Source organism: Theropithecus gelada, chromosome 6 (genome assembly GCF_003255815.1).
Source record: "Theropithecus gelada isolate Dixy chromosome 6, Tgel_1.0, whole genome shotgun sequence".
In the NCBI taxonomy this organism is placed as follows: domain Eukaryota; kingdom Metazoa; phylum Chordata; class Mammalia; order Primates; family Cercopithecidae; genus Theropithecus; species Theropithecus gelada.
The window spans coordinates 648,311-717,150 of record NC_037673.1 but is presented as its reverse complement, the minus strand read 5'-3'; the positions used below and the strand labels follow the sequence as shown (position 1 = coordinate 717,150).

The 68,840-nt window shown below is 58.6% G+C and overlaps 2 protein-coding genes across 3 annotated transcripts in view; one reads left to right on the top strand and one right to left on the bottom strand.

Moving 5' to 3' along the window:
- SLC12A7 (solute carrier family 12 member 7) overlaps window positions 1–18,701 on the top strand; it is a 57,147-nt gene extending 38,446 nt beyond the window's left edge. Inside the window, exons 18-24 of the mRNA XM_025388747.1 lie at window positions 4,128–4,323; window positions 5,135–5,304; window positions 5,425–5,556; window positions 8,452–8,559; window positions 11,359–11,537; window positions 15,583–15,716; window positions 16,614–18,701. Of these exons, the coding sequence (XP_025244532.1) occupies window positions 4,128–4,323; window positions 5,135–5,304; window positions 5,425–5,556; window positions 8,452–8,559; window positions 11,359–11,537; window positions 15,583–15,716; window positions 16,614–16,705 (1,011 nt within the window). The 3' untranslated portion in view covers window positions 16,706–18,701. The remainder of the gene's footprint in view (window positions 1–4,127; window positions 4,324–5,134; window positions 5,305–5,424; window positions 5,557–8,451; window positions 8,560–11,358; window positions 11,538–15,582; window positions 15,717–16,613) is intronic.
- A 5,213-nt stretch (window positions 18,702–23,914) lies between these two features.
- NKD2 (naked cuticle homolog 2) lies at window positions 23,915–49,282 on the bottom strand. 2 transcript variants are annotated; one of them, XM_025388595.1, is made up of 10 exons: window positions 49,077–49,282; window positions 48,947–48,982; window positions 48,597–48,676; window positions 30,067–30,127; window positions 28,779–28,903; window positions 27,940–28,035; window positions 27,331–27,478; window positions 26,638–26,722; window positions 25,778–25,905; window positions 23,915–24,553 (listed from the first exon to the last, which is right to left on the bottom strand). In XM_025388595.1, exons 1-10 carry the CDS (start codon window positions 49,099–49,101, stop codon window positions 23,976–23,978), a joined length of 1,362 nt encoding a protein of 453 aa, XP_025244380.1. In that variant the 5' UTR covers window positions 49,102–49,282; the 3' UTR covers window positions 23,915–23,975. The 2 variants fall into 2 exon arrangements, with proteins under 2 accessions (XP_025244380.1, XP_025244381.1); XM_025388596.1 differs by lacking the exon at window positions 23,915–24,553 and adding an exon at window positions 24,690–24,838.
- Between the last annotated feature and the right edge of the window lie 19,558 nt (window positions 49,283–68,840).

Sequence of the window (68,840 nt, the reverse complement as noted above, 5' to 3'; positions counted from 1 at the left end):
CCCATCTATTTCTCTGCACAACCACAGCCGCACTGAGGCCCGTCCAGATCCAGGCCGGTCAGCCTAGGGGTGGGAACGCAGCTCAACGGGGCTGTGGGCGTGTGGACGGTGGCAGCCTCAGGTGGCGTGACCTAGGGCCAGGATCCGTGGAAGTAAAACATGGCCCCCGCCCCTCCCGCCACCTTGGCCACGTGGACGGCCGCCCTTTCAGGCTGCTCCACAGGGTCGCTTTTCCAGGGAAGACAGGAGATGCTCTGGGCCTTCCCTTTCCCTGACAGTGGCATCATGGCTCACCACGGGTTCAGGCGTTAGCTGCTATTGACTGTGAACCCGTGGATTTAGGTATTGTGGTTTTCAGGGGCATGTTCACAGTCCTGGTCCCCATATGTCCCTTTCCGTGTTTCTTATCCCATGCTGGAATGCTCTTAGGAGGAATCTCGGAGTTGGAACTGCCCTGATGGTGTGGATTCTAAGAATCCTGGCACCACCTGACCTCCCTGGAGGTGTGTGAAGGCGCGTCTGTGCACACGAGGGACAGGGCCAGGATTGCAGTGACGGGGGGACAGGGCCGGGATTGCAGTGACGGGGGGACAGGGCCGGGATTGCAGTGACGGGGGGACAGGGCTGGGATTGCAGTGACTGGGGGGATGACAGGACGGCCTGCCACGCTCTGCCACAGTCATCACTGCCATGGGAAGAGCTGCCCTCACTTTCACTCTCACGTCTAATGCAGCTCACAGCCAGATCCTCTCCGGCCGACAGCCCTTCGGCTGGGGGCTCTGGGGCAGCCTCAGACAGGAGCCCGCTCTCGAGATGGGGACCGAGCCCACCCTGCCCCCACTGCTCTCAGCGAGCCTTTAGCTGTGACTTAGCTGCATTGGTGGTGAGGGCTGGAGCCAGCTGCAGGCCCTGCCTTCCCTTGGCTGCCTCTGGGGTGCACTGCTCTGGGGGGCTGTGTTCTCCTCCATTGTGGCTATGTTAGTGTGAAATTAGAGAAATATGGGCAAATCTTTTTTTTTTTTACTTTTTATTTATTTATTTATGTATTTTTTGAGGCAGAGTCTCGCCTGTTGCCCAGGCCGCAATCTGCAATGCAATGGTGCGATCTCAGCCCACTGCAACCTCCACATCCTGAGTTCAAGCAATTCTCCTGCCTCAGCCTTCCAAGTAGCTGGGATTACAGGTGCCCACCACCACGCCCAGCTCATTTTTGTACTTTTAGTAGAGACAGAGTTTCGCCATGGTGGCCAGGCTGGTCTCGAACTCCTGAGCTCAAGTGATTCGTCTGCTTCGGCCTCCCAAAGTGCTGGGATTACAGGTGTGAGCCACTGTGCCCGGCCTGAGCAAGTCTGTAAAGCATAGAGTTTTCTCTAAGAAGCATGCAGCTTCGTGACTCATGCAGTCGCCAGAGGCTCACGCACGCCCTTGTGCTTGGTTCTGTGTGGCACTGATTGGCACGAAAGGGGTCCTAAGGTGCTGGCGTTCTTGCTCCCCGCTTGTAAAGGGCCCGCTGCCCTCTGGGTTGAGGTCTGTCTGCACGGAGGCCTCTGTGGCTGCCGCGCCGGGCTGGTGCGGGGACTTGTAGTAACAGGGCCCCCTGACACAGTGCTGAGTTCCTGCCAGGCCAGGGCAGTGCCGCGTCCCTCTGAAATGCTGCAGTTCTGCAAGGTGGTTTTCCCAACGGTGAGGCCGGAGGAGAGGGGAGATCCCCAGCTCCGACTCCTCAGAGCCAGCACGTGGGGTGAACACAGCAGCCGGTCCTGTGGGAAGTGGCCCCCGTGACGTGGCTCCAGCACTTGGAGACTCTCAGGGCCCCTCCAGTGGCTGTGTCCAAACTTGGCTGATCCTGAACAGCGCTTTCCCTGGGCTCTGGTCTCCGGCCAGATGGGGGCCCAGGAACAGAGAGCCTGAATTGCCCTGCAGAGGGGTCTCGTGGGGATGAGAAGCAGCCGCATAAAGGGGCCGCTCTGCAGCCTTTGCTGAAATAGCCGTGCTTCCTGCCGTCTTCCCACGTGACCCCTGATGCGGGCGCTTCCCGGCGCCTTCCTGCCCAGGGGCCGCTGTGTCCACCCCACAGCCTCCGCCTCCGGCTGGTCTCTGCCTCGCTGGGGCCCCTGCCTCTGCTCGCTGGCTGGCGCCCCTTGGGGGTAACATGTTCAGGCCTTTCCTGACCTAAGCAAAAGTCTCAAAGAGGAGCATATCTGCTGGTCCTGCACCCTGTCCCGTCTTGCCCCAGGCAGCTGGGCAGAAGGTAGAGGTGTCTGGAGAGCAGGGTGTGGGCGAGGGGTGCCTGAGGAGGAGCGGGGCTGTGGGAGAACATTGGGTGTTGTTTTGTGTATGAAGGGCTGGTGGAGCTCTAGGTGTGAGCCAGGTTAGGGGGTGAGGACACCAGTCAGGCTGACATAGGGGCCACTGGAATCTCGGCAAAGGAGGCAGGTGGTGGCTCTGGTCCCTGAGTGGTCCGGGGCTGCAGTGATGGGACAGAGACCACACGGCTCACAGCAAAGGGCGTCTATTCTCTCCCAGTTCTGGAGCCCGGGAGTCTGAGATGAAGGAGACCACAGGCCACGCTGCCTCCAGAGTCTCCTGGGAGGATCCTCACGCCTCCTCCAGCTCCTGTGGCCCCAAGGCGACCCTGGGCGCCGGTCACTCTGCCTCTGTCCATGCCTGCATGAAGCCGCCTCCTCCCAGTCTGAGAGCTCTTCCTGCCTTCATCCTGTAAGGTCATTTGTCAGTGGCTTCAGGGCCCAACTCTGACCCAGGATGCTCTCTCAAGATCATCACTTAATTACAGGGTTCTTCAATACATCCACAGAGACAGTTTTTTCAAATAAGCTCACATTCTCAGGTTCCTGGGGCCGGGATGTGGGTATCCTCTTTTTGGGGGCCACCATTCAACCCACTGCAATTGTGCTCTGGGCCCTAAAATTCATATCTGATACACGTGTACAGTATGTTCACCCCATCCCAGCGTCTCCCGAAGTCTCAGCCCTGCACAGACCAGCTGAGTCCCAAGTCTCATGTAAATCTCATCGCTCAGAGCTCCCAAATCTCATCCTCTGAGCATCCAAACCAGAAGCCAGTGAAATGTGGGATCTGGTCCATCCTGGACAGAACTGCTCTGTCTGTAGATCTGTGCAGGCAAGGAAGTGGTTATCCCAGAACGCAGCAGGGGACATCCGGGAGAGGCATGTTTGCTCCAAAAGGGAGAATCAGGCGGGAAGGGGCCACAGGTACCACACAAGGCTGAGACCCAGCAGGGCAGGCTCTGGGGTTCCAGGGCTTGAGGTTGCCCGAAGATCAGAGGGCGGAAGGCCTGTGTCCAACACGTGTGGCTTTAGTGCGTGGCAGTCCCTCGGCCACGCTTGTGCAGCCCCCCATGGAGTCGAGCCACTCAGACACCCCCAGGAGGAGACTGCACACAGCAGTGACCCCCGACCCCCCCGGGAGGAGACTGCACACAGCAGTGACCCCCGACCCCAGGAGGAGACTGCACACAGCAGTGACCCCCACCCCCCCCGGGAGGAGACTGCACACAGCAGTGACCCCCGACCCCGGGAGGAGACTGCACACAGCAGTGACCCCTGACCCTGGGAGGAGACTGCACACAGCAGTGACCCCCGACCCTGGGAGGAGACTGCACACAGCAGTGACCCTCCCCCACTGCCATTGCTCTTAGGGTTGCTTCATCCTGGACCTCACGGCCTCTCTTTAAAGAGTTGCTAATTTGACCCTTTTTCGGGTGTTTCTGAGGCACCAGGTGTATGAACCTGGCCCAGAGAATCCAAGTGAAGTGGCGGGTGGGTCTAGGATGTTGTGGATCACCTCAGAGAACTGCCTGGCGTTGTGTGCCCAGAGCAGCCCTCCACATCACCTGCACATGCATCAGTCGCACCTGCTCTGTGTGTCTCTCCCCAGTGTGTGAGCGCGCGTGCACACACACGCACACGCACACGCACACAGCGGCCTGGAGCACCGCAGCACATCATTGAGCTTTTGGGCCTTCCCTCCTGCTGGGTCCACGGAGCTGGTGGGGGTGCTCTGGCCACCGTGGGTGGTGGGTGTGGGTCTGTGCGCCCCGCTCCTTCTTGGGGGGCCGTAGCACTAACTTGTCCTGTCTCCCACAGAACATACGGTCCCTGATGAGTGCAGAGAAGGCCAAGGGTTTCTGCCAGCTGGTGGTCTCGTCCAGCCTGCGGGACGGCATGTCCCACCTGATCCAGTCGGCTGGCCTGGGCGGCCTGAAGCACAACACAGTGCTCATGGCCTGGCCTGCGTCCTGGAAGCAGGAGGACAACCCCTTCTCCTGGAAGAACTTTGTGGGTAGGTGTCGCTGGTGGCCCCTTGGCATCCCCTCACTGTCCCCTCTGCATCCCTTCACCGTCCCCTTACTGTCCCCTCTTCCTCCCCTCAGTGTCCCCTCATTGTCCCCTGTGTCCCCTCACTGTCCCCTGTGCATCCCTTCACCGTCCCCTCACTGTCCCCTCTTCCTCCCCTCAGCGTCCCCTCACTGTCCCCTCTGTGTCCCCTCACTATCTCCTCAGCTTCCCTTCACTGTCCCCTCTGCATTCCCTCACCGTCCCCTCACTGTCCCCTCAGCTTCCCTTCACCATCCCCTCACTGTCCCCTCGCCATCCCCTCGATGTCCCCTTGCATCCCCTCACTGTCCCCTCGCTGTCCCCTCGCTGTCCGCTCGCTGTCCCCTCACCATCCGCTCACTGTCCCCTCGCAGTCTCCTCGCCGTCCCCTCGACGTCCCCAGGCCTGTGCGCTGTCAGGTCCCGATGGGCCTCGAGGCTGCCGGCCTGAGGGTGTGTGCTCCGAGGCTGTGGAGGGCTCTGGCCCGGGGAGCGGCCATCTGAAAGTGTCCAGGCACTCCCTCCCCTTCTCCCAGAGCCCGCGGGGGCTGGGGGAGTCCCTGGGCGCATGACCAGCAACTGAACTCTGCTGTGAGTCTCTGGCTGGGCCTTGGAGGAGCTGACGGAGTGAGGGTGGGGGCTTTGCAGGGACGCCACTCACCTCGCCGTGCCCGCCTCTGCGCCGGCTGTGAGTCCCGGGGGAGGCCAGATGCTTCCGCCGAGGCCCGTCCCGCACCCTGGCCTCAGGTGACCTGCGGACGGCCGCCTCTCTCACAGACACCGTCCGCGACACCACCACCGCGCACCAGGCGCTGCTGGTGGCCAAGAATGTCGACTCATTTCCGCAAAACCAGGAGCGCTTCAGCGGGGGCTGCATAGACGTGTGGTGGATCGTGCACGACGGCGGCATGCTCATGCTGCTGCCCTTCCTGCTGCGCCAGCACAAGGTGGGGTGCGCCGGGGACGGGTGGGGACGGGGACTCACCGGCCGGAGCACGGCTACCCCACACGCCGCGGGCCGGGCAGGCTCCTCCGAGGACCCGCAGCGACGCCCGCCCCGTCTCCAGGTGTGGAGGAAGTGCCGGATGCGCATCTTCACGGTGGCCCAGGTGGACGACAACAGCATCCAGATGAAGAAGGACCTGCAGATGTTCCTGTACCACCTGCGCATCAGCGCCGAGGTGGAGGTGGTGGAGATGGTGAGGCCTGCGGCTTGAGGGGAGGAGGTCGGAGGGGAAGTGGGGAGGAGGTGGGGGTGGAAGTGGGGGTGGAGGGGGAGGGCTGTGGGCCTCGTGAGGTGGAGAGGGGGATGGGGAGGGCTGTGGGCCTTGTGAGGTGGAGGTGGAGGTGGGGAGGAGAAGGTGGTGGCGATTGTGGTGGGGACTGCCAGGCCTTGTGGGGTAGTTGAGGAGGCTTGGTTTTGGAATCGTCAGGACACTGCAGAGAGCACAGAGCCCCGTGTGTCCCTGTTGACACCTCGTGTAACCTGGGCGTGGGTGTTGCCCTAGAGCCGGCGTCGGCGTCTCCGTGTCCCCCATGGTCTCATGTCCTCCTCGGCCCGGGGCCCTGTCCAGGACCTCACACCTCAGTGGTATTGCCATGGTGGGTGCACCTCTGAGCACCTCCCGTTTTGGGTGCTCTCCCCAGATGGGCTCAGTCCCATGGCTAGAAACCACACGTCAGCAGTTGGGACTGGGGGAGAAGGGCACTGGTCAGAGTGAGGCCAGGCCGCAGCCATCGTGTAGGACAGACAGCCCCTCAGTCAGCTGCAGGTGGGGCCTGGACAGAGACTCGTCCTGTCCTTCAAGCCTGGAGAGGACGGGGTTGGTAGGCGGAGGCCTGACGTGGGAGTGCTTGCTCCGGGCCCCCAAGCATGAAGCTCTGGACCCTGGGGGTCTGGTGGGCCCCTTGTGCTGGATAGAACCATGCTATTGCTCCCTACCAGCCCACCCGGATCCACGGCTGTGCCTTCCCCTGTGGTCCTGCTGGCGGTCCTGGGACTTTGTGGGTTCTGACCCCATGTGGATCACACCAACAACACTGGTCTTGAAGTCAGAACCCGCAAAGTCCTGATTTCTTCTGGCTCCCGTGACCCCAGCGCACGGTTTTGCAGGCCCTCGGTGGCCTGGACTCCTGGAGGTGGGTGCTGGGAAGACATAAAGCTGGATAGAGACTGTCATGCTGTCCCCCAGGAAGCCATCTGTGCCCCTGCTGCAGCCTGGGAGGTGCGGTCTCCCCAGCCCCCCAGCCCCTCAGCCCCCCAGCCCTGGGTATGGCAGAGGCCCCAAGCGTCTGCTCCTGGTTGGTGTCTGGCTGTGAGGCCAGGCATGGCTTCGTGCCCCGCCGACAACCTTCTGTGTTTCTGCGCCAGTTCCCGTGGAGCTCGCTTGTCCCGTGGGGCTGCTTTTCCTCTTGCCCTGTGGGACCTTTCCGAGGCCGAGGCCCGGTTTTCCGCCCAGTTTTGTACACTGGGCTTAGTTTGCACGTGGCTGTGTCTTCGGGGACGACGGCTGGAGTTTGTCTTGCTTGGACAAGGCTTTGCAGGTTCAAGGTTGTAGGGGTTATTATTGGTGCTAATAGTTGTATGAATAATGTTATTTCCAAGTCATAAAACCACTTAGTAAAATGGTAACAAAATGCTGCCTGGGAGAACCAGCCCTGCCAGGGGCCCAGGTGGGACGGCCATTGGGGCCCAGAGGAAACAGGCAAAGTGAGCCCATGCCCCCTGCCGCACCCCCAGCCGCACCCCAGCACCCCCGTGGTGCCAGAGGCAGCTCACCAGCTCCTGAGCAGGGGTTGTTAGCTCTGAAGTCCGGGAACCTGCAGCTCCCAGCACCCCCGATGCTCCCGGCCACATCTCTGGCAGGGCTGGTGCTGCCCACCCCCCCGTGGCCCTGGCCCCAGGTACAAGTGTCACCTGGCTGGAGAAGGGTGTGTGGGCCGCTGCCATTCAGTCTGGCATGCTGTTTTTTTTTTTTTTTAATTTTTGAGACAAAGTCTCACTCTGTCCCTGAGGCTGGAACCTCCATCTCCTGGGTTCAGGCAATTCTCCTGCCTCAGTCTCCCAAGTAGCTGGGACTACAGGTGCGCGTCACCACACTTGGCTAATTTTTTTTTTTTTTTTTTTTTTTTGTATTTTTAGTAGAGATAGGGTTTCACCATGATGGCCAGGCTGGTCTCAAACTTCTGACTTCAAGTGATCCACCCGCCTCAGCCTCCCAAAGTGTTGGGATGACTGGTGTGAGCCACTGGGCCCGATCTGGTGTGCTGTTTTAAACACTGGTGCTTAACAGGCACAGCTGCTCCCAATTCCCATGAGCCAGGTGCAGCGGGTGAGACCCAGGGGTCCCGCACGGTGGGTACAGCGGGTGAGACCCAGGGGTCCCGCACAGGTGGACGCAGGGGTCCCGCACGGCGGGTGCACCGGGTGGATGCAGGGGTCCCGCACGGCGGGTGCAGCAGGTGAGACCCAGGGGTCCCGCATGGCGGGTGCAGCAGATGGACGCAGGGGTCCCGCATGGCGGGTGCAGCAGGTGGACGCAGGGGTCCCGCATGGCGGGTGCAGCAGGTGGACGCAGGGGTCCCGCATGGCGGGTGCAGCAGGTGGACCCAGGGGTCCCGCATGGCGGGTGCACTGGGTGAGACCCAGGGTCCCACATGGTGGGCGCTGAGGTTGTGCTGTGGCTTCTCCATGTGTCCTGGGTGGGTTTCCCGTGGTGCCGAGCCCCCCTGAGCATAGACAGTGACACCTGTGGGCGTGGATTCTGCAGCCCCACGGGGCCGTGCCTTGCCCTGAGCTGCGTGCGCCGGGTTGGTTTGTGACTGTGGCCTTGTCCTCACAGCTGCCCTTGTGCCCGGTCGGAGGGTCCCGGGGAGGGACATGAGCAGAGTGTGTGTGCAGCGTGACTGCCCGTTGTCTCACACCTTCCTGGCCACTGGGCGGGGGGCCTGAGAGCCAGAGGGGGCCTGTGGGGCCCGGGACACATGGCCTCTCCCACCGCTCAGGGCAGCTCAGTCTCTGGGTGCCGGGGTGGTGGTGGAGGAGTCATGGTTCTGTGCACACCGGGCTCACTATGTGCTTGGGAACTTTCTAGGTTGAAAACGACATTTCTGCTTTCACCTACGAGAGGACACTCATGATGGAGCAGAGGTCACAGATGCTGAAGCAGATGCAGCTGTCCAAGAATGAGCGGCAGCGAGAGGTGCGTGGGGGCCGCGGCCACAGAGACAGGCTCTCCGAGAAGCACAGCCGGCTTCGCTGAGTCTTTCCTGGGACGCTCTTGCAGCCCAGGAGGGTCCTCCAGGGAGCATTCCTCAGGTGCTGCGTCGCAGTCTCAGCCCCCGGTCCGCGTGGAGGTGGCAGAGGCCCTGCGGGAGCACAGGAGTAGGGTCAGAGCCGGAGCGCGTCAGCCTGGGCGTGCGGGTGCCTGGTTAGAGGAGCGGCGGCCTGCCAGAGGCACGCTCACGTACAGGAGGGGACAGGGCCGGGATCTTTGAACTTAGCTTTTCTGCCTGAGCAGCGATGTAGGCAGGAGACGTGGGGACCCTCCCCAAGGGCAGTGCCCTCTGACAGGGTCAGCGGCTTCTGAGCCAGATGAGTGCCTGCATGAGTGCCCACATGAGTGCCTGCAGCTTCTTACGATGGCTGCTTCGTCTCACAGCCTGAAACCCCAGAGCCCCTCAGCGCCCTTCCCCACAGCGTGCACAGATTCTGTCCTGTCCAAGACCAAGTGGGAGGGGAGAGTGAGTGTGTGGGGAGGGAGGGAAGTGAGCTGGAGAGGAGGTGCCACCACACCCGGCCACCAATGCAGACCTGCTCAGCCTCCGCACATGGAAGCTGCTCGCCCAGCCGCAGAGGCTTGGGCTCCGTGGGTACCTGTAGGCTGCTGAGGATGTCCAGGTGTGTCCACCTGAGCTGGGCTGGGCCCCGTGGCCACTGTGAGACCCTGAGGGCAGGCGTTTCTGGGGTCACTTCACACCGGAGGATGGTGTGGGGGTCGCCTGGTAGGAGGACGCTCAGCTCTGTGAGGTCACGGCCCTGTGGGGTCTTCGTGGCTCCCACCAGGCTGGCATCACACGCGTGTCTGTGTCTGCAGACCAGGTGCAGGCGATGGTTTTCTGAGACTACAGTGACAGCAGCGGCAGGGACAGAGGCTTTGCCTGCCCTGGGGCCTCGGCCTCAGCAGGAACCTGCAGTACACGGGTCTGTGTATGGGGCCATATGCGCTGCCAGCCGGAACCACTAAGCAGTGACCACCCTCTCCCCAACAGAGAAGCGCGGCTCTGCCCGCTCCCAGACCCCGGGAAGGTCAGGGTGGGCACAGATGTGGGAACCAGGGGGGATGCCCAGCTTGTCTGTGGACAGAGACCCCTTCCACGGCGGCCCGGGCAGCCAGGAGTGCTGGGAGGACCCACATCCTCTGTTTCTGTCCAGGCCAGGTCCCTGATCTCCAGCAGGGTCGCCCTGGCGTCACAGGGGTTCAGCCCAGGTCCAGCCAGGAGCAAGAATCCACCCACGGCTTGACGGGAAGTTCAGTGTGGAGAGTCAGCAAATGCTGAGCGAGGAGGGACCGGGGGCGGAACGGCAAGCTTGAGCTCGAAGGGCGCCTGCTGGGCCAGGGCGGGGTTGGAGGTGTCGCTCCTCTGCAGAGGCCGGGGTTTGGCTGAGCCACTGTGCAGACACTGGCTGGGCACCCTCTGGTGCCCTACACGGTGGCCCTCAGGGCCAGGTGGGCGGCGCTGGCTCTGGCGAGAGCGGGCAGCCCTTGGGCTCTGGTTTCGCGTTCAAGGCCACGGGAAATTTAGGCCGGGCCGGGCTGTGAGGTGGCTGCAGGGCCAGCCACAGTGAGTAGAGGCCTGGGGCCTGCTGTCCATGTCCAGAGAGAGAGGCAGCCCCAGGCCCTCCCCAATCTGTGTCAACCTCTTCCCTTTCTGGAAGGACTGGCATTCAAATTAAGCTTTTTTATTTGGAGAGGAAGAACCTGGTCCAGTGAAATCACTCGGGGCCTTTGGCTTTTTAAATCATCCTGGGGCTCCGGACTCCTGATGCCTCTGGGAGGAGCGGCTCCCCCGGGCTGCGGCACAGACTCAGGCAGGGCTCCAGACTCCCGATGTCCCTGGGAGGAGCGGCTCCCCCGGGCTGCGGCACAGACTTAGGCAGGGCTCCAGCCACGATGGGAGAGGTGGCCATTCCGGCACATGTGTAAATATCACTTCCAAGGTGGCACCCGTGTCTGGGAGTTCCCACTGGCCTCCCCTTCAGACTGGCCACAACAGCAGGAGGGCGTGAAGGGTACAGGGAGGGAGGACCCCGTGGAGGGTGTTCAACCACCAGGGACTGTGCCGTTGGTGCGATCTCGCAGTGAGGGCACCACTTCCCCTTCGGCGCCTACAGCGAGGGGCGGACGGTGTTCTCATTTTCCTCGGATTGTCCGAAGTGACCCATGGGGCCGGCCCTGTCATTGGCCCCAGCGGTGCCCCACAGGGTGCCGTCAGCCTGGCTGGCCCCCAAACATCCCCTGGCTGGTCAGACACAGCCTGCTTCCCTGGGACAGGGCCTGGATGCTGGCACGGCCCCACCTGCCCCGAGCCTCCCTGAGACAAGGACGCCTGCGTGCCGGTTGTGTGGGCGAGCGGGTGGTCTGGGGCGAACACAGTGTGTGTGGAGCCCCGCCAGGTGGGGGGGAGACTCTCCCAGCACGTGTCCCCTCCTGTCAGCACGGGGTCGTGGGGCCTTTCTCTCCAGTTCAGGGCCAGGGCGGGACGGTGAGGGGGTGAAGATGGGAGGAGGAAGCGAGCGTTTGGTCGGGAAGCCTGGGAGGAGGGAGGCAGCCGCGGGGGCGGCACAGGGCCCGTGTGGGAAGCCAGGCTGGTCCCGGGTCAGGCACGCAGGGCCCTTCTGGTTTTGTGGGCTGGCCTCGCCTCTGGCCTGGCGTCCTGGGTCGTTCTCGCCCGGGGGAGTTTTGAGACTAGCTGGTCTCAACGAATCCCGGGCCCGCCAGGCCCAGCTGATCCACGACAGGAACACTGCGTCCCATACCGCAGCAGCAGCCAGGACCCAAGCGCCGCCTACGCCAGACAAGGTGCAGATGACCTGGACCAGGGAGAAGCTGATTGCCGAGAAGTACAGGAACAGAGACACCAGCTTGTCTGGGTTCAAAGACCTCTTCAGCATGAAGCCGTGAGTGTCCGTGCATGTGACAGATCCTGGCAGTGCTGACCTGACAGTGAGGACAGAGTCCCTTCCCTGACCACTGAGGAGCTTTGGGGCAGCCCCGCAGGGCAGCGGGCCCGTTAGAGAATAGGGAGCCGCCTGAGCGGGCACTGAGGGGTCCTGCTGCTGCCAAGGCCGGGCCCTGAGTTCGGCCCTGTGGCCAGGCACTGAGGGATCCTTCTAGTGCTGAGGCCAGGCGCTGAGGGATCCTTCTAGTGCTGAGGCCAGGCGCTGAGGGGTCTTTCTAGGACCTAGGCTGGGCCCCAGTGTTAACCACACAGCTGGGTGCCAAGTGGTCCTCCTGGTACCTAGGCCGGCCCTGAAGTCAGCCCTGCAGCCAGGCCTGCTCTGCTCTGCTGTGCAAGCCTCACTACAGCAGGCAGATGAGTAGTGGAGGCGAGGAGGCGTGTGCTGGCGGGCATGGAATTCCTGGCCTTCACCCTGTGGGTAGTTCAGGCTGCTGTCAGGCCCCAGGGCCTGCCCCACGCCAAGGCTCCCACTTGTGGCCTTGGGCTGCGAACACCAGGGCTGGACAAGGTCCTTGGGGGTGTGGGTCTGGTTCTGCAGACGCAGCCTCTGAGTCCCAGGGTGACAGCACCAGAGACACCTCTCACCTGGGGTTGGAGCCAGATCCTAAAGCTGGATTCTCAGGAAGGACTGGGGGCTCCCAGGCCCTGTGGGGTGGGACGAGGTGGCGTTCTCCGGGGCAGCCGTGATGTCTGGAACAGCCCCGGTGCTCACTCCTGAAGTCAGTAACGCACTCTTGTTTTTCTCTGCTGCATAGAGAATGGGGAAACCTGTAAGTCCACTCGCTGCTACCAGGTTGCCTCCCGGGCCCGGTTGCCCTGCATGCCTGTGTGTGCGTGGCCTGTGTGTGTCTGTGTGCGTGTTCCAGGCCTGTGCCTGCCCTGTGCACGCTGGCCTGTGTGCATCCGAGTGTGGCCAGAGCTTACCTAGCGCTGCCGCGGCTTCCACATCAGTTTCCTGTTGTCTTTGCTCCCCTCTGTTCACGGTGGTTCCAGCACACACCTGAAGCCTCTTCCTAAGTGAGGCCCAGGAACTGAGACCTGGGAGGTGGCCGAGCTGCTCCAGAGTGGAGGGGAGGCGTGTGCCTCGTAGGGCCCCGTCAGTCCTTCCACATCCTTCTAGGTCGGGTGCCAGCTGAGTTGCGCCCCACGTGGAATGCCTTCCCTGTTAAAGCCGTACACCCTGGGGATTGACGGTTCAGTCTCCAGGCGGAGAGGGTTGCGGATCAGTTCTCTGTGTGGTCGGACCCTGGAGTGGGAGCTGCCTGCGTCTGAGCTCTGGGGTGGGTGGGAGGGAGCACCCTGGACGGACCCCCAAGCTGCTCCCTGGGAGTCCTCGACGCTGTCTCTGTCCCCTGCCTGCCCCTGCCAGTAACCGCCTGGGCCGTGTTTTCCTTGTGGGCAGGCAGTGCCTGGGGCCTAAGTGAGGAACGCCTTGGCTGAGTGGCCACACTTCCCTTTTTATCTTTAACCCTGAAATCTGAATTAATCAGACTCGAGAAACTGCAGCTGTGTGGGAGGCGTGTAGGGAATCCCTGTACTTCCTGCTTCATTCTGTGAATCTGAAAGTGCCTTCAGAATAGCGTATTAATTAAAGCTGCAGAATGAGGACGCAGACCCAGGAGTAGGGTTTGACACACACGTGCACGCACACTCGGGGACCTGCAGTGGCACCTGTGCCTCCTCCCAGCACCAGGGCTTGCCTCTCCTGGGCCAGGGCAGGGGCAGGTCCCCACAGGCCTGTAGGGTCAGGAGAAGGTGGGCCAGAATGGACGACACGTGGGCTTTGTGTTCACGTGGGGCGTGCGTTTGGGACGGCGCTGACTCTCCTGGCCCAGCAGTTCCTTGGGGTTGGGCTAGGAGAAGTCCTCTGAAGATCTGGAGGTTGGGCCGACCTCTTCTGGGCAGTGCAGGTGTGAGATGTGCGCAGCTTACTGTGACGTCACTGGGAGCGCACTTAGGAATGTCTGTGCATTTGTGTGCATGCTCGCATGTACCTGTCAGCACACCTGCAGGTGGACATGTACCTGCCTGTGTGCACGTCTGCGTACATGTTAGTATGCATGTCTGCACATACTATGCATGTCTTACATGTTAGTGTGTCTGCACCTGTTTGTGTGCACATTATGACTGCACGCCTATTTGTGTGTGCATGATAGTGTGTGCATGTGTTTGTGTATTAGTGTGACTGCATGCCTGTGTGTACATGTCAGTGTGTCTGCATGTATGTGTGCGTGCGTATACACATTAGTGTGCTTATCTGTGCCTGTGTCTGCAGTGGTCCTCCTTGCTGTGGCAGCCGGCATGCTCCACCAGCAGCCAAGGGACAGGTCCCTGCTTCCCCCAGCACTCACTGCTGTAGACATGCTGCCTTCTCCGACCCCCCTTGCCCCTGGCCTGGTCTCACTTCCTGGCGTTGCTCTTTGTCCCCAAACACACTGGTAGTTGTGGTCTATCCAGAAGTCGAATTCAAAGTTCCAAGTTCCTGTAACGAAGGCCCCTTGACTGTGCTGTGGACAGAGACCCCATCTGTAATTAGACCAAGCTGGAGAGGAGATGAAAGGCCTCTCCGTGTTCCTCCTGGAAATTGGTGGTTGTGATCAGGTTTATTTGGCTTAAGGGTCAAGTGGATCAAAGGGCGTGAGCCTGGACAGCGTCCGCGGGGCCTCTCCGTGACCCTGCATGGGCGGCCTCTGTCTGTCCGCCGCCGCCCCTCTGCGTCCAGGGCACTGGTGACCTCCCCAGGGGGCCACGGTCACGACTGTGCTGACTGCAGCTGGCCTGAGACCCGCTCTGACTTGCAGGTCCACACACGGGCCGGGTTTTTCCAACACAGAAACGCGAGTGCTCCCCTAGGGCTGCCCTCTGCCGGCGTTTCCCGAGGTGGCTTCCTGGAACGCCAGTTCTGCTGCGGTTTCGGGGCCTGCCTAGGGAGGGGACCGTGGGGTAGAGGAGGGAGGTAAGCTCTGTCCCACAGGGGCCTGAGCACTGCACAGCATGATTCTGCAGTGTCCCCAAACCTGCTTGGCTGGGGAGTCTCCTGGGGGGCCGCGGCCGGGCCCAGGCTGCCAGGGACGCTTTGAGACATGGACTGGCCACGGCAGCTTCGGAGAGCAGACAGGGAGGGCCATGGAGCAGAGCTGCGTTGTCAGTGAGGACGGAAGGCCGGGGCTGGACGGTCACACAGTGGAAGTGCTTGTCCTTTAGCCCTTGGCCAGGCAGGGGCAGGGTGGGCTGTGGGAGGGGACCCCAATAGTGGCCACTGTGAGCGCCTGTGCCTCCAGCTGAGTTCTCGGCAGACCCTGCCCCCCCGAGAGCTTCAGCAGCGATGGCTGCACAGGCCGGGGGTACCTCGGGGCCTTTCCTTCCTGAGCTTCTGGGCCCTGGACCCAGTCGTATCAGGACCCTCGGAGAGGAGAGGAGAGGAGAGGACGGGAGGGGAGGGGAGGGGAGAAGAGAGGAGGGGAGAGGAGAGGACAGGAGGGGAGGGGAGAGGAGAGGAGGCGAGAGGAGGCCACGTGTGCTCAGCCTGACGGGTGGTGCTTGGCAGCGTCTGACACGGGGTTTAGGGGCAACGCCATGAATGTCAAGAGAAATGTGTCAGCCTTGAAGGCGTCAGGCACACGGGACACCCAGACGGTTTCCACTCTGTTCTGCCTGCTTCGCAGACGTAGATGTAGTTGAGAAAGCGCTTGTTGTTTGTGTTGTGTGACTAGCCCTTAGAAGCCTGGCAGCCTTAGTGTGCTGAGTTCTAGGTGCCTGGAGGCCAAAGCTTCCCACTGCTGAACAGCCGCCCCACTGCAGTCAGCGCCTCTCGCTCGGAGCGGCCGCCTCTGCATCCTTCAGGGTCAGAGGAACCGCCTGATCCTGACTCACACAGCCCTTTCCAGTGCGTGTAAATGTGGCTCATCAGGGCTCGGCTCAGCCTCATGTCCAGAGCGTGGGGCGCACCTGCCGCCCGCTGACCGTGCCCACCTCCCCCGCAGGGACCAGTCCAACGTCAGGCGGATGCACACGGCTGTGAAGCTCAATGGCGTCGTCCTCAACAAGTCCCAGGATGCACAACTGGTCCTGCTCAACATGCCAGGGCCCCCCAAAAACCGGCAGGGAGACGAGAACTGTATCCTTCCCCGCAGTGTGCCTGCTGGGCATGTGGGCATCCCCTGGCGGCTTCTCACTGAGACCTGGGATTGTGGGTCCTGTGAGCGAGACTGGCTTCCCACCTCTCCTTCAGCCCCAGGCCCTGGGAGCTGCGACTGGGATGCAGTGGGGCTCTGAGGCCAGTGGTGACGGGGCCAGAGTTGAGGCCAACCCTGCATTGGTGTGGGAGAGGGAGGATCCGACTACAGTACCAGCCCCACTGTCTCCGGGTGCTCAGGGCTGCCCTGGGGCTGGGCGGCTCCCTGTTGTGCACCCCCACAGCGGCTGTGCATCGTGGGACCTCTGCTGGGGCTCGGCCCCACCCTGCCCGGATGATGGTGGGAGGTGAAGAGCCCAGCTCGGCTTTAAGGCCCCAATTAGCCGCAGCTTTGGGAATTTGTGCTTTGTTGGGAAGGAGAACTCCGCAGTGCATCTGGGCGTATTGGCACAGACAGGGCGATGCCTGGCACATCCCTGCCAGGTCGGCACCAAGAGCTGGGGCCAGTGAGGGCATGTCCTCCACGGGTCCTGGTCAGGAGCTGTGGCCCAGGTCCCCTAGAGACTGGCAAGGACCCAGTCCTTTGGCTGGGGTTCCCTGTCGTGGGGTCAGCACCGTGGGCTCTGTCGCTGTCTCTGCTCATCCTTCCTGTGGCCACGGTGCTCCTTCTCTTTCCTGAGCACCGGCCTCTCTCTCCCCTGCCTTGCCTCTCTGTGCCCGGGGGTCTCTCTAATCCCCACCCCTCTTCTCACCTTGGCTCTGGCTTTCACAAATCAAATCTTAGCTAACTAGGAAGAGGATAAAACCTCGCTCCCAACACGATTTCAGCTACACACGCCCAGGTGAGATCAGCTCTGGCCTTAACTCTGTTGACCACAGACATGGAGTTTCTTGAGGTCCTGACCGAGGGGCTGAACAGAGTCCTCCTGGTCAGGGGTGGCGGCCGGGAGGTGATCACCATCTACTCCTAACGCCTAACAGCGTTGCGGCACGCTGGGACGGGCACGGAGGACGGCGTGGGTGGCCTGCACCTGGGCTTGGCCCAGGGAAACAGCAAACACACCTGTCCCCCAGTGATGCCACCCAACCTGCCCGTGGGGCTTCCTACGGAAGTTTCTAGGCCCGTCACCTGGGGCTCTCCTGTTCAGTAGCCTTAAATGACAGGCTCAACCAGCAAGGGCGCGGCTGGACGATTTCCTTGCGTCCGAGGGCAGACACTGCTGCAGGAGTGACCTGGATGTGGCCGGATCTTCTCGCAGGTCACAAGATGCCAGCGAGCCCTCGCCTTGGTTTCTGGAAGTTCTTTTCTTGGCTGGACTTACCCAGTGGTTAGGTTGCATTTCTACCCCATCCAGAACATTCTTGGAAGAGCACCCGGAGCTGAAGCTGTCCCTGGTGATGAAGGTGAAACGTCAGCCCTGGCCGTGGCTCCGCTCAGGGCCCCGGTCACCTCCGAGTCGCTGTGTTCCTTGACTGTCTTTGTGTTTCTGCACCTCAAGGCAGGGAGGCTGGAGGACTCTGTCCATGCCCGTGTCACCCTCGTGTGGGAGCATCTGGGCTCAGCAGGTCCGCGTTTCACGAGCTGAGGTGTGGGCTGGGGCCATCTGGAAAGGGAACTCAGCTTTTCTGGAATATGGTGGATCATCTGTTGTGTGTGTGGTGAACACGGTGTGGTCGTCAGGGCCTATGCTCCAGGAAGGAGCCCCCAGTTGTGGCTCTGCCATGCCGGGCTGTGTTTGTAGCCATCTGAGTCTCCATCCGCCTTCAGAAAACCAGCCACTTCTTTTCATAAGCACTGACAGGGCCCAGCCCACAGCCACTGCTGCCGTCAGTGCCTCGCACAGGTGAATGCACTGAAACCCAGGGGCACACGCACACGGAGTGAACACCGAGTTCCCTATACGGCCCATGACAGCCAGGACTCTCCATCCCACCCCACCCCAGGAGCACGGCACATGGTTCAGCCTCTGAGCCGGCTCACACGTGCCATCCCCACCCGGGCGCTCCAGGGAAGGTGGACACGGCCCCTGCGTGGGAGGTCCTCGGGCAGCAGTGGCGCCTGGCGCCGGATCTGTCTGGCTGAGTCCTGGGCGTCCCCTCCATGGCCTGTGCCTTGCGTGGAGGTGGCGGCGGCGGCACTGAAGAGATAAAAACTTTCAAGGGCCCAGCACACTTTGCACTTCCGCTGTGAGTTTGCTTTACAGGCTGTGGTCACATTTGCAGACTGCGAGCAGTGGCACCGACTTGGGCCTTCCTTTGTGTGTGGCGTATTTATTTATTTAAACACCCCAGGGAGTTACATGGTAAGGAGGTTGTCTATAAAGAGCTTGCTTCTATACTGGAGGCCCCAGATGGCCAGGCCTCGGGCTGCATCCGGTTTGCACGGTCTCCCGAGGGAATCAGCCCCATCAACGAAGTTCGAATCAGGGCAGAGGCTGCACTTGTGCCTCCAGACAGTGGTTTCCGCACCAGGCTGGCGTTGCTGTAGAGTGACGGCTGCCTAGAGCATGTCCCGGACATCACAGCGGGGCTCAGCAGTTCCCGCAGCCTCTGCCTGCCTTGGCTAAGTGTGAGTTAAGCAGCAAAACTCTCCTCCGTGTATGAATGGGGCCAGCAGGTCCTGTGTCCCCTGCACCTGGAGGAGAGCAGGCTAGAGGCACAGTGGCCGCTGGGTGCTGGCTCTGAATGTCGGTTGGTGGCTGGAAAACAGCCCTGTGTGCTGGATGCCTCTGAGGGCCGCTCAGTCCTCCACACCAAACGGCTCGTGAGGGCTCAGCTCTGCCTCCACCCTGGGCTGCAGCCTCTGCAAGCAAGCGACAGGCATCCTTTCTGTTATCAACTCCATGTAACCAGTAACTACGGCCATTTATAATTGACTCCGTTTCCTTTTGTAGGTTTCCTGTCTTTGTTCTTTGTATGATTTTGTTAGTAGAAAAATAAAGTCCGATGAAATCTGAGTATGCTGAAGAATCTCTCGAGTCTCATTCAGCATAAAAGTTAGGCGACTGGAGAAAATGTACTAGCCGCCCCTTCTCTAGCAGCAGCGTCAGGGCTGACCAGCCACAGCCAACGCAGGTGGCTGGACAGTGACCACATGAATCGGACGAGGGCTTCTACATCATGTCATCAGCTTGGAACTGACCTTACCCCAAACTTCCTAGTGCTGCATGTTAAAATGACCCAATCTATGTATTCATTTTTGAGACAGTCTCTGTTGCCCAGGCTGGAGTGCAGTGGCGCCATCTCAGCTCACTGTAACCTCTGCCTCCCGGGTTCAAGCTATTTTCCTGCCTCAGCCTCCCGAATAGCTGGGATCACAGACATGCACCACCACACCCAGCTAATTTTTGTATATTACTAGAGATGGGGTTTCACCATGTTGGCCAGGCTGGTCTCGAACTCCTGACCTCAAGTGATCTGCCCGCCTCAGCCTCCTAAAGTGCTGGGATTACAGGCATGAGCCACTGTGCCCAGCCATTTGATTTATAATTTATATAAGGATGGAGGCACCAGAGAGTTGACCTGAGTGGGGACAGCACGTTCTAACACGCGGTGAGATGCCACCTCACGCCTGTGATTGGCCACAGCCAAAACAGTGGAGAACCATGGTGAGGACGTGCGGAATCGGACCCCTCTTGCGGGGTTGCAGCCACATGGGAAGGGCCTGTGGTTCCTGAAAGTGCGAGACACAGAGCTGCCCCTTCCCCAGCAGGTCCACTCCTGGTGTGTGGCACGGCCTCAGGAACGGGTGCACGCAGGTTCACTGCAGCCAAACTGGACGCGGTCTGAGAACATGCTGAGTCCATGCAGGCTGTGCCTGCTGTGGGCCTCACCCAGCTAGAACCAGGAGCCAAGCTTGGAAGCCTCTCGCTCTGGAGGAAGCTGGACACAAGGGGTCTCACGCTGCGGGACTCCACTTAACGCGAAATGCCAGAGCGGGCCAGGCACAGAGGCAGGGTGTGCACTGACAGGTGCCGGGGGTGGGCCGAGGGAATGGGGGAGACAGGGGATGGGGGGAGGCTGCTCATGGGGTATGGATTTCTTTTTGGGGTGAAGCTTACGTGACTGAACATGCTGGAACACTGCCTCGTGTGTGTCGAAGGGTGAATTATGTGTGTGAAGCTGTTGGGCACCGTCTCCAGAGGGCCTGACACATGGTGGACAGGAAGGGACATGGCACAGGAGGGTGGCGGGTCCTGCTCTGGCTCTCAGGCCACAGGAGAGTGACCATGAGAGCAGCGTTGTCCTCAGACCCCTGACGGGTGAGTGCTGGCTGCACCCAGGAATCCACACCCGGGACTTGGAGCACAGGAGTGGCCAGCTGGGGTGGGCCTGCTGTCCTGAGGGCCACGTGCTCACAAATTCCAGCAGGGAGGCTTGAGGACCCACTGATACTCACACGTCTGGGACCAGGGCCCAGTCAGAGACCCCGAGATGTCCCCTTCCCTGGGACCCCGAAAACCAGGCTGCCTCCTTGCCTCAGTGGGTGCTTCCCAAGGAGCAAGAACTCGGCTAGAGCAGTCACCCACTCGTTCCCTCATTCACTCACCCACTCGTTCTCCCACTCATCTGCACACTAATTCACTTACCTGCTCATCCACCCGTGCCCCGCCTCACCCATTCATTCACCCACTCACCACTCACTGTCACCCACCCATTCATTCGCCTACTCGTACTCATTTACCCCTCAGCCCCTCACTCATCGCTGTCATTCACAAACTCAGTCACTGTTCCATTCATTTATTCACCCATTCATTCATTCATTCCCTAACTCACCCACTCATCCTTCACCCATTCACTCACTAATTTACACCAAGTCACTCCCACTCATTCAGATACAGGCTGGTTCAGCTATAAGATCATCTGGTAGTCAAAGTCTACACAAACGTAAGAAAGAACAAAGCTCTTGGTTTCTGTGACACAGGCCTCTGTCCTTGTGTCACCTCTGTCACCGGGTCTCCTGCAGCAAAGCCTTCCTGGCGCCAGCATGGTGGGAAGACCTAGCCGAACAGCAGGTAGAGCTGCCCCAGGAGCAGGCTGTGTGCCGGGAGTCCTCCGAGGAGCCTCCGCCTGTCTCGCCTGCAGTGATGCATGGCCTTCCTTCTAGTGGCACCCACGTCCCCCGATGGGTGTGACCCGGGAGCCAGAGCAGGACCTGATGCCATCCTGTGCTGTGTCCCTTCCCATCCACCACGCGCCAGGCCTGCTGGACATGGTACCCAACAGCTTCACACACACAATTTGCCCAGGCCCAGGCCAAGCTGCTGCAGCATAACTGACGAGACACACCAATCTTTACACGTGGGTGTTTAATGAATGACACCCATTCAGCACTGGCTCACTTTCTGTGCATGTGTGTTTTTTGCAGGGTTTTTTTTTGGAGGGGGTTGTGGTTCTTGTGTTAGTCTGTTTTGCATTGCTATAAAGGAATACTTGGCACTGGGGTATTTATAAAGAAAAGAGGTGTATTTGGCTCCCCGTTGTGCAGGATGTACAAGCACGGTGCCTGCATCTGCTCAGCTTCTGGGGAGACCTCAGGAAGCTTCCACTCAAGGCAGAAGGCAAAGGAGGGGCAGGGATGTCACATGGTCAGAGCAGAAGAGAGAGGGGGAGGTGCCAGTTCCTTTAACCCAGCAGTCCCCAACCTTTTTGGCACCAGGGACTGGTTTTGTGGAAGACAAGTTTTCCACAGACAGGGGCTGGGGGGATGGTTTCAGGATGAAACTTCCACTTCCAATCATCAGGCATTAGATTCTCATAAGGAGCACCCAACCTAGATCCCTCGTATGCGCAGTTCACAGCAGGGTTCGAGGGCCCATGAGGATCTAATCCCCTTACTGATCTAACAGGAGGCGGGGCTCAGGCAGTCGTGCTCCCTCACCACTGCTCACCTCCTGCTGTGCGGCCCGTTCCTAACAGGCCACAGACCGGTAGCAATCCACAGCCTGGGGGTTGGGGGCCCTTGCTCTAAAGAACCAGATCTCCCACGAACTCAGAATGAGAGCTCACTCATCACCATGGCGAGGGCGCCAAGCCATTTGCCAGGGATCTACCCCCGTGGCTCAAACCCCTCCCACAGGCCCCACCCAGCACCGCGGATCACATCTCAACATGAGACTTCGAGGGGACACACACCCAAGCCCTGTCCATTCCCCTTACCTCGTTCAGGCTCACGTGTGGCACCCTGAGGCACCAAGGGCCCTGCTGGGTGAGGCAGGCCCCAGCAGCTGGAGTTGGCAGTGGTGCCAGCGACTGTTTCCGGGGCTCTTTGGGCACCAGACCAGAACAACACTCTGCTCCTGTCTTGTGTTTGCTGGAGATTCGTCTGCACTGACAGTTTTCGTTTTTAACACCAAGGTTTAGAGGCAAAGCAGGCTGAAGCCCAGGCCCGGCAGAGCCTCCCTCCTCCCCAGTCGGTTGGCTGAGCCTGGCCCAAAGGGTGTGCAGGGATCTCCAGTCGGCGATGTCACTTGGGGTCTGATAGGTCCTCCGGGACAAAACAAACAAGGTCCCCTCAGCGTGAGACATCACTGAACCCCCAGATGAATCTTCCTCGTGTGTCATCCCCAAAGCAAGTGCCACATGAGTGAGAGGCAGTCATCGCCAAACCAGGGGCTGCCAGGCACCAGGCCAGGCAGTGCCTCCAGGGGCTCGGAAGTGCCTGGAAACGCTGTGAGCGCTCTGGCCTCAGGAACCCCGAAAATCCCTCCCTGTGCTCACAGGAGACACCACTGGGCAGTCCCGAGGGGTCTGTAAACACCCAGGAGCAGGGCACATTCTCCACAGAGAAGCAGCAAATAAGCTGGCAAAGGTCGTGGCTTCTCCACAGATTCCTGTTCACACAGAGCCCAGCTTCTCTCCACAAAGCTGGGTTCGCGCAGCCTCGTGTTCCTGTTACCGTGAACTGAACTTCGGGGTTTTCTTAGAGCAGTAAAATGGAAAAACAAAAAAGCCTGCCTATGATTACGGAGTCGTGTGTGTGCGTGTAGATTTACCGTCCTCTAAGCCGAGACGAACAGGCGCACTTCCTCCCAGAGCCCCGCGCAGGCAGCCTGCTCTCCACGCCTTCGGCCACAGGCTGGCGGAGGGGACCGACCGACCACAGCACCGACCATCTCTCTCTGGAAAGCTTGTTTTAATACAAGGTGTGGCATGGTACAAAATGCAGATGTATTTATTAGGCCTGAAAAACATCGGTCACCAGTTGGCATCAATTTGCTTTATCCTTAAAAACAGAACGAGGAATGTAAACGCAAAACGGCTGTGCAGGCTTGCCAGATCCCGGAAAGCGCCCGCACGTTCCTGTTCGGGGTAACCATGTGGACCCCCGCAGGCTGCAAGACTCAGAAATGTCACTGGGACGTCCTTCTGGCCTGCAACCCTCTCCTGACCCTTGCAGGAGGACACACTTTTCTCCAAAGCTGACACGTCACAGAAGCCGCCCCATGAGTGTTGGACAGTGAATGTTCAAGTCCCCGTGTTCTCGGCCGCACCAAGCGCGAGCCTCTGCCTCTCCCCAGCATCTGTCGCCCTGCCCCTCCCCGCCTTGACTGTGTCCTGCATCCACCTGAGCTGCTGTGGCTCCGGGACCAGGGGCTACCTCCACCGCCGCATGCTGCCCTGTGGCCCCTCCTCGCTCGTCGGGGCTCCCTGTGCCCTGTGGTCCCTCCTCGCTGGTCTGGGCTCCCTACTCTGGCACTTCTCTTTCTAGCGCTGCTGCCTTCTGCTACGTCTGCTGCGTGGCCTCCTGCAGGGAGCCGTGGATGCTCCCTGCTAAGCACGAGCTGCTTCCCCTCGGCCCTGTCCCCTCTGACTTCATGATGCACAAGCCAGGCAAAGCCTCAGCTTTTCCATTCGCTCCCAGCCTCGCACTGGGACAGTCTACGGAGGCCACTGCTTGAAGCCCGGGGAGGAACACCCACCCCCCCAAGCATCCAGGCGTTCCCTGCGCACTCTAGGACCTCATTTTGGAATTGTAAAGGAAAGCAGTTTTATGGGTGACACAGATGAGCCTTAGAGCCGGGAAACGCAGCGGCCCAGATGTGTTCACCGCCACGTGGCATCGAGGGCAGGAGAGCAGAGGGCCCCTGGGCCTTGTCCGCGTGTCCAAGCTGTGCCGCCTCCGTCACGCCAGCACCTGCAGTCAGTTGCTGTTTGCGGTCGGAGGTGGGGGGTGCTGGGCTCCCTGTCCCGAGGGTGCGGGCCGTGGTGTGCTGGGGCGAGGTGTGCTTGGCGGCGGCACTAGGACGGGTGGAAGTGGTGGTGGTGGTGGTGGTGGTGGTGCTCGTGGTGGTGGTGGTGTTCGTGCCGCTGGATCACCGGCACCGCGTAGCCCTCTCCCGCTGGCGTGGGCGGCAGGTCCCGCACCACCTCGTGCTCCACTGTGGCAGGCTGGGCGTGTGGGGCCTTGAGTGGCGAGTGGCCCTCCCTGCCCTTTTGGCGGTACCGCTTGTAGCCGTAGGGTGGCGGTGGGGGCTGCGGGGGAGGCTGCGGGAGGTGGTGGCCGTCCTGAGGGGCCTGGGGGGACAGGACGGCCGGCAGGTAGTAGCTGAAGGCTTTCCCGGACTTGCTGCTGGCTGGCACCCCAGGCGGCTTCCCGGAGCCCTTGGGGGACTTGAGGAACTGCTTCTCCGGCCCCTTCGGCCGGGGCTGTGGGTCCAGGGCCCGGGCAGCAGGTTCCAAGGATGGCACGTGTTCCACCAGCACCTGTGACCTGCGGTGGTGCACGGCGTGTGTGTCCGGCTCTTGGGAGCGGGACCGGGCCTGGAGGTGCGAGGCCCTGCCCTGGGGCTCCTGCTTGGCTTGTACAGGAGGGGACCCTGCGGACACAGGTCAGAGTGTGAGGCCCTGGGAGTGCAGGCCCAGGTTCCCATCTCCTCCGAAACGGCCCAAGGCCCACTGGAAGAGCTGCGCCAGGTGTCCCATCTGAGGCCAGCCTGTTAGCCAAGTCTGCAGTCAGACGGCCACCAGCCCTGAAGAGAAGGGGCCCAGCCACCGGGGATGACCTGCCTGGCTCCACAGCTCCCTGCAAAGGCCAACTCCTCTAGCCCCATCCCCACTGCGTGTCCTGGGAGCGGAGCTTCTCTCCTCGCACAGCTGAGACCCTGCCTGGGGCCCCATGGCAGAAAGCCAGGTTATGTCAGGGAGGGCACCCCCAGGATTCACGTCCCGTAAACCCTCATTACAAAACAGATTCCAGAAGGACCCAGGGCTTCCACCTTCACAAGGTGCAGTGCAAGCCCCATGCACAGAATGGCCCAGTTCAGCGTCAGCACACAGCACACCGAGCCCGTGACCCCGATCCAACTCCACCCCTCCTGCCCCTGGGGACTCCTGGAGCCGGGGTTAGGAGAGGGACTTGGCCCCAGTCCTTGGGGAGTGGCCTGGGCTTTAGTCCAATAATCTCCATGCAGGCCACACGGGGGTGCTGCTGGTCAGAAATAAATGGGTGCTGGGCAGGCTGCCAGCTGTCTACGCTGCTTGCCATCCACACTGCCTGCTGTCCACACTGCCTGCCATCCACACTGCCTGCCATCCACACTGCTTGCCTGCCATCCACACTGCCTGCCGTCCACACTGCCTGCCGTCCACACTGCCTGCCATCCACACTGCCTGCCTGCCATCCACAATGCCTGCCGTCCACACTGCCTGCCGTCCACACTGCCTGCCTGCCGTCCACACTGCCTGCCGTCCACACTACTGGACGACCCCTCTGCTGAGTGAGCCGGTGATTCGACCCTAAAATACTGACTTCTCACCCCAAGGCAGGGTTTTCCTGAATGCAGACCCAACGTCTTCCATCTCACTTTGAACCAGGTACTCCCCCTGCCATACACACACACCTGGACGGGGCGCCCGCCTTGCTTTTGGGCGGCACCAACAGGTAGCCAGGAGGCAGTCATGACCAACAGGTAGCTGTGGAAGGACCTGGGTGCCAGGCAGGGCGGGGCAGGGTCCCCCCGCACTCAGGGCTGCAGGAAGCAGGACCTTCAATGGGCACCCACAGCTGGGGCCTCGCGCCCAGGGTGGCCTCCAGGACATACCAGGGCCGAATCTGGACGTGTAGTTCTCAATCCCGGCGAGGTCCAGGTAGTGGTTTCTGCGCTCCGTGTTCTCGTCCACGCAGTAGGGTCCCCGCTCTGAGCAGGGCTGGGGGTCAGCGCTGGGCCTCCTGCATGGAGCACAGAGAAGGGCCTGACCGCCGCACAGACTGGGCGGCATGTCCCCGAGGATGGGGTACCTGCAGCAGGCGGCGGACGTCTGGGGTGTGTCCTGACCAGCACCCACCTCCTCGCAGAGCAGGAAGAGCGGACGACTGGGCGCAGACACAGCCAAGTGCCGTCCAGAGAAACAAGGTCATGGCCGCCCCCCAGAACCCTGTGATCTCTGTCCCAGGCACCAGAGCTGCAGGTGCTCTAGGGAGCGGCTCATGCTGTAGTGGCCCCTGGTCACCACTCTGGGACCACAGTAGCCACTGCACCAGCCACTGCCCAGCCACCCTCAGCCACTGCCTGAGCCATCCCCAGCCACCCTCAGCCACCCTTAGCCACTGCCCCAGCCACTGCCTAGCCACCCCCAACCACTGCCCCAGCCACCCCCAGCCCTGCTGCTGCCAAAGCTGCTGAGTGGAGCAACAGGGAGCCACGGCAAGTCCAAGCTGAGGGTGTCAAGGCTGCTGCAACTGCTGCCCCTCAAAGCCCTCTGCTCAGACAGACTCGGGGGCCCAACTCAGCCATGGTGCCGGATGCTGGAAGGGCCCGTGCCCCACAGAGCTGCTGGCCCAGGTGCCCCCAGCAGGTCTGACCTAGAGGACAATGCATGGCCTGTGGCCTGTGGGAAGCAGGGGTATGGCCAGGGTGCCTCTGCCTAAAGCACAGCCCCACCCTGGCACCCCAGCCCTCACCTGACGTGTGCAGACAATCTCCTGTCGGACACCCTTGGCTCCTCTGGCAGTTCACTCTCTGTTCTGCAACGGTTGGGCTCCCGGTCTGAAAGGGGGGTCCTGCTGTCACTCACTCACTCCCTTCTTCATTCAGCACTAACTCATTCACTCATTCATTAACTCACTCATTCACTCATTAATTAACTCACTCGTTCACGCATTCATTAACTCACTCACTCATTCACTCATTAACTCACTCATTCATTAACTCACTCGTTCACTCATTAACTCACTCGTTCACTCATTCATTAACTCATTCACTCATTCATTAACTCACTCATTCATTCACTCACTCATTCACTCATTTAACTTACTTGTTCACTCATTCATTAACTCACTCGTTCATTCACTCATTAACTCACTCGTTCATTCACTCATTAACTCACTCGTTCATTCACTCATTAACTCACTTGTTCACTCATTCATTAACTCATTCACTCATTAACTCACTCACTCATTCACTCATTAACTCACTTGTTCACTCATTCATTAGCTCACTTGTTCACTCATTCATTCATCTGCTTACTCACTCACCCATCCATTCACCCACTCACTCCTCCATCCACTCACTTGTCCCTCCCTGTCCCCAGCACACAATTTAGGCCCCTGCCAATGTGGGGTAGGGTCCTGTGTGTGTGCTCAGGCCTCGCTCACCCTGGCCGGCAGGAGGACCCTCCTTCCTCTTGCTGGAGGGCTCAGGGCTGACGGTTAGCTTCACACGGAGGGTCTTGCTGCTGCCCGAGGAGTGGTTGACCGAGGCATCCACGACCTCATAGATGGTATGCATGAGGCTGGACATGTCCTGGGGCCCAGCATCGGTGTCACTGACAGAGCAGACCCCAGGGGATGCCACCCGCCCTCCCTGCCAGAAAACACGCCCATCCCCTGCCCCTCCCCGCACCATCCTCGCAGCTGCCGACAGACCTCAGGGACCAACACAGGCATCTTCTCTGAGCAGCCTGGGTCTGCCTGGGAGGCCCTGTGAGTGCCTCCAGTGCCCTCAGGGCAGCCCTGCCGTGTGGGAAGCACAGCCGCAGAAATGGGCGGTGCAGGCTTGGCCCAGAAACACATGTGAATCAGGCCCTGGGGAGACGCAAGCCCAGCTGGCGTGAGGACCTCGCAGCAGACAGGTCCCCGCCCGCTCCTTGAGGTATGGCGAGGCCAGCACAGTCCATCTGTCCCTCCATCTGTCCCCCAGTCTGTCTACTACTGGGCCCTGTGCAGCCCTTCCTGTGGACCTGACACAAACACAAGCTCACCTACCTCCCTGGTGACCTTCCCACAGTTGTCAAAGTCGTAGAGAGTGAACGTCCACTCCTGGCGGTCGTCGTCCTCCACCGAGACATCGCACTGGAGTGCCTGCGGGGGACATGGGGGCTGGGACCTCGCCTCCTACCCACACCAACACGCCCCATTCCGTAGGGGGCAGGATCTTCTGGGGCCTTTCCCGGGGGTCCCTCATGCCAGCCAGGAAAGGGGGAGCCTAGAGGGCAGCGTGGCTGGAGCCCAGGCCCTGGAACCAGCGGGCCTTTCTTGTCCGTCTTCGGCCCTCCTTGGGGGGACACAGCTTTGTGCTCCGTGACTTGGTTTCCCCACAGTGACACCTGTCTCAGCTCATGCAAGCACTCCATGTCCCCCAGAAGGAGAAGAGGACACGCTGGCCGTCAAGTGTTGTCAATTCCAGAAATCTTGACTGGACACGGAGACCCCACCCCTCCCTCAGCCCTCCCGGGAAGCGGAAGCCCAGTGCCCTGTGCCTTGGGCCCGGTGCCCTGCCTCCAGTCGCGCTGTCCGTCAAGTCAGCTTTGGCATTACTCCTGTAGTGCTAAGGGTACCAAGGCTGGGAACACGGCTCAAGTTATTTAATGCCAGACCAGTCAGTTCTGGCCAAATTCACAGCAACATCCCGCACTCGCTGGCTCCTGCTGACTTTGGCTGCATATTCAAGTTCTGCTTCAGTGCTTTAAATGGGGTGAACTGTGGGGAAAACTGAGTGAACTACGCAGTGTCCACAGATGCCCATTTTAGGGCAACACACGCCTGTCCCTGTGCCCCCAGCCCCAGGGACGTGTTCCCGCAAGTGAGGCCGGAGAAAGACCTACGTCAATGTTGAGGCGCTGCCCGCCTGATCCTCGTGGGTCCTCGCGGTTGGCTGCCCTCTCTCCGTCATCTGTGCTGAGTTGTCCTGGGCGCTCGCGGCCCTCAGCTTTCTCAGCAGGGAGTGCCACTAGGGGGACAAGAGGTGGCGAAGGGGCTGGCAGAGGAGACATGGAGGATGTGGCCTGCCGTGGGGGGGGCCGTTGCTGCCCTCCCCTCACCGCACCATGATCCCATCCAGACGAGCCTGAGCCGAGAGCCCGATCTTGGGACCCCTGCGGAGGGGAGAGAGGCCCCATCCCAGCCAGCCTCAGCTGGGTGTGCCCTCCTCTCACCAGCCCACAGTGGCTCCCAACTGCAACCACCACCTCGGGGCTGGGGATGCAGCAGACTCCGAGGAGCACAGATAGGGGAAGACAGCCTGGGCCTCCAGGAGATGCTCCCTGTGTCATCATCAGGCCCCCCTCCCCGTAGACACAGTCCCTACTGCCCTCCACTCCAGCATCCTGGCACTGAGCCCACAGGCCATGCAGGCCACCTGTGCACTGAGTGTGTCAAAGGCGGCCCCCTCCCCCAGCCTCTGGGCAGGATGGATGAACAGCACTCAGGTTTCTGGGGCACAATTATTCCATTATTCTCTGGCACTCACAAGCCACGTCCCCAGGATAGGAGCATGGGCCTGTCCCAGCTTAGCACCTGCAGACAAGTGCACGTCGAGCCTGAGCTGGGACGACACTCTGGGCCTGCCTTCCCATTGAGGGGGGTCTGGGTGCCTCTCTTGGCTTCAGCAGCCATCTGAAGGTGACCCGGCTGGCTGACCTCCCAGCACCCTCCCACAGACCCACAGGTAAGCCAAGTGTCGACCTGCCACATGCCACAGGTAGGACTGGTGCCACGGAGACACACAAGTGGCAGGGACTTAGGCTGGGCCAGCATCTCACACATCCTCTGACCCAGGGCTGACGTGAAAATTCACAGGCCACCTTTATACAGAGCCACCCCCATCCACAAACACAGGCTCACAGAGACTCCAAACACATAAAGGTGATGCTTAGGGCTCTGGCCATGGGATGGGCCTTTTTCATCTCTGCTGCCAGATGCCAGCTGCCAGTCCAGCGAGGACCCTGTGAGTTGTGCTGCCAAGCGCTTTTCAAGAACAAGGTGTGTCTGGGTCTGGGAAGTGCCCCTTGCCTCACACACAGGGTTGTTTTAAGGGCGGTTTTCTGGCGTTGCCTTGGTACGGGATGAAGTCTGCGAGGTTTGGGGAGGGAGGGCTGCGGGAGCTGCACTTACCCTCTAGGGGACACTGGTCCTCCCGGAAAGGCCCTTCCTTGGGGTTCCCATTGGGCAGCTCCTGCAGGAAGAACGGGGCAGTCAGTGGCCACACAGCTCAGTGGGCAGGCGGACAGGAGCTCTGGGCGGCTGGACTGGAGCCTGACACTCGCCTCAAGCCTCCTGGGGCATCTCAATCTCTGGGTCCAGAAACACCAACCCTCTGTGCCCCACTCAGCGTCGGATTTTAGGAGGCAAAACACACAGACATGCCCGTGTTGTCAGGTTCCCCAGAGCATTTCCAGGTGGAAGATGCGGCTGCCTGGAACGACCTCTTCGGTCAGTCCTGCTCTGAGGATGCCCCTGGCCAGGGCCCCCACGCTGGATCACCCTAAATACAAGAGGAGACGCGCCTGCCCCTTTGCTCTGGGGCCTGGTCCCAGCACTGCCCCCCGGAGCCTGACACGAGGACTCCAGCCGCTGCCCCCACGGCTGCCCAGCACCCCAGCGTGCCTCTTCTAGGGCTGCCGGCAGAGACCAGTTACGGAAAATGGGGAAAAACTTCAAACACATCCCAGCGGTGTTTCTGCTGAGCCAAAGCTCACAGGGTCCTCATGAATTAGCTACAGCCTTGAGGACACGGAGAAGGAGACAGACCGTGGTCAGGGCAGGGGCCTTGCGTGGCGGTGGAGGTGCGGCGTCCCTCAGCCCAGCACTCACCGCCCTGGAGCATTTCCTGAGAGCAGGCAGCTCTCACGCAGGCGGGCTGGAGGGATGGGCAGCTGTGTTTTTGCTTCTGATTCCAGGTCCCTGGAAAGCCGTGGAGAGCCCACAGGAGACAGAGCACAGAGCTGAGTCCCGTCTACCCGGACGGCCAGAGCCTGACCCTGGCGATGACTTTGGTGCTAGTTGGTGTCTCCGTGGGTGGACACGGGACCCCAGGGCTGCCCTCATGGTCCCCACACTTCATCCTTTCCTCCTGACCAGGGTCACGTGCCCTTCATCCCTTCTGACCTCCTGGGGGGCTACCGGCCCCGCTGGGGTCCCTGGGGTTCCTGGAGTCTGGCCCGGGCAGGAGGCCGAGAGAGGTCGCCCTCGAGGGCACCTGGACCCCCCCAAGCGCCTCCTGCCACCGTGGTCATTGGCCAGGGGCCAAGCAGGGTATGCTGGAAGGTTCCAGGCTGGCCGGCTGCCACCCCAGACCTTGGGCAGGGAGAAGGACTGGACCCCCATCCAAACATGGGCACTAAGGTGACGCTGCCGAGGCTGAGTATGGTTGAGTCAGACCCAGGCCCCCAGCCCTCCTTGTGGCTGAGCCAAGGGCCCCCTGGAGCTGAGGTCTCCTGCCGGTCACCCAGAGAAGTGCCAAGGCAGGGTAGGCAGCTCCCAGTGGGAGGCAGGAGAGCTTGCCCTCATTTTAATAAGAAACAAAACAGCTGATTATTAAAAAGTAGGCCTCCCTCCTGGGGGCTGCAGTCCCGACATTCCAGGACTGGCTGCTGCGGAACTGAGGGGCCCTATGAGCCCAGCCTGGCGAGGCCCTCGTACATCCACACAGCAGGGAGGCACCGCTGTGAGGTAAAACTCTGTCCACGTGGACACCGGCATAAAACCAAATCATCTCTAAAACCCGGGCTGTGGTTATTTATTTTTTTTCAAAATCAGAATAATGGATGAGGCTGCAGTCGCAGGCTTCTGTGGAGTGCAGAGCAGTGCCCAGAGCCCCAGAGGTGCAGCCCCCATGGGCACAGCATCCTCGTGGGAAGGACCAGGTGCCAGGAGCTCCAGAGCCCCTCAGGTGGACTCGTCCAGGTGCTTGGCGGCGGCTGCCAACAGAAATGGTGTCATGAGGGCAGCCAAGGCCCCCAAAGCCCAGGCTGAGGGATGCAGGCACTGTCACTGTGGAGGGCTGGTAGGGAGGGGAAAGTGACCCTAAATGCTGAGGTGGGCGCCCCGAGGCATCCCTGTCCACCCCTGGGAGCTCCAGCCCAGACCTTCTCTGGGACGTGGGGAGGGTGCTGGGGGGCTGCACCACACAGGGTTCTCAGTCCCCCCACCCTACTGTACCACAATCCCCCACCAAGTGCCCAGTTCACCTCCCATCAGACCAGCAGGCAGAGCTCAGGCCTCCTGCATGGTGCTGGGTGCCCCAAGCCTCTTTACAGATGGCAGTGAGGTGCCCTGGGGCCTGAGGGCCGGCACGCACAGCCCTCCTTGCTAAAGAGCCCTAACTGAAGTCACTCATGGAGGCCACATTGCTGTCCAGATGGGGGGCAGCAGCAGCGGCTTCCTGGAAAGTGCCAGAACTCATAGGAGCAGCCGGGCAGCGAGTTGGGCGGGGTGGAGTAATTTTTAAGGGATTTTTAAGTGTTTCCCACGATTTGCTGAAAATGACAAGTGAGAAATGGCGCATCACGCACTCCACGCATGACGTCAATACAGCGAACATGCAAACGCCGTCCGTGTCATGTGTCTAAAAATTCTGAGTGCACTTGTGGGGGATTTCTATTTTTTTTTTTTTTTTTTTTTTTTGAGACAGAGTCTCGCTCTGTCGCCCAGGCTGGAGTGCAGTGGCGCAATCTCGGTTCACTGCAAGCTCCGCCTCCCGAGTTCACGCCATTCTCCTGCCTCAGCATCCCATGTAGCTGGGACTACAGGTGCCTGCCACCATGCCCGGCTAGTTTTTTTTGTGTGTGTGTATTTTTAGTAGAGACAGGGTTTCACCATGTTAGCCAGGATGGTCTCGATCTCCTGACCTCGTGATCCGCCCACGTCAGCCTCCCAAAGTGCTGGGATTACAGGCGTGAGCCACCGCCCGGCCACTGGTGGGGGATTTCACTGGTTACAGACAGGAGTCTAAACTTGCGAGATGGCAGGAGGAGGGGTGCAGCTGTTCAAGACAGAAAGAATCTGCACAGACCCATGGTTTGATTTCTGGAAATGCTTCCCGCGCTACACCAACCAGTCAAGCTACAATAACCAACCAACACTGTAATAACCAACCAAAACTACACCAACCAGCCAACGCCACACCAACCAGCCAACACTACACCAACCAGCCAACGCCACACCAATCAGCCAACGCCACACCAACCAGCCAACGCCACACCAACCAGCCAACGCCACACCAACCAGCCAATGCTACACCAACCAGCCAACACTACACCAACCAGCCAACGCTACACCAACCAGCTCATGACCGAGTTCCTAACACAGAGGAAAATCCCATTTAAAAAAATCCACTTATACCTCAGCCCTAGAATTCTCAGCCCTCGAATGCACAGTTTTTTCTAAGCCACAAGTCAACAGCTGCCTCCGAGATGCAGAGAGGATCAAACGGGAAGAAATATTTGCAGTCAAAGCCACACCGGTCTCTGTGGCTGGTGATTTCATCGAATCCGTCCTGGTTGCATAAAATTGCCCTTTAATCTATGCTGCCTCGGTTAACTAGAAGGCCAAGAGCTTTAATTGCAACTTATAAAACCTGCCCCCGGGCCACTAGCCAGATGTGCGGCCCCTCCCCACTGGGGAGACTTCCTGAGAGGCCAAGTCCACACTCGGGACCCCGGCAGGCCTGGCCCAATGTGCCCCAGCACCCACCAAAGCCTCAGCTTCCCAGGGCAGGCGCCCCTCCCTGAGATGCAGCCCCCACCTGGCCTCGCCCTCCCGAGGACCCACCCTCCCCTCACTCCCTCCCAAGGGCCCAACCCCCCCTCAATCCCTCTCACCCTGCCCCCAGTGAGAGCCTCCTGTGACCCCCCAACCTGTTCCACCCCCGCCCCGTCCCAGCTGTACTTCCGGCTTGGGGTGCCTGGGCACCTCCTCTAACCTGTCCCACTGCCCTGCATCCCTGAGAACCCTCCATGTCAGCAGCGACTCCACGGCTGGCCTTCAGGCCTCCCCATGCCCGCTGTCCCCTCCTGCCCACGGCATCCTCCTGCAATGCTGGGCGCTCTCCTGGCCCCTGGGAGGACAGGGAACCCGACCATGGGCCTGCCCCGTGGGGCCTCATCCCATAAGGAAAGCAGCCGCATCTGCCTGAGCAGCTCGACCCCACTCCCTCACTCAGCCTCACCTCAGATTTGGGAGGAGGGTCTGACCCCAGGCCACGGAGGCCAGAGCCCACAGCCTCACAGCTGCATGAGTGGCAGGTGTCTGTCACACGGCGTCAACAACAGGTGGCCTTTGCTCCAGGTCCCATGGCCCCGTGGGACACTCACAGAGGTCACCCCGGTCTGTGGGCCAACAGCCCCAAGGCCACTGTCCATGTCCCTGCCATGACAGTGAGGACATCTGCTCCCCGCCACAGGCACCAGGCTGAGTGCTTCGTCCTCCCAGCACCCAGCTCCCGTCCTGGTCCCAGCCCAGATGGTAAGATGCAAACCACAGCCTCCACAGGCGGCCAGGCACGGAGAGACGCTCACAAAACAACTCCCAGCTTCCTTGGAAAAGTCAAAAGGAGCATGTTCCCGTGTCCCGTGTGCCAGCACTCGGCAGTGCCCAGCCGCTGGAGCACCACTGCCCCCCAGAGCCGCCCCGTCTGTCGGAACCCCTGGAGGGGCGCCAGGCAGCTGCATCACAGGTATCATCCTAGTGGCCTTCAATCTAGAAGTGCCGGTGCAGGCGCCTCTGGAAGCCACCTGGAGTAGGCAATGTCCTCTTCCCAGTAGACAGGTGGGCACGGCCAGGCACCCTTCCAGGTCTCGGAAACGTAGGGAGGCGCCGTCCCCTCCTGGGCCTCGTGAGGGCAGCTGTTGGCCACAGCCCTGGTGGAACCCCCGGCGGGAAGCACATGGGTGGTCCACAGTGAAGTCATGGCCCCTGGGTCACAACCTAAGCCCTGGTCTAGGGTTCTGGAAATACCAGCCCCGATAAACAGGCAAAGGCTGTGGCATATCCAGGAGGCCAGGCTGGGAGCATCCCCTGGAGCCCACCGTCTCCCCATGAGTTGGAAGGGTGGAGGTGATGGGAGCCGAGGCAGAGGAGAGGGAGCAGGGAGGGAGGAGAGAGACAGAGAGGAAGGCTTCGGAGAACGGGGTGGGTGTGTCGGGCAGCATTTTCCAGAACTCGGGGCCCCCGGGTCCCTCTGGAGTGGATGTGGAGCCCCAAGTCTGGGGCATTGTCCAAAAGGCGCAGCTCCTGCTCCACCCAACGCGGGACGGCTTCCATCACCACCAGCAGCACCTGGTGCCCCTGGATCCACAGGTGCCTCCCGCGCTGTACCCTGGCTCCCCAGTGCCTCAGCCGCCTTGCACTGTGGTGGGGACGGCCCTGTTGGGTGGAGCCCCTGGCTGGAAGTTCCTACCACTGGGGAAATGGCCTCGGTGCACCTCCCTGTCTTTGGCAGGTCAAGCAGTGCCTCTGGAGTTGCACCCAGGGGGCCTCCAGGAGCTGAAAGGAAGGGCCGAGGCGACGGCCTGGCCCATGTCCTGCGGTCATTGCCGCCACCCCCGTGGCCACCCTGTTCTGCAGGGCTAATCCTGCAAACTGGGCTGCCTTTTGCTGGGCAGCAAAGGCCCGAGGCTTCCAGAATTATGGGGCTGTCGTGGCATCGAGGGCAGGTTTGTGGGGCTCAGGCAGGACGCCAGGTGGTAAGGAGCGAGGTGGGCACCTGCCAGGCTTGGGCTACAGCCACCACTGCCTCAGGGCAGTCGGGAGGTGCCTGGAGTGCAGCTGGTCAGGACCAAGGCCATGTCCAGGCCAGCAGTGACCTTCTGCCTCAGAAGCTGCGAGAACGCTGGACGTGGTGGGATGAAGTGAGTGCCCAGCAGGCGGCTCAGGGAGGGGAGCTTCAGGACATGGCACACGGGCTGGAGCTGGGCCTCTCGGGAAAAGGCTGAGGGTGATGCCAGGATCCCAAGGAACCCAAAGGGCTGGGACATCTCACAGCAGGTGGGAAGAGCAGGGACAACAGGCTGGGACACCCATAGCTGGTGGGAAGAGGAGGGACAAAGGGCTGGGACACCTCACAGTGGATAGGAAGAGCAGGGACAGCGTCACTGGCAATTGGCGGACAGGAGCCAGCAAGGTCAAGGGTGCAGGTTCTGGGGCTGAAGGACAGCCAAGGACCCCTTTTCGGCTGGTGGTAGGGGGAGGGTGGGAGGGCACCTTACGAGACAAGGTGGAAGGTGAGGCCGGCAGGAAACAGGAAGGAGGCGGGTTGGGTCACAGCAGGCTGCAGGCGGCCCTGGGGGAGGGGCCAGAGCAGCAGGGAGAGGGCCTGGGGCCTGGTGGGGGACGGTGGTTTCCAAGCATTTGTAAATGCAAAGACCACCACCCCACCCGCCTCCTCCCTGCTGGGAGCTCAGATGCAAAGATGTCTTTCCAAAATGTCACCGTGGGGAGGGGGAACCTGCCACCACCGTCTGCAGAAGAGTGTTTTCTTACAAGGAGGTGCTGGGGCCCACTTCTGCTGGGCTGCCATGGGATGGAATTTGACTTCAAGGTGATCCGCCAGCACGCCTGTCTGGAAACCCTGCAGCCGGCTTTGAAGTCAAAGTCTCGGTTTCAATGGCTAAACAGTTTCAGATGTGACAATGTAGTTTTATGGGCTTAATAATTCCGACACATGTGCAGCTGGGGCCCAGAGAGGCTACAGTAACACCGCCTGCCGGTCCCTCCAGGCTGTGCTTGCTATTCCGAACTTCTGGTTCTAAAGTGAAAGATTTAAGGACGATGAGACTGAGGCCCTTTGGGGAGGGGCTGGGGAGAGCCGGGTCGGGGGGAGGGGCGGGGGGCCGGGTGGAGGGGGGCCGGGCGGAGGGGAGGGGCGGGGGGACTGGGCAGGGGAGCCAGGCTTCCCACGCAAGCCCGGGATACATTCAGACGGAGTCTCCGGATCTGAGAGGCATTTGCAGATTTTGCCCATCAGTTCTTCTGGGTTAGGACTGATTTGAGAGATCTTTTAATAACCACATGTGAAATTTATATCTAGAAAAGCAGTAACTTTGGGGTCAAAAAGCCTCCTAAAATACTCAGATGTCCTCATAAGCTAGAGTTCTGCTGCAACTTAACTTCCTGTAGGCCCAGAAAATACAAATGTTTCCGTCTCCCTCTTCATCCTGCCTCACAGCAGCTTTTCATCATCTGGATCGTTTAAATGGAGGCGCCACATTCCCCACGCCCCTCACTCCCTCACTACAGGGCTTTTGTGTTGGCATCTGCCCCCTTACCCAGTAAATGCCCTGAGCCCAGGGAGGGTCTCTGCAGGGCCTACCCCTGCCACGAGGGTGGACACTCAGCCTAAGGGGACGACTGACCACACCAAGGGGTCAAGGGGCACCTAGCCCAGCCACGGCGCACCCTTACAAGTGGAAGTGAAGAGATGAGTTACAGCGACAGGCCCAGGGCTGCCCTGCCCATGAAATTAACCCCAATCTAAACATATGCAGAGAAAAAAAAAACATGACAAGCAACACGTGGTCAGTGAGACCTGGCTTTACAACCAGGCAGCCGAGCTTCCCTCCCCCCACGTTTAGAGAGGGGGACTCAGGGAGCACTTTACCCACATTAACCGACTTGGACGGGAGGGGGAAGGCGTGAGCGCCGCTGAGCCCACACCTTGGCTCAGGAATGGGAACCCACAGCCCTCCCAGAGACTCCATTGTCAGCCAGGTATGGCTGAGGCTGAGCAGGGTGACCAGGGCCAAGGGTGGAGAGCGGGTGCCTTGATATGAAATGTTTTCAGCTCAGGTATTAAATACAGACCTATGTACGTGTGTGTGTAACCTGTATGCACGGATGTATACACGTGTGTACTCACATATGTGAACACATCACACATACACCTACATATACACGTGTGCCTCTGCCCAGATAATAGAGATGTGATCATAAATTCTGCCGAAACTTTATGCCCTGCTTTTTACTCTCAGCATCCTGACGTGCTGACGCTGAATGTTAACAACCATTTCACAAACTCATCTGCAGGTTTTTCTTCTCCCAGTCACGCCTGCTACTGTCTTTGTCTTCAGAGCTAATGATCCCCAATGTCACAGACAAAGGAAAACCAAGGGTGACTGACCTTCCAAATTCAGCTGCCACGCTCAGCTTACATCCAGGCCACAGAACACACAGAATAAAACCACGACTCAGGCCCTGAACTTCCGAACGGCTGCACCCTCGGCCGCCCCAGTCAGAGGAGGCTGAATTCCAGCAGGATTGAAAGCAGACCCGAATCCACTTCCCTTCTATCTGAATTCTTCCCCGGGAAAAACCCACCGGATGTTTTTGTTTTCTTTCATTCATATTAAAGCCTCATGTTTCCTGTTTCAAAGGAAGATTAGTTCCAAAGCTGGAAAGAACCCTGCTGCATTTCAGAGTTTTCTTTTTTCTCATTTGGAAGACACCACATGTGAACATGCAACGTCGATGTCCTTACCAGACAGAAACAGCGGGAAATGCTGGTTGAGGGGCTTATATTTGATTACAGCTCCAGACCCTGGGGACTGAGCTACTCAAACAAATAATCAAGGCCTTTTCTTTCTCTTAAGCACCCCCGTTGCATGCCCTGCACATGACAATCTCAGAACTTCCACATGGGCCCTGCTGTGGCTGGCAAGGGGCTCCATGAGATGAAAGGAGGGCCTGGTGCCCACCTGCAACTTTGCTATTGGCCGAGGCTGCAGAGGGCTCTAGGGGGCAGGGGCTATGCCTGGCAGCTGCCATCCACACGAGCCACAACCCACTCTCAGGGGAGAGTGGTGACAACCCACGCATGAGAGGTAAGAAGTGTTCAGAGGAGACCACGCACATCTTTGTTACAGGACACATAATCTCATCTCAGGAAGGGCGCTGGGCCCGAGGCTGCAGGGTGCACAGGCTGAGCTCTGAGCAGCACACAAAGCCTTGGGGTCACACTCCAAACTCGAAAGAGGAGAAGCCAGCATGGGGGGTGCAGATGGGGGACATAATTGGCAGGGGAGGTGCAGGCAGCCAGGACCACTGCCCCGGTCACTAGAGCTAGAGGCAATCACAGCCCTGCCAGGGGGACAGCAGGAAGGTGGCACTCTGGCCTGGTCGCTATGCCCTTTTGACCCAGGACTCACCGACAGGGCTCTAAGTCTCCCAGACTGAGCTGTGGACAGAGGCGCAACGTCCCCACCTGCTGCCCCCAAGATGGCCCAAAGCAGGGGTGGTGCTCTCAGCCCTTTCAGAGGTCAAGAACGTTCCTCTCCGCGGACCCAGCTTGTGCCACGCTCTCCCCACGACAGGCAAACAGACCCCGAGAACAGGCCTCCGGGGCAGTTTCCCCTGGGCAAAGCCAGGTGGTTGGCATGGACGGGGCTCCCTTCATACACAAGACGCCTCCAAGCAAGGCCTGGCAGGGTCCTGACCACTGGCCGGAAGCATCCGGGCCACCTCTGTGCTCCGGCCTTGGGCCTTTCTGTTGGGCTTGGCTCAGCCTGTGGGGCAGCTGCCAGTTCTTGCCACCTCCCCGTCACCCTGGGGACAAGCGGGCTGGGTGTCACCGTCTGAGCACAAGCCCCCGAGTCGCCCCGACTGTGACCAGCCTCTCCCAACACACGTGAGCTGGCTGCCGCCTAAAACGCGTCTCAGGCCTGGGAAAGCTCATGAAACACCCGCGAGAGCCTTCCCCAGGCCCACATTCGCTTTGTTTTACAGAAAACCTAAATCACTTGCAACAAATCAACAGCAGGAGAGGAAGGGCCAGAAGCCCCTGCTAGTGGCTCCACCTGCTCCACAGACGGGAGGACAGGCTCGGAGCCCGAGGAACGTGGCTCGCAGGGTGGGTGGGGGTCCTCCACCCTGAAGTGTCACCCGAGGGTCATCCGGCAGGTCTGCAGCTGTGGTGCTCCTCACAGACACCAGGTCTGGCCTCCCACAGCACAGAGACCAGTGCACACCTGTAGGCTGTGCCTGTGGCTCCTTCTAGGCAGAGGAGATGGATGGGGGCCGCCATTCTTCCTCCCCCCATCTCCCGCAGCCCCCTGCTACTGTCCCATCCTCCAGGTCTACTCCTGCCTCAGGGCCTTTGCACTGGCCACCCAGCCTGGAAGCCTCCGGGGGGCCACACTTCCTCCATGCCTCCTCACCACACACTGTCCTGACACCCACAACAAGCGGCAGCCCCTACTCCTGCCCCGCCTCTCCCACACCCCAGCCTGGCCTCTCTCACACCCCAGCACCCCAGGCCCTGCACCCCAGCCTGGCCTCTCTTACACCCCAGCACCCCAGGCCCTGCACCCCAGCCTGGCCTCTCTTACACCCCAGCACCCCAGGCCCTGCACCCCAGCCTGGCCTCTCTCACACCCCAGCACCACAGGCCCTGCACCCATGCCCGGCCTCTCCCGCATCCCAGAACCCAGGGCCCTGCCGGCCTTCCTTCCGGCAACCACCATCAGGTTCTCCCAGCAGCCAGAGAGCAGCTCAGACCCTGGGGCAGCAGGGCAGCCCGGCGGTGGGGGTGCGGGCTTTGGTCGGGGGGCTTCTGGGTTGGGGTCCTGGCTCCAGGACTCAGCTCTTCTGTTTTTGTTTCCTCCTTTTGAGGGCGTGCCCAGGACAAGCCTGTGACAGCAGCACAAGGCAAAGACAGTCCCAGAATCCCATGGCCGGAAGCCTACGGCAACGTTCTTTCATGTTACACCACAGCCCTCAAGAGCAAAATCAGAGCCACTGAAATGGCCCCTGCTCCAGCCCTGTCTAGGGTTGGCTGGTCTCAAGCGTGAGTGGCTGCCCCAAAGGGTGCAGGGCACACGGACCTGGCCATTGGCCTGGCAGGGCCCTCAGGACGGATGAACTGGGTACATCTGGGCAGCCAAGAGAGCAGGCAGCGATGGCACGCAGAGGGATGTGGGGTGACGCTGAGGCCCAGACGCCAGCCACCGAGGGCCAGGCTACCCACGTCCCCGGGGCAGCAGGGAGGCCACCAGGGGCAGCAGCTTTGCACCCCATGTCCAGGCAGGTCCTTGTGAGAACTAGGATAGGGCCGGCTCCTTTATCCTTTGTGGGAACTAGGATGGGGTCGGCTCTGTTATCCTTTGTGGGAACTAGGATGGGGTCGGCTCTGTTATCCTTTGTGGGAACGAGGATGGGGTCGGCTCTGTTATCCTTTGTGGGAACGAGGATGGGGTCGGCTCTGTTATCCTTTGTGGGAATGAGGGTGGGGTGGGCTCTGTTATCCTTTGTGGGAATGAGGATGGGGTTGGCTCTGTTATCCTTTGTGGGAACGAGGGTGGAGTCGGCTCTGTTATCCTTTGTGGGAACGAGGGTGGAGTCGGCTCTGTTATCCTTGTGGGAACGAGGATGGGGTGGGCTCTGTTACTCAAAAGCAGCTGTAGCTCTTGTCATGTCCCCCTTAGCGGATGTGAGAGGCCTCGTCCTAGAGGTAGGTCCATGCAGGACCACAGCCTTAAGGACAGGTGGGAGCCCTGGAGGGTCCTGACAGCCACCGATGTGAGTGCCATGGACCCTCACCAGAGACAGCACGGAAGGACCCCCCATTTCCATCGGCCTCCAGCAAGGCTCTCAATCCAAATCCACCAAGACACTTACCATTAAAATAATCTCCAATTTGAATGTTTGTATTACAATATTTCATGCTTTTTGGCTTCTCTGATTCTGGTGCGCAAAACTATGTACAATTTCCCTGGAAAATTCTGCAGAACAAAGGAAAACAAACCTTCCCCCTCCGGCTGCCGAGGGCTGGCCATCACCACCAGTGAATTCCAGCTCTGTGCAGGACAGGATCGAACAAACCCAATTTGTTTAACGCCAGCGTGAAAGGTTGCCAGAGGGTGCCCTGCCAAGTATTTGCCAACATGAAAGCAAATTAAAGCTCCTATCAGCTAGCATGGGTGCAGCTCACTGTGAGAGCGGATCAGACCGCGGTCTCTGCAAGGCTTCTGTCCCAGCATGTCCAGGCTTCGCAGCCCAGAGGCGGCAGCCAGAGGAGCGGTGCTGACCCAGGTCAGTACCATGTGTCCCTCCAGGCCAGCACCATGAGCTTCGCCCCACGCTGGGAAGTGTCCGGCATGTGGGGGGATCCTGCTACCTGGGCAGACCCCTCACACACCGCGCCTTCTCCTCCCCATGGTTCCAGCATTAACCCAGTAGCCTTGTGGGAAGGGCTCCTCCAGGGACAGCTGATGGTCATGATCTGTGACAGACAATGGCTCAGAAGGTGGCAGGGACTGAAAGCTCTGGAGCCCTTGGAACTGATTAGGGGTCCTGGGCTTGGGACCCCTCCCCATGTTCAGGAAGGCAAGTCCAACAGGAGAGGGGCCATGGTTGGCAAGACTTGTGAGAGGACAGAGCCACAGGAACCCTCCAGCATGAGTGCCCCAGGATGCAGCACAGGCCCCCTTGGGTTCCACACATGGACAGACAGATCCGCAGTCCCGCTGGGAGCAGCCCACCCTGAAATGCCGGCAGCGGCATGAATAGGCAGGACCACCCCTAAACGCTGACCTCACCCAAGCAGGGGCTCCTGCTTCCTCCTGCTTCCTGATGCTCCTGAGGCTTCCCCAACAACCTGGGGGTGTCATGGGCCTTTCTTCATAACCCAGGGACTTTCTGATGCAGGCATCTGTCTGAGAGCCCTGCAGGAAGGATACAGGGCTCAGCCTTCAGAGCTCCAGGGACCCAGTGACTTGGCAGGTAGCTATCCACAAATTCTGGGGTAGGCTGGGCAACTCCAAACTCAGGTATGTCTGGCCTCAAGAACTGCTGCTTCCGTAAAGTGTGGCTTTGCCAACTCAAGAACAGCAGCCGGGAGGCCAGAGCCTTCCTCTCTACAGGAAGGAGGGCAGACTCCCCTCCCACCCTCTGGCCTCTGCTCCCACCACACCTGGCCACACCGGGGAGGCTGTGGGCATTGCCAACCAGTGAGAGCTTGCTGACAGCTCAGACGACTGTGCGGTACAGGTCGGGCCCACAGCATCTTGGCGTGAGCTCACGGCCTCATGCACCCCTCTGGCTTGGAGCACCCTGGCACTTGGGGAAAAGCCCAGTAAGGGGCTTGGCCACACCAGGCTGCTCTCCAGGTGGCCCTCGCTGCCCGGCCTTATGGAGTGTGGAGCTGTCCCTTGTCTTTCCTCGCAGGACCACAAGGGGAAGCAGGCGGCCCAGGCACGAGGGATGTGGCCAGGCTGTGAGTGGCAGCACTGGGTCCGGAGCTGGGTCCAGAGGCTGTGAGCACCCCACAAGCCGCCTCCGCTAACAATGGGATGACAGAAACCTGGTACTGACGACGGGGCCCAGTCACACGTAAAACGGCCACATGGTGGCTCCCAACTGTGGTCTTTGACCAGGACATCGTTCACAGCCTCTGTCAGGGCTGACCAGGTGGGTATCCCTTGGCCGCAAAGCGAGGGTGGAGGACAGGAACCCTTGGCCCAGACTCCTGACTTCCTGAGAAATAGAAACAGCCGAACCCCCAACCCCAGCCTAGACAGGACAGTGGCAAGGTGCGCGTTTACCCCTGCCGGGGCCTAGACCTGGGGTGGCCATGGACTTACCGCCTGCTCAGGCAGCTCTGAACAAGCGGTGGCCACCTAAGGGCAAAGGAGAGCCAGCCACTCCTATGAGGCAGGCGAAACTGCACTTCCAATCTCGCCATCACCTTGCTGCTCAACGGGAAACATGCACAGCAGGGGCCCAGTGCACCGAAGGGCACTCGTGGACGGGTACTTGAGACGGCCCTGCCCTTTCTGGCACAACCGCCTTGGCCCACACCAGCCACAGTTCCCGCGGCTCCCAGGAGTCGCACGTGTGTCTGATGGAACCGCAACCCCCTAAAGCAGGCACAGGGCGGCCCGAAGCTGCAGGGCTGATGACCGGTTTCTGAGGATTGCAAACCAGCCTGGGTTTTTTAAGAAAAGGAAAGATGTAAGCTCTTTAGCCAAAACAAGATGAAAACCTCAAAGGAATTCAAATTACTCAGCCACAAGAAGGAAGGAAGGAGGACGGAGCAGCACCAGGCTGAGGTTCCCACTGACGAGGGTAGAGCGAAGCCGCCTGTCTTCTTTCACCTGCAGAAATCTAAACCTTCAGCTCATTCAGCAGCAAAATGGCCAGTTTTAGCTTGAGGAAGCTGATTCGGAAGTCCAGGGGTGACAGCTGCCCCAGATGCAGCTGCGGGCTTGTGGGCTCTTTCTTCGGCCTTGTCTGTGAAACCCCCAGCTCCAGCCCCAGGCCCTGCGGCAGGGACGCCCTGCGCTCCAGGGCCTCCATCCAGACACTTGCCTGGCCCATGCGCAGGGCTGTCAGGATGCACTTCACAGACACAGGGGCCGACATAAAGTGAGGTGGCTGCCAGTGAGAGCGCACACCGGCACTATCCAGGCGCAGTGACCTGGGCGGGCAGGACCATGCCACCGGCCAGCCTCTGGCCTTCACCATGGGCAACACAGATCTACTGGTCCAGCCTCATGGCCGGGCGCCGGCAGCAGCCTCTCCCAGTCAGCACCCCAGAGCCCCTGCTGCAAGACAGGGGATGCTTGTGGCTTGGTGGAGAGCTTGGCGGCACACACGGCCCTCAGTGCCCCAGGGCCCAGGCTGCCGCAGAAACTACATACATGGTGTCCAGTCTGTCCCATGGCTCTCAGGTGCTGGGCATCAGCTGCCGTCGGCTGCGTGCCCAGAGGTGACCTCGATGCCCCCCAACAAGGGGGCATGGCCAGGTGGCCTGGCAACTCCCTTCTGCTCCCTCTGTGCCTGAGCCTCTGTGCACGTCTGTGCCGGCCTTGCCACATGGCCGGACCACATCCCAGGGTAGGAACACAGCTGCCTGTATCCAAGGGCCAGGCATGCAGAGGGCACCAAAATGAAAGCAAAGGGTAGCCACGACACGCTGCAGCCGCCGCCGGCTCTGATGCAAGGCCCCATATGGGCCTCAGCTGCATGAGGCCACAGGGTCCCGGAACACGGGTCACAGAAGACAGAAGGTCGGCCCTCAGTGTCTGTGCTAGAGGCATCCCCAAGTGCCCCTGCTCCCTTTGGAGGCTGCCGTTCTCCTGGACATCTTGGAGTGGCTTGTACCCTCAAATGCAGAGCTGGCTGGACCGGGCACCCACAACCTCTCCTTCTGTGTGGAATGTGGCTGAGCACCAAGCAGAGCATGGTCCATGCTGCCTTGTCTCTGGGCACATGTGTGCTGGCCCGAGTCTCTCCTGCAAATGTGTATCTTGTCTCCACCCTGTATCTCTGTGTTGATGCGGCAGTGTCCAGACTGTGCTCGAAGCCATGAAGAATTTCCCAGGATCTTCTAAAAGAAACTGCTCCCCCCAACCGAGAACTGGGCGTTCCACTGCCACATCCAGCTCTCTGGCCCCACAGAGGACAGGTGAGCGGTGGCTTCTGGGTGGCCAGGAGGGACAGGGAAGGGGCAGCCCCACCCCTGCCTCTGGGGGAAGGCCAGCTGCAGTCCTCAGCGCTGTGGCTGGCTCCAGTCTGAAGGCATCAAGTCATGTAATGGGGCTGAGCCCCCAGTTCCTGTGAGCAAGACCATGCCGAGGGCAGACGGAGTTTGCTGCGGGAAGCCAGAGACCAGTGCAGGTGAAGGCCTGGGCCCTGGCCTGGAGCTCAGCCCTGGACAGAGCCAGCATGTCTTGCAGCTGTGGTCTTCCCGGCTCCCTTCCGGGAAACATGTACCATGTTAGCACATTCAGAAGGGCCATGGCATGGGGGTGGGACCGGCAAGTGCATCCTGCAAGTTGGGACCTGCCCTACACAGGCCAATCAGAGCCGTGCCCACGGCCTCCCACATATGTGGGCAGGAGCCCCCCATGCAGGCCAGGGCCACGGCCTCCTCAACGCACAGGCTGGTCTGTCACGAGTGTTCACTCCAGTGTTGCCTCTGGAGTTACCCCAGTGCACCTTCCTCAGCGCTGCTTCATGGACGTCTGTGCTCTGTTCACAACAACATTCCAGTTAACAGTGACTCTTGTCTTTGGAACTGTTCTCTGCCAGCCTCAGGGAGCGCTGTGGAAACTAAAGCTATTCTGCAGACCAGATGGTGAGGGTGAGTGTGCAGGGGCAGCCTGTTCCCAGGACTGAAGCCATCCTCCCTGCAGTCACTACCACTTTTAAAAACAGCCACGCAAGTGCACTGCCACCATGCACCACTCCTCACCCACGCACGACCCCAGAGACTCCGAATCCCTCACAATCCGCTCTCCAGACCTTCATGGCACTGTCACTAGCAATCCCATGGCCCTGGCCCTTCAGGGACACTCGGTGATGAAGCCGTGCGGGCCCCACCAAAAGCAAAGTGTGGCGCTCCGCAGAGTCGCCAGGGAGAGCCACGTCAGGGGTGCAGAGAGACACCTGTCTGGGAAAGTGCTGCTGTTGGTGTTTTCAGACACGTACAGAGGCAGGAGCCAGCACTGCTCACAGAGAATTAATAATGGCCAATCTCATTTGTGTTATTTTGGGGGCTGGGGAGAGAGGACAGGTTGGAGGTCTTGGCTCTTAGTGCACCCAATCTCCACAGGGTTCTCTGCCACCGTTCTGTGGCATCCAGGATGCCTCGCACGGAACCACAAGGTGGATTTTGGAGACGGGAAGGAGCGAGTCCCCTCGCTGGCCCCAGCCAGGCATCACGAGGGGTGCCTTGGGTGACTAAGGACTGGCCCTCCTCAGTGGATACCACCTGGGAGGACAAGGATGATAGGCAAGGCTCTGGACTACACAAAGAAGGAAGAAAGTAAGAGCCAGAGGGATGCTGGATTCAACACCTAACTTTTGGCCAGACACTTTGCTGTGGTGGCTACGGCTCTCCCAGACCTGGGTAGGATCTGTCGCTGGGGGCATGGCTGCCAGGTGAGAGGAACAGCAATGTGGCAGGGAGGGCACCTGGCCAGGTGAGGGCGCACCTGGGCCCAGGGGTCTCCATGCCAGGTGGGCGGAGTCACGGCCAGAAGCAGAAAATACAGAAAGGCAGCACTTTTGTCTGAAAGCTGAAATGTATTTAATTCACAGGATAGCCTTTGATTCTGAGTTTATTCATTTTAACTCAGAAAGGAGTTTTCTTTTATGAAATGATGGCAAAATTAGAAGGTAACAATCCAAGCAAGCCTCAACCCCCAAACTATTCTCTAAAGAAAATGTCCCAGTGTAGAGTGCCGGGTCTAAATGCCCACAAGCAGCCTTCACGTTGACATCGTAGCCACACGGGGAGCACGTGCATTTTCCAGAGCGCACTGACCTCCCGCTATGGCCCTGGGAGCCGCACTTCACGGTGGGGGCGCTGGCTCAGGGATTTTAAGGTTCATGGTGCCGCGCCTCCCAGGGAGAAGGCCCCAGGCTGGTGGGCCAATGGACAGGGGCCGGCCAAAGCCCTGACCGTGAGTGAGGTGAACACCCGGCCACCCCAGGTGCTCACATCACTGACTAATCATACTAGGAGAACCTGGCTGCTAAATGGCACCATCTACTCACCAGCAAGCCCCTGTGCAAATGTAACTGGCAAAGAGAGCCAGATTGGGGCAGGGACAGCTCCCTGGATGGCCTCACCCTGGTCTCCCTATCCCGGATGGAGGCTCACAGAACCACCCAAGTTACTGTACCTTAGAGCATGCTTCCTACCCTCACAGACGTTAGATGGTCACTCTCAGGAAGCACCAATCCTAACTCTATTGCGTGTTAATTTCCAAGCACACCTAAGCCCCTTCTCAAGACAGAGCTGCAGAAAATGTCTCCAAACACGCCCAGAGCTTTTTTTAATCAACTGCCAGAAGAACATCTTTCCAAAAAAGAAACTGACTGTGTGTCCCAGCATGCTCTGTGTCTGGGGACCTGTGGGGACAGTGGGGGAGGAAGCACGGGGCAAGTGTGGGCCTGTCTACAGCGATCCTGTTCACACTGACACTGATGACCACTGAATGTTAGCTTTCTCACACTCAGCAAACATGCAGGTCTAATTTACCCCAGACCCTTCCAGGATGCCAGACCTGGACAGTTCTCTGCTCCTGGACATAGAACCTTCCTCACCCACACTCAGGGCCACCTGGGTCCTCAGCCAGCCTTGCAGTCTGGGTGGCCACAGCTGTGCAGATGTCCTTCTGTCTCCTGAGCCTCTAGCAGGCCTGTGGTCACCCGCCCCCCCCCCCCGCCCCCCAGAGATGGGAGGCACCGCGGCCTCTGACTCTGGCCGTGTTTGCTGAGCGAGCACTGAGGCTCTGGCCAGTGATTCCCCAGGCCTGTAACTCCCACCCCTCCTCCAGCTCCTCCAACCGGGGTACTGCATTCCCGCTTCCCAGGACCCCCAGCCCGGGACATCTAGGTCCAGCCCCTCCTGCTCCCCCAGTTCCTCCAGCCCGAAACATAGAGCCCCCACACCGCCCCCAGCCTAGGACAAGGAATTCCTATTCCTCCACCCAACACGGGACACTTGCAAGGCCTCCCCCACGGGACTCCCAGACGTCCTGGAGGCTGGGGAGGGACGGGCTCTCCTGGCCCGTCGGTAACTCGTGCGGCCATGGCGGCCCAAGTCTCGCCTGTCCGCAGGTGGGCGCCAGGAACAGCGCTGACACTGCTCCCTGTCCCCAGGCGGGTGCGCAGCGCGACCCAGCCGTCGCCCCGCCGCCTACCTGCTTGTCCCGCGCGCGCCGCTCCGTTTCCTCCGCTCCTTTGCGGCCGCTCGCGTACGCTGACGCCACGAAGCTGTCCCCTGCGGCCCCGGGACGGACGCGCGGGAAACCCGCACCGAGGAGGGAAAGAGACGCGCCGTGAGCCCCGCGGGCGCTGCGCCTTCGCTGTGTCCCCATCTCCCGGAGACCTCGCAGGGGCAGGCGTGCGGGTCCCGCGCGCTCCTGGAGACCCGCGGCCCCGTCCCCCCACCGCTGGCTCCAGGACAGGGCTCGCGCGGGCTCCTGGCTTCCAGGGTCCTGGCCGGGGTCGCCGCCCCCGCCCCGCCCCGCCCGTCCGCTCGCCCGCTCACCTTCCGGGTTCTCTCTCCGTTTGCGGGCGGCGGCGGCTGCGGCTGCGGCACGGCGGGGCGCGGGGAGAGGAAAACGACAGTGAGAGGCGGCCCCACGCCCGCCCGCCCGCCCACCCGGCCCGCGGCTCACCGTGCTTGGACTGCAGTTTCCCCATCGCCGCCGCCGCGCCCCGCCGGGCCCCGCGCTCAGGTGCAAGGCTGAGTTCTGGAGCTGATGCCGGGCGCCCGCGGGGGCCACATGGGCCGGGAGCAAGCTAGGGTTCCGGTAGAAGGTGAGGGAAGATGGCTTGACGCCGTGCCGGGGCCAGGGGAACCGGGGGCCGCGGGGCGGATATGGAGGGCACCGGGCGCAGAGCGCGGGGACAGCAGCGGCGGCGGCCCAGCTCTCTCTGAGCGCGTGCGCCCGCGCCGGGGCTTTAACTGCGGCCCCCGCAGCGCCCCCGGCGGCCGCTGCCCGCAGCGCATCGGCCTCGACCCCCGCCCCCAGCCGGAGCCCCCAACAGCGACGAGGACCGGGCCTGGCCACCCGTAAGGGCGGTCAGGGGCTGCAGCAGAGCCTGGCGGGAGTCAGCTCCGACCCCTCACCAGGCCGTCCTGGGTCAAGACGTCCAATTCCAGAGGAGCCTGAGGGCCCCTCCCTTTGAAGGGGAGGACCCGCCTCCCTTGGCTGCTTGAGAGGGAGTGGGGGTGTGGGCAGCCCAAAGTTGGGGGGGGGGTCTCCGTACAGGACTAGTTCCCGCCCTCTCCTGGCGCTCCAAATTGATGAAGAACCAGCGTTGCCCCCCCCCCCCCCCCCCCCTGGAAGCACCCTACACCCCCTTACTTTGTCTTTGGTTTGGGCAGGGTCTCCTCTGATCTGTGCCTTGAGGGTGTGGGAGCCTCCCAGGAGCCCTAAGCCTGGTCACCTGCGCTGCCTCCTCCACGTGCCCAATTCAGTGGCTTCAGCTCCCTTCCTGGCCTCATCTTAAGATCCTCCGGCTGGCTCTGGAAACTACTCTCTCAGGACCCTGCCCTGGACCCCCTCTCTGCCTCCTACCCTGCTGGGTACCTCGGGGCTCTCTTCCTTATTTACCTTCAGAGGAACCATCTTCCCTCACCTCCTCCTGGAACCCTAACTTGCTCCTGTTTCTGGGACATTTTTCCCTTCCCTACCCATGAATCTCCACCCTGACATGCACTGTTGCATTGATACATTGTATCTCTCTAGCCTTTCAAGAGCTAGCTCAGCATTTTCCCCATGGGCTGTTGCCACGCCCACGTCTCCAACCTCAGTGGGTGACCCCACTGCCAGGGCATCTCCTGTCCCTGGTGGAGGAGCTCCGAGGCTGGCGGTCGGGGACCCCTCACCTGCCCAGCTCAGGCCCTGCCAGGCCTCCGCTGAGCTGGCCCAGGTCCCACCCCATCTCTCTGTTCCCACTCCCCTGGCTGGAGCCCTGTCTCCCAGCTGAGCAGCGCAGTCCCGCGGCTGCTCAGCGCTGACCTACACCTCTGGAACTGACGTCCAGCCAAGCCCTTTCAGGCTAATTACTGCCTCCCATTCTCAGACCATCCTCAGGGCAGATGCCGCCATCACTCCATTTTACAGAGACCTAGGCTGCTCAGTGGCAAAACCAGAAGCTGAACCAGGGGCCAGCCCTCACCCCATGTTATGCAAAGTAGCACAGCCTGAGGATTGCAGCCATTTCCATGCCTCTAAATCCTGCCCCTACTTGAGGACTGGTGAGCCATCCTGGGTGAAGATCTGCTGGTGGTCTTGTGACCCTTGTGTGGCTGGGAGCCTTGCCTCACACACTCATGGGCACTCCTCCCAAGACCCTGAGAAGGTCTCACTGGGGGAGGTTGGCTATTGTGGGCCATTGTGTCTCACTCCTCAGGTGGCTGAGCTCTGGTCCTGCTAAATGCAGATATCAGGAGGTCTGGGGAGGACATGTCCTGGGAGGGCAGGTGGGGGCGGGGGTGGGCTGTCAGCTCAAAGGGCAACCCTAAATGGTCCCTATGCCCCCAACGCCCACTGGACTCTTCCTCTTATGACCATTTCTCCTGGGTAGGGTAGAGCCCACCTGGGGTTGTTCCAGAGCTGGAGTCACCAGCTCCAGGCCCTGCAAAGCTCACCCCCGTGCCAGTTCACAATCCCTTTACATAACATGTAACACTATTATCCTCACACGCTCACTAGGACCCTGAGACCACAGAAGATGACGTCGTTACTTTCTAAACTGGGAGTTAAAAGTCCACATGGGATAGCGCAAGGGAGAGCCCCTTGAGATGTTTGCATCACAGGGCGGCCTGGTCCCCTCAGCCATTTCAGGAGGAAGGGGTTCTCTTTGCTCCCCTTGACGTTCCCTTCTGGCATGTGCATGCCCTTGCCCTCTGCGGGGCCAGTGGGCACCCACCACGCCTTCCTAATGCTGCCTCAGTGGTGGCTGCTGTAAGGTGCCCGTCTACTTTTGTAGAGGCCTTGGGACCAGTGTGGTTTGCTGGACGCCCTCCTCACAGGATGCCAGCCCGGGTGTCCTCTCCTGGGCCTGTCTGTGGGGCAACCCCCTGCCTGCCTCTTCCAGGGGCCCTGCAGGGACTTCCAGGTTCCTCAGGCCCGTCCCCGCCTCGCCTTTCTCTCTGCATCTGCCCGGGACAGCCCGAGCTGGGACCTTCTGGCGGGAGCCGCAGCTTCTCAGGGCAAGTGTCCTTGTCCCTGGGGAACGGCCAGTGTATGCGGGGACACTTGCGGCCCCCGCCCACTGCCGGCCTGGAGGAAAGGACGCGGGGGACCCCCACAAGTGACCAGAGGCTGCAGCGTGGCTCGGGCTCACAGCGGGGGTTGCTGGAGCAGCCGGGACCCCCGATGCCCGCACGTCCAGTCCGGGGGTGCTTCGAGGCTGAGCCTGCACGGGGCTGGTCCGGGGACCATGGTCGTCCTCGCCCTGCCTTTCTCTGGGCCACGGAGCTTTGAGGACAGTTTCGCCTGCTGATAAAATCCGTTCCCAGCACTTTCAAAGGGCAGAGCGGGGCTGAAGCCATCCCTGGAGGTTAAAATGCGCGTCCTCCTCCTCCTCGCAGCTTTTCAAAACAGCTTTTCCTTATCTCTTCAGCAGCGGGCGGGGCAGGGGCCTGGCCTCCAGGCTGGGGAGGTGCGGCCGCAGGACGCCGAGGCATCCGCCGTGTGAGGGGCGTCGCGGCGTGAGGGGGCGCCGCTCCCAGCACGGCCGCCTGGGCCCGCCCTTCTCTGCACCAGCCCAGGACCGGCAGGCTCCGAAGCGGGCGGCGGCGTCCGCGGGGCTCTGTCCTCCCGGCCCCTCCACCTCAGCGGACGCAGCCCAGCCGCGGGGTCCCCACCAACAGCGTTCATGGGGCACCACGGACCCCGTCTCCCTCCGTGGCCATTGTCCCCGCGAGGCCTTGGCGCTCATGCGGCCTTGGGAACAAAAGCGCACCGGCGCGCTCCTCACTCGGGTTGGGACACCCTCGTGAACTCAGCCTCTCCCACCGCGACTCCACCGTTCTGGGAGGCGGGGCTCATCCTGTTTTGTGGTTGTCACGGTGGCCATGGCTCCTCCTCTCCCGTTTAGAAGGCAGCGAGGTCGGGGTCCGCCGTGTGAGGGGCGTGCGCAGCGTGAGGGGGGCATCCGCCATGTGAGGGGGCGTCGAGGCATGTCCGCTGTGTGAGGTGCGTCCGCGGCGTGAAGGGGCGTCTGCAGCGTGAGGGGCGTCGGAGGCATGACGGGCGTCCGCTGATGGTGAGCGCAGCGGCGAGGGGCGCCCACCGTGTGAGGGGGCGTCACGGCGTAAGGGGCGTGGACCGCGTGAGGGGGCGTGGAGTGCGTGAGGGGGCGTCCGCGGTGTGTCTGCAGTGTGAGAGGGGGCGTCCGCGGGCAACGGGCGTCCTCCGTGTGTGGGAAGTCCATGGAGTCAGGAGGCATCCGCCATGTGAGGGGCGTTGCGGTAAGGGGTGTTTGCCATCTGAGGGGGCGTTGTGGCGTGAGGGGCGTCCGCCGCGTGAGGGCTTCGTAGCGTATCCACTGTGTGAGGGGCGTCTGCTGTGTGAAGGGCGTCGCGACGTGAGGGGCATCCCCTTTGTGAAGGACGTCCGCGGCGTGAGGGGCGTCCCTGTGTGAGGGGGTGTCTGCGGCGTGAGGGGTGCCCCGTGTGTGAGGGGGTGTCTGCGGCGTGAGGGCGTCCGCGGCGTGAGGGGCGTCCCTATGTGAGGGGCGTCCGCGGTTTGAGGGACGTCCGCGGTTTGAGGGGCGTCCCTGTGTGAGGGGCGTCCGCGGCGTGGGGGGCGTCCCTGTGTGAGGGGCGTCCTTGTGTGAAGGGGTGTCTGTGGCGTGAGGGGCGTCCGCGGCGTGAGGGGCGTCCGTGTGTGAGGGGCGTCCTTTTGTGAAGGGGTGTCTGCGGCGTGAGGGGCGTCCGCGGCGTGAGGGGTGTCCCCTGTGTGAAGGGGTGTCCGCAGCGTGGGGGGCGTCCCTATGTGAGGGGCGTCCGCGGCGTGAGGGGCGTCCCTATGTGAGGGGCGTCCGTGGCGTGGGGGGCGTCCCTATGTGAGGGGCGTCCCTGTGTGAGGGGCGTCCGCGGCGTGACGTCACGGTGTGGCATGTCTGGAAGGCATGGTGTAGCCAACTCTGACCCTGGGGTCAGGAGCCTCTTTTGAAGACACTGTCTTGGCCTGAGACTGTGGCTGGAGTTGAAATAGGCGCATGCGCGGAGCCAACACCCACTTTGGTGCCCAGCTTTGTCCCCATAGTGCGAGCAAACCCGTGAGCCTCGAGACCCGAAGTAGCCGGCAAGACAGAAATTCACACACGGGCTGGTCTTCGCGTGAGCCTTGGGAACTTCTAAGAAAAGCACTGCCTGACATGGGACAGAACGCTACTGTGGCACGTCACAGGGAGCCTGCTGGGGCCATTTCCCCTCCCTGCCCATGCTGCGTTGGCCCTGGCGGTTCTGCCCTACGCGGGAGGATGGCGACTCCGGGTCCGGATGTGTGCTCCCGTTGCGTGCTCTTCACTTTGCAAATGGATCACTGCGTTTTTAAGTGCACAAGATCCCCTGGATGTCGCCTGCACACTGCCCCCTAGGCAGCCTTTGTTTGAGTCCACCTCTCCTTGTCTGTGCAGCCTCTGCCTGCCATGCTGACTCCTGAAGCCTTGGCTGTGCCTCCCACGTGCCCCCAGTTTCCCTGCAGACACACGCTTTGGCATGAACATGCCTTCTAAGGCATGAACAGGAAGTTCAAGTGGCTGCCACACCCAAGTGCCTTGCATTTCACCTGCTCCCCTCACCCCCTCCACCGGGTGTTGCCACACGACGCTTATTTTGAATTACAGGGTGGTTGTGATATCACCTCTGGTTCATGGACTGTTAAAATTATTAAAAAGGAGGTGGATGTGAAGCATGCCTACCTGTTTCCTGGCACAGCTGGAACGTTGCCAGACCACTGGATACTTATGAGGATAATTCTACATTTATCTTCAGCCATCATTCTGACCGCATCCAAAAGATGAATCATCTGCCCTATTAAATTTAATAACCATGCATTTCTCAAGGGAAAATGCCTCAAAGGGACCCAGACTGGCCATGATTCATAGTTGAGGAAACACCTCTTCCAGTTTCAGGTAAATATTTGTGCAAATCTTTTAGGCAAATTTGTGATTAGAGACCCAGAAGGGAAAAAACCACCCAGTTCAGAAAATGGTTTTCCAAAGGTGTACTGGGCATACTTTTGTATGCACTTGTTTTTTGGGTTTTATTGGTTTTTATCACAATCAAAATAAAGTAAGTTCAGTAAAAGGGCCTTGCAAACTGGGCAGTGGGGGCAAGAGGAAGGCATGATTCGTGGGCAGCAGAGAAGCCCTGGGCTCCTGGCTCCTCAGTTCGAAGCACACCCAGGCGTACACACCGGTGAACATGTGAAACACAGCTATCATGTGTAGAAGGGCAGACAGCAGTGACAGTGAGAAGATGCCTTCCCAGGGTCCTGTATGCATGAGTTTTTTGTTTTTGTTTTTGTTTTTGTTTTGAGATGGAATCTTACTCTGTCACCCAGGCTGGAGTGCAGTGGCATGATCTTGGCTCACTGCAACTTCCATCTCCTGGGTTCAAGTGATTCTCCTGCCTCAGCCTCCCGAGTAGCTGGGATTACAGGTGCATACCACTATGCCCAGCTAATTTTTGGTTTTAGTAGAGAGGGGGTTTCACCATGTTGGCCAGGCTGGTCTTGAACTCCTGACCTCCAGTGATTCCCCCCCACCCAGCCAATCTCGGCGTCCCAAAGTGCTGGGATTTATAGGCATGAGCCACCACTCCTGGCCGTGAGTTTTTAAATAACCCAGGAATCTGAGTGAGCAGTGAAGGAAGCCCAACTGCCAAGAAACATGTGTGGGAATCAATTATGATTATTGAGGTGCTCTCCACCTAAACACTCACTGTAATTTAGTGATATTTATCTTACCCCAACCTGGGGAGTTTTAGTCTTAGTCTTTGTATCTTATCAGCTCTAGCTTGGAGGAAAGTCTCTCCCAGCTGGAAATTAAAGTGAATCAGCAGTGAGTTACTGCTCTCACTTCCAGGTGAAGGGGCTCAGGTTCGTCCTCCACTCAGCGCAGCATGTGGTCAGCCTTGGGTGCCCAGGCCGGAGGTGGCCTGAGACATGGCAACTCCAACAGCTTCTGCACCTGACCACTGAGGCCTGCTTCTGCCTAAGCTGCAGCAGCCATGCTCCAAATGTGCAGTTTGTGGTGAAATTTCACTGGGAAGTCAGAAAAGATCACAAAGGGACCTTGGCTCAGGGATTTCTGTGGACACCTGTTTCCCACGCAGGCCTCACCTGGGGACAGGGGATGTGATCGCTGGGCATGGTGACTGGTGCTTCTGCAGAGGCTTGGGGGGCTGTTAGGTGTCCCGCTGTCCACAGCCCAGGGGGCTCACACACCTCTTTGCCTGCCCCTGAGAAACCCAGAGAATTGCTTCTCCACTGCACTGCAGGCTTCCCTGTGTGGCTCTGAGCTGCTTCTGGAAGAATCCGCATGCCTTCATGGGTGTTGTCAGTGAGTGTGCAGGGAATGCTGCCTGAGGGAAGTCTCTGCCATCTGGTGGGCCACAAGATGCCCCTCTGTGACCTGGTCCCACGGGCTTCCCCTTCTCCACCCTGGTCATGCAATGCCAAACTGTCTCCTGATGGTTCTCACCAGGGGTGCATCCTCCCTCCTGCCAGGACACCTGCCAGCGCCCCTGACTGCCCTGCCTCCTGCCCTGTCCATGGGCCTGTGTGCATACAGAAGGCGCTTTGTGTGTGCCAATCATCCCCGAGAAGGAAGGAAGGTTCCCCTGTCCACTCCTCTACCTGGGGCAGTGCTGAAATATGCTGCTATTACCTGCCCAAGTACCAAGTTCCCAGGGACAGCAGGCCAGCTGGGTCTACTGCCTCGTAGCTGCCCAGGGCAGTCCCCAGCCCTGGGCTCACAAAGCCACTTATCTTTTATTTATTATTTATTTTGAGACAGAGTCTCACTCTGCCTCCTGGGTTTAAGCGATTCTCTTGCCTCAGCCTCCCGAGTAGCTTGGATTACAGGCACCCACCACCACACCCAGCTATTTTTTTTTTTTTCTATTTTTAGTAGAGACAGAGTTTCACCATGTTGGCCAGGCTGGTCTTGAACTCCTAACCTCAAGTGATTCGCCCACCTCGGCCTCCCAAAGTGCTGGGATTACAGGCGTGAGCCACCGAGCCCAGCCTAAAGCCACTTATCTTTAAGATGGAGGCCTCAGCCCCTTTAACAGGTTGTGCAGCTCTTGTGGTGGGGGAGTCCCTTTCCATGGTCCATCTCATCCACCGCTGGGGACTCCCTGGGGTCCCAGTCGCAAGGACCCACTCCTTCCCCTGCCCAGTGCACAGGTGTAGATGCCAGGCAGATTGGGTTGGGGTTGTACTGCAGATTTTCCTTGCAGCAGCAGATGTGGACTCAAGGAACGAACCCTGTCCTCAGTTTTCAATTCTCAGCCCACAAAAGGGGCATTCTACTTTGAGGAAGGAACCCCTCATTTAACATCTTTTTCTTCAAGTCTTCACCACATCATGGATGTCACTACGATGAGATTGCAGTGGGCACAGAAGCCTGAGGGTACTTGGTGGGAGGAGGCCTGGGGATATTGAGGGACCACATGGTAGGCAGTGGTGGGCAGATTGTGAGTTCTATCCTGATGGGTGCCCACAGGCAGCAGGACCCCCAGAGGCGGCTGTGCCTCCATCTCCTAAAGAAATGCAGCCCTCACTCATGCTGGGAACGTGTGGTGCAGCATTTACAGCCCAGGTTGTGACAAGGATGTGTAAGTCACTGTGCCTGAGTCGGGGAAACCCAACAGTGTTTATTACCTCTTCCCCAGAGAGATGAGGGGACCAGGCACGGCGCTTACCATGAGGGTCAGGGAACTGCACTCAAGGCCTGGACTGGGATCCATCTTCCCACAGCTGTCAGGGAAGGAAGCTGGCCCTCCCATCCCTCCTGGAGGGACCAGGCCACCAGCTCTGATCCTGAGAGGCATCTTTGCAAAGGAGCAGAAAGGGTGGTGTCTGCTCAGGGCATGGCCCAGGAGACTTCCACCCTTCGCCCTTTAGGAGCCTCTTAGGAGGCAGCAGATGGGCTCAGCACAGGTGGCTGGAAGGGTCCAATCCCTCCATCCCCAGGTCTCTGAGGGGAATCACATAGTTCTCCCTCCAACCCAGGACCTAGAAACCTCCAGCTTGCCTCCGACAAGAATCCTGCTGGCCATTTCCCAGGGCAGACCCAGACCACAAGAGACTGGAGGGTCTGCCCGCATCCTTGCCTGGGTACACCTACCCCATTTATGTTCCCTGCAGCCAAGGGCTTCTCAGCAAAAGCCTTGTGAAGTCACGCGTCCTGTTTCTGGGGAGTTAGTTTAGTTAAAACTGGACATCACGATCTGAAGTCCTCATGTCCATCTTGGGTGAGCTGTGGAGTGGAGCTGGTATAGCTGGGTGCTGGAGGGTCCCAGAGGGTCTCTGGGATTCTCCTGGCAACAGGGGAGCTTACTGGGCTGTCTAAACAGTGCCTGCTGGGTCAAGCCTATTGCTTAGAGCAACTGCAGCAGTCCTTGTGTTATATTTTCTTTTCTCACCTCAGAGGGTCAGGCTGGCTATGTCCAGGATCCCCTCTTCAATGGCAGTTTTGGGAGTTACTAAAAGAGGCTCTTCCCTCCCCATTGCCAGAACAATGAATTGCATTGAGGCGTCTCTGACCCCCCCACCCCACACAGGGCCCCAGGTGTACACAAATAGTCTTTTCTGCAGAATGTGAGAGCCAGTCCTCCCTGCCCTGGACATCCGGCTCCCTACCCAGGGCAGTGAGGCCAGGCATTCCTGCAACTCTCTCCTGCGGGTGGCATCCTGAGTCTGTGCAACCAGGGGCACAGGTGGCAGCAATATACTTGGATTCCAAGGAAGAGACTGCCCATGGCTGAGGCAGGACTGGGTTTGCAGCCATCCAAGTTAGCATCTGGGAGAGTGGGCTCACACTCCAGAGAGCCTCCTCCCTTCAAGTCTTGGTGACTTGTCAGGGGATTTATAGCACAAGGTAGTTGTCTCACCAAGGGAGCAGCATTCTTGGGTCTTGTAAACTGTCTTGACGTCGCAAAGTGTTGATGCCTCCCTGGACAGCATGGTCCTGGCTCTGCCAACACATCCGTCATCATACTACACACTTGCAGCAAACATAGGGATGATACTTTCCATCCAAGCTCAAGGTTGGTGGGGAAGGGCTCTGTCTTGCCCCATGGGCCTGCAGGTCTATCTCTGAGTTGGGACAGCTGCTGGAAGGCCCCACTAAACTAACATAAGATACTCGGAAAGTTTGTTACCAGGGCAAGAAAGCATTCGGGACTGCATCATTGGTGTCAGATTCCACTGTGTATTTTGAAGGCACAGTTTGTTTCTGACAGTCTCAAAATGTAAGCAGCAAATACCCTGCCAAGCTGCAGGCATAGGGCAGATACAGAGAGGGGTGAAGAACTGGAGCAACTGAAGGCACTTCCCATGGATGCCGCAGGGAGAGGAGCTCTTCCTGGGAGCTGAGGGCCCAGCGAGGCGTGGTGGCTCATGCCAGGGAGCCAAGAGGCTCCCACTGGGGCCCTCTCTGGTCAAATGAAAATGGCTCCTGTCTTATGTATTAGATGAAAGTTTGGATCTCTGTGCTGTAAACTGGCCAGGACTGCACAACCACCTCCCAGTGGCCCACGGAGTGTCACCCTCACGGGGTGAAGCCACCCCCAGCACCAATGCAGCCGGAGCTCTGGCTCCTTGGGCAAGCTGGAGAGGAGGAGGAGGCACTTCAGCAGGGGCTGGGGGTGCCATGTGATTTGCCTGAGAAGCTGCTTCTGTTAATGAAGTCATGTGCCTGGTGGGAACTCTGGTTGGCCATAAGGAGAATGCACCCATGTCCTCACGCATGTGACTGGGCCTCCTCCTCATCTTGTGGCAGCGCCAGACACTCCAGAACATGGATTCAGAAAACTTGGACTGGGTCTGAACCAGCAGGAATCATGCCAAGAAACATCCTCCCACCATCCACCTCTTCTCTCCCTCTCTCTTCCCTCCCTCCCTCTTCCCCCCTCCCCCATCCCCCTTTTCCTCCTCTCTGAACACCAGTCTTCCGAGTTATCACAGCCAAGTGAGACTGACTCAAGCTGTTACTGAAAATACGGCCACATCGAATGTTCTTCTGATAAAAAGAACAACATAAGTAATTGGGGCAGGGGGTGAGGTGGGGACCTGGTGGATGCCCTGGAGTCAACACTAGGGTGGATTTGCTTGGGCAGAGCTAAGCCAGTGAGGCCATCTCCACTCAGGCCCGATGGGGTGGAGGGCACTGCCTTGATCCAATGGAGCCCGTGGACTGTGCCCTTTCCCAGACCTGATGCCTCTCCCACCCCTGCCCCTGTTGCCCCAGAGCCAGGTGAGGGCAGATGGCTCAGGGTCACCTCAGACCTCCACTGGGAGAGCATCCAAAGCCATGCCCAGTACCGGTAGCAGTGCCTCATGTTCTGAAGATCTGCTGTGTGGATAAAAATGCCTCATCCATTCTAACTGCTATGGAATATTTGCTCATACACATTTATCACACCTTTTCCAGGTTGTAGTTTTGTGAAATAAAATATTTATTAGTTTTTGTTATGAAAGTGCTGTATGATCATTGTAAAAAAAAATTAGAAAATTTTTTAGAAAAATTAGAAAATTAGAAAAATGTAGAAAATTGTGAAGGGGAAAATAAAAATTCCCTCCCCCGACCCACAGATTCCCATTTCCCAAGATAATCACCTAATTATCTGCAGTTTTGTTTCCTACTTATTTTACTGAAAATCATTTCATGCTCATTTCTTTATATGTTGTCAACTGAAGATTCATGAGATTCATAAACATGGAAGGGAGAGCTTTATTTCTCTAAAGAGTTGAAGCCTGCAAGTAACCATCCACAGGCTGGGAGGCGTGGCCTCTGCCCTAAACCAGAAGCAGGCACTTTGAGGGTGGGGAGGATGAGACAGGAACGTGCTGACCAGGGTGGCTGAGAGGCTACAGGAGGCGCTGTGAGTACTCTACAAGAGTGAGGGGCACGCATGCATGGTGAGCTCACATGTGTGGTTACATGTGTCCCGTGTTCACTTTGGGGTAGAGACTTAACATTTAAGTGCATTGAAATGAGGCTCTGTAGGTCAAAAGGTGAAATGAAGGACAGAGAGGCATCCTGTGTGCAGCCTCCACACCAGCCAGAGCCAGTCCCCAGTCGGGGTCTGTTATCAGGAAGGAATGCTGCTTGGTGGTTGTGTCAAAACTGCATGAGGGGTGGGGAGTCTGGCAAATCTTTCAAAAGGGCTTTCTGTTTATCCTGAAGAAAGAAACTTAATGGCAGTGGTTAGTGAGGGAGGGGGCATAATGAGGCATGTCCGGCATTTCATCCCTTCATGGCTGGGAACCCAGTGTTTAAGGTTTCTCTGGAGCCCCCTTGGCGTAGAAGGGGTTCATTTAGTCAGTTGGAAGTCTTGGGATTGTGTTTTTATTTCTCAATGTTCAAATATTCTTTAAAAGTTCAATTTACACTTCTGCCTGGTGCTGGAAGGTACAAATGTAGGGACATGGATTTCAGCATTTCCTCCCATGAAACAGCTACATTGTTTTTAGTTTGCCATTGCAGGTAACATTGTATTGGATGGCCTCCTTCACAAATTCCTGTTTATGTTTGTAAGTGATTCCTGAGCTTCCCTGGAAGAGGGATGGAACTGCTTTTGTTCTTAGAGGAGCAGCCACTCAGAAAGCTGTTGCCAGCCCACATGCCCACCAGCCACACAGGGGCAAGCTCGTTGCCTTTCCAAACTGTAGCAAACTGAAAAACGAAGTCTCATGATGGCTTCAGTGTTTGTTTCCTTGGCCATGGGCAAGGTTGACATCTATGTTGAATGTCTATGGTTATATTTCTCTTTCCGTTATGATGTTGTTTTCTTGATTAGTAAGAGCTTTTCCTCTGTGAAGGATATGTTTTCTCTGTAATTTTGCTGCAAACATTCACCCAGTTTGCTATTACATTTATTTGTTTTTTGATTCATTTTTTGAGATGGAGTCTCGCTCTGTTGCGCAGGCTGGAGTGCAGTGGCACAGTCTTGGCTCACTGCAACCTCTGCCTCCTGAGTTCAAGCCATTCTCCTGTCTTAGCCTCCCAAGCAGCTGGGACTACAGGCGCATGCCACTACGCCTGGCTTATTTTTGTATTTTGAGTAGAGATAGGGTTTCGCTACGTTGGCCAGCCTGGTCTCGAACTCCCGACCTCAGGTGATCTGCCCACCTTGGCCTTCCAACATGCTGGGATTACAGGTATGAGCCACCATGCCCGGTCCTGTTTTTTGATTTACAGAAGCTTAACATCTATATGTAGTAAAAGAAAAAAAAAGTACATTCTTTTCTTATTTAATAGTGTAATTGGGAATCTTTGCCATTGGAATGGGCTGCTCCACGGTGTAGGTGTGGGTGATACCTGCCCAGTGGTGTTTCCTGCCCAGTGGTGTTTCAAACACTGTGCTCACTGCTGGGCCCCCAGGTGGTGCTGCAAGGTTGCCAGGGACCAGCCATGGCCCATGTCCTCAACTGCCTCTGCTCCCCTGGAGCTCGCAACCTCAGCAGGATGGGGGTGGGGTGGGGTCTAGACATTGGATCCATTCCCTTCTGACTCATCTGCTGCTAGAAATTATTTGTGGCATCCAGAGGGCATTGTGTGCACGTGCTGTGGGGTAAGCACAGGGCTGGGCACCTGTGGGTGATGAACAGGTATGCCTGAGGGTGCTCACCGCCCCTGTAAGCAGGTGGCAGCAGGTCCTGGCTGTCCAGAGCACAGGACATTCACATGTGGAAGCTGGGCTGGGACAGGTGGCCCCTTTGCACCTGCAGCGGAGCTGCCTTGGTGTTGGGCTGGAGGTAAGGACAGCCAGTTGGAGAGAGGACGATGAGGGTGGATGAAGTTGCCCCTGAATGGAGATGCAGGCTCTGAGAGTCTTCCATGGCCTTCCTAACAATGCCCTCCTACAGGCAGGCCCAGGCCCACTGACGTTTCCTCCTGCAAACAGCCCACCTGCCACCCACCCCAGGCACTGGCTGTCTCCTTAGAAACCAGCCTCCAACTCTTGGGCTGCAAAAGGAGATTGTGGCCACACTAGTTTCCAGGTTTGAAGTACCCCAAGCCAGTGGGACATGGTATAGGAAGTGGCCTTTCTAGTGTTTCCCTCCAGAAGGCTGTGGGGAGGTGCAAGGGGCAGGCCTGTAGCCCTGCCAGGCAGCCACAGTGAGGCTGGCTGGCCCAACTCGCCCCTCCCAGGAAAGGGGATGGTGGAGCTCCCCTTGGCCTCTGGTACCCAGGGAGCCTCTGGCAGGAGGCAGCCTCAAGTTCAGGCTGTTTGTCAGTTGGGCTAGACCAGTTGTCCCAGATGAAAGGGGTTGCCAGGCAGCTTTCTCTTGAGGCCTCCTCATGGCTGTTGACCAGAAGGCCACCTGCCCATGGGCTGTCATGTCTGTTTCCTGGAGCCTCAGGCCCACCCAATGGGCAGCACCCTGCATGGACTCTGAACACTGCGTGGGGCCTGGGCATGGACACTGTGGGCTCCTGGCTGGCTGGGATGTGGCTGGGTCCTGAAGGGCCCTATGTGAGGGGCCCTCACCGTGTTTCTCCAAGGGTCTGGGTGAGCCCAGGGTCCACTGAGGTAGAGGAGGGTTGTACCTGATGACACTTCTACACACATCTGCCCTCCAAACATGCATACACGCGTTCACACGCGTGCACACGGCACATGTACCCATATGCATGTTCACACAAGCACACACAGAGCCTGTGCACAGGGGTAGATGCCTTTTGCATTTTCAAGGGCTCCATTGCCCTCTGCATGTAACATGCCCCACTTCCTGGACCCTGAGCTGAGCTTGATTTAATGCTCTGCTGTTGCTGTCTTGAAATTCTTAACTTTTGAACAAGGGGCCGGCCCTACATGGACATCTTGCCCTGGGTCCTGGAAGTTTCTTGGCAGGTCCTGCTTCCATGGCCTCTTATGCAGCAGGATCTATCCTAACAGAAGGCCAGCCTGGGAGCTGGTCCTTCCTCGCTCCTGGATGAGAATGGGCATCAGCCCTGCCAGGTGCTCCCTGCTCCTCTCCCCTCCTCTCTCCCCTTCGTTCTCCCTTCCCCTCCCTCCTCTTTCCCCTTGTCTCTCTCTCCTCTCTCTCCTCCTCTCCTGTCTCTCTTCCCTCCTTTCCTCTCCTCCCTTCCCTCCTCCCCTGGAGCCTGCAGGTGCCTCCCATTTATAAAATTTTCTTGCTGTGTAAGGGTCTCTGCAGTTTGCAGAGTTCAGCCTTTGGGACCAAGCCCGGTGAGGGGGCAGTTTATGCTGGGTCCTGGCTGTCATTCCCGTCCCACCGCTGACTCATTGGCCCTGCTGAACCTGTGTCACTTGTTTCTCCAGACCCCATGTCTCTTCCACATTGGGCAACTTGAGAGCAACGGGTTGAGAGGTGGGGCTAGCTCAACTCCAGTACTCTCTATCAACCAAGTCTAAAGAAATGGGTTTAAAGAGGTCGCTGCTGCTATCCAGCTGCTTCCTGCTTGCACAAGCTCTGCTGGAAATGACCAGATTCCATCATCCTGGCTGACACTCAGGGAGTGGGGGTGGAGTGAACTCCAGCCTTCTCCTCCCTGCTGTTTCTCTAGGAGTAGAGGGTGAGCTGTCCTCTCTGCACTCACCCCGGAAATGGTTTATTCGGGAACAGCCTGGGCGAGGACCAGGAGATGGCTCTGTGCCCATCCAGCTGCTCACGGCTGCTCAGTCGGGTCTCATGATCTGGGGTCATTTTTTTTTTTTTTTTTTTTTGAGAAGGAGTCTCACTCTGTCCTCCAGGCTGGAGTGCAGTGGTGCGATCTCGGCTCACTGCCAGCTCCACCTCCCGGGTTCACGCCATTCTCCTGCCTCAGCCTCCTGAGTAGTGGGACTACAGGCACCTGCCACCATGCCTAGCTAATCTTTTGTATTTTTAGTAGAGATGGGGTTTCACTGTGTTAGCCAGGATGGTCTCGAGCTCTTGACCTCGAGATCCCCCCCGCCTCAGCCTCCCAAAGTGTTGAGATTACAGCGTGAGCTACCGTGCCTGGCCGATCTTGGGTCATTTTCTTCTGAACAACAGACCCCAAATCCAGGATTCTCCTTCATGGGATCCCAGGACTAGACAAGGGTCCTCAGGGTGAACACCTGATGTGGCCCAGGCCTTCCATCAACAGTCAGTCCTCAGAGGCTGGGAACTGCAGAACCCTTCCCCACTCCCTGGCAACTCAAAGTTGCCGAGCATGTCCCACCGTTCCCGAGAGCAGGGACCCCATCTTACTCAGGGCACGCAGTAAGTGCTTAGTAACCGTGCTGCACTGTAGAATGGAACTGACCTGTTCTCTTTCCTGGGTTTTCCAAGTGTCCATAGATATGTCCCAAGTGGGAATGCACTTAAAAAAATCAGTTCCTCTTCTACACAAACCCTCCCTCCCTTGCCTGTTGCCCTGGCCACCTGCTTCTCCCCAGTAAGTGCAGGGGCTGCTGGCTGCTCGGCAGTGGTGGACAAAACAGCATCGCTCTGCTACCCCCGGGGGTTTCCATCCTGGGCTTCTCTCTCGCAAGCGCATGGACACTTGGTGCTAAACAGTTTGCACCCAGCAGAAATTGCCTCTTTAATTTTAACGCTTATAACTTCCAGGAACTTCATGAAAGACATGCCCCTCTCCTGGGATTCTAGTTGCCAGTTATTCCTGGTTATTTCCCAACCCTACTGGATATCTCAGCTCATGGCCTGTCAGCTGCACATGGGGCTCAGTCCCCAGAGCTGCCTTTCTGCTCCTTGGCAGCCGTTCCTTCAGTCTCACTGAGGAGTCAGGAGACAGAGAATGTGCTGTGGGACCACAACCGAGACAGAAGAGCTCTGGATCGAAGGGGTTAAAAACCACCACTTTTATTTAAAACAAAACAAAACAAAAAAGCACAACAGGACAGACCTGTGGTTCTGTTCCTGTGCCACTGAGGGATGCCCGACCTTGTACAACTTAGGTCATCTTGATTTCTTTATTGCAGAGGCTAGGGGTGGCGCCATGCCTCTTCTGATGGGACCTGTGCAGGAGGGGTTGCCCAGGTGAGCACAGTGCAACTTTCTTTGCTCTCCCTGGAAGATGGGCTTGGTCTGCTGTCCACGCATCTCAGTCCTCACTTGCCCATATACCGAGGTCTGGGCACTCCACCTCCCCTTGGGCCAGACAGACCCTGATGCTGCCTGGGAGCCTGCAGAGAGAGGCAGTGCAGATGGGCTTGGTGAAGGCCACTAGGTTCCAGAAGCCCCCCTGCCAGGGCATCCTCTTGGCTCAGTCCCATGGGATCACTGTGGGGAGCAGGAAGTATCTGGGCTGGGCCCCCTGATCTTCAGGGCTAACCCTGGGCCAGGATGGAGATGAGGCGTACGGTGGAATTCTGCACCAGTGAGAAGTCCTGGAAGGGCTGAGAGCCCAGGAAGGGATGGCATTGGTTTCGTTCTGATCATCAGAGGGTGTGATGGGCGTGCGGGGTCTCATCTCGAGGCTCCTCTGCTCTAGCACCCAGTGGCTCTACATCTGCCCACTGGTCCCTACCCCTCCTGGGGTGGGGGTGACCTTGGGGGAGGAAGCGGAGGTCTCCCAGGGCCGAGCTCCATCTGTCTCACGTACCTCCCTGAGCTCACCATGGGCTGTGGTCCGTGGCTGGTGGACCAGGTATGGTAGGACCCCAGGCCTGGCCCCACAGCTTGTGGGCAGTGGTGGGGACAGGACATGACAGCCAACCTCCCCTGGTACAAGCCTGTCTGCACCTGCCCCATGTGACTCGGAGGCTCAGCTTCCCAAGCATAGCTGAGCTCCAGGGACGGCCACTCCTTATAAACCTAAAAATCGGCCGGGCGCAGTGGCTTATACCTGTCATCCCAGCACCTTGGGAGGCTGAAGTGGGCAGATCATGAGGTCAGGAGATAGAGACCATCCTGGCTAACATTGTGAAACCCCATCTCTACTAAAAAATACAAAAAAATTTAGCTGAGCATGGTGGCGGGCGCCTGTAGTCCCAGCTACTCGGGAGGCTGAGGCAGGAGAATCACTTGAACTGGGGAGGCAGAGCTTGCAGTGAGCTGAGATGGTGCCACTGCACTCCAGCCTGGGTGACAGAGCGAGACTCCATCTCAAAAAAAAAAAAAAGAAGAAGAAGAACATGAGTTCCTCTGTGGTTGTGGGGAGGGTTCTATGGGCATCAGTCAGGTGTTCTGGTAAGAAGAACACGAATTCCTCTGTGGCTGGTTGGAGGGTTCTGCAGGCATCAGTCAGGTCATACTGATCGATGTTGTCCAGTGTTCTTTCTTGCCGGTTTGTCTGCCTGCTCTTTTTTCAATTATTGAGAGAGTGGTGTTGAAATCTCTTACTGTAATTGTGATTTTAAAATGTTCTCCTTGCAGTTCTATCAATTTTGTTTCATGTATTTTGAAGCTTTGTAATTACGTGCATAAATAATTAGGACTGCTATGTCATCTTGATAAATTGCCTCTTTATGAAACGTTGCTTTTTTACCCTTGGTAATATTCTTTGCTTTGACATGTACTTTATCTGAAATTAATATTGCCACTCCAGCCCTCTCTTGATTGGACTAGCTGGAGTTTTTTTCCATTCCTTGAATTTTAAACTATCTGTGCCCTTTTAATTAAAGAAGGCGTATATTTGGCTCTGCTTTTTTATCCAATCTGACAGCCTCTACCTCTTAATTTGGGTGTTTACACTATTTACATTTAATGCAACTATTGATATGTGGGTTTAAATCTTCCATTTCACTATTGGTTTTCTATTTGTCCTATCTGTTTTTCATTCATTTTTTTTCATTTTTATGACTTCTCTATGGATGAATTGAATATTGTTTATGATTTATTTTTTCTCTTTCATTGGATTATTAGCTATAATTTCGTTATTTTAGTGTTTGCCTTAGAGGTTACAGCATACGTCTTTAACTTATCATGGCCTATCTTCAAGTGATATCATATCAATTTATGTGTAGTGTAAGGGCCTTATGACATTATGCTTCCATATCTCCTTCCCTGACCTTTATGGTGGTGGTATTGTATTACTTATACATATGTTACAAATCTCAAGTACATTGCTATCATTTTTGTTTGAAACAGTTGATTATCTTTTCATAAAGACTTATATAATGAGAAAAAGTCTCTGTTTAGCCACACACTTACCACTTTTGATCCTTTTGATTCCTTTGTGAAAATCCAGATTTCCATCTGAAGGACTTCTTCTAACATTTCTTGTAGTGCAGATCTGCTGTGATTAATTATTTTAGCTTTTGTCTGAAGAAATCTTTATTTTGTTTTTGTTTTCAGAAGACAATTTCACTGGGTAAAGAATTTTAGCTTGATTGCTTTTTAATGTTGGCACTTTAAAAATTTTGCTCCATTGTTTCCTGCTTGCATTGTTTTCAGCAAGAAATCTGCTGTCATCCAATATTGTTCTACATCATGTGACTTATTTCTGTGATTGCTATTAAGATTTTCTCTTTAGTATTGTTTTTAAGCATTTGATTATGATGTACCTTGGTATAGCTTTCTTCTTGTTTATTGCACTTGGAGTTTGTTAAGGATCACAGATCTATGAGTTTATAGTTTTCATCAAATTTGGAAATATTTCAGCCATTGTTTTTTCAAATTTAAATTATATTTCCTTCCCTCCTTTAGGATTACACTTCACACATATAGTCCACTTCCAGTTTTTCCACTGTTCTTTTGTGCTGGATTCACTTTTTCAGTCTTTTTTCTTTATGTGCTCATCTCCCAACCCTTCTCTCTGTAAAGCCCTCTTGTGTCCTATAGTCTTCTGTGACCATTGGCATCCTGAGCACACCCAGACTCCCACATTTACCTCCTTAACTCAGGGATTCTGCTGGATCCTCTCGGGTAACCATGCCTCGCCCTGCAACTTTGACACTTGTAGAAAGTATGCTGAGGGTGAACACAGGCTCGTCTTGTTCATTTTTTATCTCTTAGGTATCTCTCTCCTTTGGTGCCTTCCGTACAGTGTCTTGAAAACCAATATTTCATATATTTTGTCTGATATTTTAGTTGTTTCAGTTGGGAGGGTAAATCTGGTCTCTTTACTCCATTTTGCCTGGAAGCAAACATGTTGTACAGAATATTTTAATTGAAAATTATGTTTGAACAGATAACTTCTTCCCTTTTTATTCTTTTTTTTTTTTTGAGATGGAGTTTTACTCTTTTCACCCAGGCTAGAGTGCAATGGTGCAATCTCAGCTCACTGCAACC

Bases quoted from the DNA above. Each gene is read 5' to 3' on its own strand.
- NKD2 (XM_025388595.1), bottom strand. From the start codon at position 49,101: ATGGGGAAACTGCAGTCCAAGCACG. The intron at 48,983-49,076 runs GTGAGCCGCGGG...CCGCAGCCGCAG, and splicing joins GAAACTGCAGTCCAAGCACG to CCGCCGCCGCCCGCAAACGG. The intron at 24,554-25,777 runs GTATGTCCTGGA...CTGTGTCCGCAG, and splicing joins CACGTCCAGATTCGGCCCTG to GGTCCCCTCCTGTACAAGCC.